The following is a 61,147-nucleotide window of genomic DNA, read 5'->3' as shown; positions in this document are numbered from 1 at the left end:
ATGTTACTATATATACAATTTTGTATCCTTCCTCACTCAAAATTACAAAATTAGCATTTCCAATGTTGTGCTCCACTTGTGTGTGTGTTTGTATAGGGCTTCAAATCTTTTATGAAAGAGAATTAAAAATTTTGAATATATCAGTGCCCAATTCCCCTCAGTCCACTCTCGTTCTCTCACTTCCTAGAAGTAAATCCTCTCCTTAGGGTGCTATTTTTCTTTTCCATTTATATTTTTACAGTACGCGGGCCTCTCACTGTTGTGGCCTCTCCCGTTGTGGAGCACAGGCTCCAGACGCGCAGGCTCCGTGGCCATGCCTCACGGGCCCAGACGCTCCGTGCCATGTGGGATCTTCCCGGACCGGAGCACGAACCCATGTCCCCTGCATCGGCAGGCGGACTCTCAACCACTGCGCCACCAGGGAAGCCCTCCATTTATATTTTTATACTCTTGACTCATGTACATATGTGGGTATGTATGGGATGTGTGTATACACATACAGACATGTTATACATATGCACATACAAATATACGTTATACATATACACATACATGTATATACACACATACATATACATAGTGTGTATATGTATAATTATATATGTGTGTATATATGCACACATACAGTACTGTTGTATATTCTAGAAATTTACACGTCTGGACGTGTTTTGACTGCTCAGTTCCACTCTGTTAGTTTTGTTTCATCTATCCTAAAGCTAGTGTCACATTGCTAAGAAGAGGGTGAGGCACACAAGGCACCCAGGTCACAGGATTTATGGGGACATTTACCCTTAGGCTCTCCCTCACTTGCCTCACTCTATTTCATCCCTCACTATAGTTTCATAGTAACTGGGTATTTGGTAGGTTAAGATCTTGCCTATTCTTGGTCCCTTTACTTATCGAATGAATTTAAAGAAACAGCTTGTCCAGTTCCATGAAAAATCTGAAAGGAATTTTTGACTTGAATCGTGTGGAATATAATGGTTCTGTGGGTGTAAACTTGTCACCAGACTTCTGTATCCTGGCCCCTTGCTCCTGTCTACCCTCCTCTCCCGTTGTTGCCGCTGTGCCCCAGCCACACCAGTCTTGGTGCTGTTGTTCAGACTTTCATACGTCATTCCACCTCAGGGCCTTTGCACTTGCTGTTCCCCCTGCCATGGACACTCCCCGGATCTTTGTATGACTATCTCTTCTTCTCATTCATGTTTCCTGCTCAAATGTCACCTCCCCAGAGACCTCCGTGGCCACCCTGTCTAAAATATCCCTTTTTGATCACTCTCCTTCCTCTTACTCTGCCCTATTTTCTTCATATATTTTTCATTATCTGAAATTACATAATATTGCTTATTAGTTATTTTTTTGTTTACCATGGATTTCTTCCACTAGAATATCAGGTCCTTGGAAACAGGGCTTTGTCTAAAGTCTTGATTCTCATCATATACCAAAATTTCTAGTAGCATATTAAAACAAAAGGAAAAATGTCAATTTAATATTCATAACACTTTTTTAACCCAGTATATCTAAAATATATTTCTGCATGTAATCAGTATAAAAGTTATCAATGAGGTATTTTACATTCTTTTTGTTTTTTTGGGTTAAGATGTAATTTACACATAAGCACATCTCAGACTGGGCTGGCCACATTTCCAATGCTCACTGGCCACATGTGGTAGCTGGTGGCTACTATGTGGAATAGTGGAGGGCAGAACAGTGCCTGACACACAGGAAGAAATCAATAAATATTTGCTGAATGGATGAACAAGTGAATGAATGAATGAATGAATGAATTTAACTTTAGTGTGTGTAAGTAATGAAAACCTGAGTCAAATTAAAAGTAAAATCAAGTTTCCATAAAGGGTGATTTATTGTTAAAGGAAAGCACATGTCCCTTACTGAAACACTATTGTGGTACCCAAACAATTTCAGTTGTGTCACCCGCTATGCATCATACTAGGCACTGGAGCCTGAGGTGAATAAGACAAGGTCCTTAAGATGTCTGATGTCTGGTGAGTTGGTAAGAACTTGATTCTGTTGATGCTCTTGTAGGTTGTGTGTGTGGATGAAACAGCTAAGTGTATCATGGATTACGTTTCCACACTCTAACTTCTATTAATATTTAAAAACTTAGATTCAGACTTTATAGTTGCAGAAGTAATTGTGGATCATCCTGCCACTTTTTATTGAACACATTTCAGGGTACTTAGCATTATGGTAAGGTGCTCAGGGAGTGTGTCTTTGCCCTTGCACTGTTTCAACATGTATTTCTCTAGGCTGGATTCTTAACTTACCTGAACTGTCCTCTAAGCATGATTTTTAAGTATTTCAGCTATATTTTGGGCGCATTGAGATTCTAAATGTGTATCCAGTATGGTCTTTCCTTCGTTTTCAGCTTATAATTGGCGAGTTCCCATAGGAAAAAATCATTATTGGTGCTATAAAAGCACTCCTTATCTGTCACATTTGGGAAATGAAAGTTTTGTAAAGGTCAAAAGAAAGTGTGCCCCCAATTATGATGATGACTTGTACATCACGGAGAGTTTAATAGCTTGGATCCTATCTTAGTCTCCCTGACAGAGTAAAAAGGAGAGAAAAAAAAAAAATAACAAACCTAGTCACTCAGTAGCTGTTTTACTGTAGAGTTTTAAGAAGGAAGAAAAATAGCTTATTTAAATGCTTTCATCAACATCTATCTCTATACATTCTCTGTGATTTGGAACTATTTAAAGTATATAAGCCCACAAGTTTATTAGTTCACCTTTATTAATTTGTCAAGGTTAATGTCTGCATAATGAGTTGAAGATAAAGATTCACTAGCATCCATCTGCTAGTGTTTACTCACCGTAGTAAGTTTTATAGCTCTTCTTGTAATGTTTCCAAAGGAGATTTCTTTGCCACGGAACCAACTTTTAAAACGCAAACCATGCTGCTGCCTTAGGCAATGTAAGAATTCTGTTCCTTAATCTTTCAGCACATGACAGCCTGTTAGGGAGATCAGATGATGTACCTCTAAGAAGTCCAGGGTGTTTTTGCAGACACTGTTGAGAGTGGGGTGATGCCAGATGGGCAGACACATGACCTGGCGGCTCCTCTTTCCTTCAGCAATGTACTTTGGAAGGCTGTCTGCCGCTGGTATCTGTGCTAATTATTCTTGCCCCGGCCACAGAGCTGTGGGCACTGCCCCAAGAAGGACACCCTCCATGCTCTCCTTTTGTGAAGGCTGACGTGCACGATGGATGCGAGCGAGCAGGCCTACTGTATGCAGCCTCTGTTATCGATTGATAATGCGGAACTTAGATTAAAAGGGAGGCCTTAGGAGGGATTCAAGACCCCCTTTGAACATCTTGTTTCGATCCCATTTCATCTGAACTCCCTTAACACGCTCCTTTTCTAAGCTCTTCCTTTCTCTCTCTCAGCATCCACTTGCCATCTGCCTTTCCATCCCTCCTCAAAGCCAGTAATTGCCAGGTGCTCCCCATTCCAGTTCCCAAATCTCTCTCACCTCCATCCTCTTGGCTCCATTTTCAGAATCAGTGTTATTTCTCACCTGCAGAGTGTCGTTTGCTCCCTTACTGGTTCCCCCCATTCTCCTGCCCTCCCCCATTCTCCTGCCCTCCCTCATCCCAAGCTCACCTCACTCATCCTTCTCCTGGGGACCGATCCCACAGCTCTCCGCTGTCGTCTTCCGTGGTTTCCCATTGCCTGGGAATAAAGTCCTCACTGAGAGCCAGGCTCCTGCGAGGGGGATGCCTCCACCCCTCCTCGCCTTGTCTGCCTCCCCCAAACCCCAAGCAGAAGGAGCACCCCCCTACACCTGGGCCCCCCACCTGTGCAGCCCCTGCCTCTCTCTCTTTCTCTCTCTCTCTCCCTGAAAGTTCTCGAAGCTTTTCTCTTTGTGGTGATTCATCCACTCATCATCTGAGACCCTGCCTGTCAGTTTCCAGAAGGCAGCATGGCATCAGCCTACCTTTTTGTCCCCGCTCCCTCCGAAGCATCCATTGAGCACTTGGCATTCTTTTAACTAGTGAGCAAAGCTTCTTCAGCTTCCATACTCCCTGGCTTGGACCTGTTCATCCATTTCCTCCCTTCCTCCGTAAATGCGCTTCGCTGTTTGTTTTTTTGTTTGTTTTTGCTTAGTAACCACCACCCACAATTATCAGATTCTCTCCCGGCTTCTGGCTTCTCCACAGGGCTCTGGGCTGCTGTCATGTGTCCGTCCACCTGCTCCCTGGTCTTTGGCCTAGTTTCTCATCATTTCCGTGAACGGTTCCTGCTGGTTCTCTTCCCTTTAGCTTTAATCGTGCCAGTCATGATGCCTGTTTCCAAAGCCCAGGCAGCTACTATCTGGTGGAAGTGTAGGAAGTGGTTTGTTTATAATTTCCTAGGACAAGTCGTCTGGTGTTGAACACACTGTTACAGAGTCTGCTGCTAGAATGTTCTGAAATTCTTTCTGGAGAGTTGTTTTGTTTTCCTGTTTAAGGCAAAGATGTCTCCAGTGGAAACAGCACTTTAATGCAGAGTTTTGAATGAAATGTGTCCAAAACAGGCAGCTCTGACCAATGAGGTTAAAGGACATCAGTCTTAGAAAAGCCATGTTTGTAATGATGCTAATTATTTCAGTTTTTTCCAGTTACTTATATTAAGTTGATCATATTTAAGGTTTATTCCTGACACAGAATTTATGTCTGTTAGGTCTAAAACTTGACAAGAATAGTTACAAAATATTACAGTTTTCAATTTTAATTATTACTGGCAGCATTCCTGTCCACTTTGTTTTCCCCAGGGCTATTAGAAATGTTACTTATTTAAATGTTTAATTTTGGGGCCAGTGTTTGCCCTTGAAGATAAAATTAAACATGAAATGTATTCTTGAATCTCCCAGATTCGCAGACTAACCAGATTAATCTCTAGTGGTAATTTTTCATGTATACTAACAGGAATAGGCACAAAGGAACATTATTTTTATTAAAAATTTTTTTCTAATTGTAAAAATGGTGCTTATTGTAGATAAATTCAAAAATTCAAGAAAACATAAAAATGAAGATCACCATTATTCTACCACCCACAAAAAAAAATCACTATAACTTAATGTTATATGTCCCATATAACATCTATTCTATTTTTTATAAAATTAGGATTATATTGGACATACAATTTTTATCCTATTTGTTTTCTCTTAACATTGCATTGTGATTACTTCCTACATAATTTTATATTAAACATAGCTGTAATGGTTGTATACTTTTAAATCACGAAGGACTGTAACATTTCAGGAATATTCTATTATTGGATAGTTAGGTAGTTTTGTTCCATTGCTTTAAAATCATTTCTATTCCTCTTCAAGATGTAGATACTTACAAATTGGCATATTATAGTGTATTTCTTTAAAAAAAAACCCATAAGGTTAATTAGGTGTGTACTCTTGATTTAAATGTGTAGTATTTCAGGAATTAGAAATAGGGAGATTAATTTTGAGTAATGTTATATCATACAGGCATTTAAAAACCAGATGCATTTAAGGAAAGGCCCAGTTTTGCTTGCTTTAATGTTGGCTCAGGTTTGGAGACTAAAGCATTTACAGACCATTAACTGTAATAGTTTACTCTTGAGACCACTTGTCATAATGAGCTGTCAATTGTTGTGCATCTAAGTGTAGTTAAAGGGACCGTTGGGCTTGCACTTTAAAAGCCAGCGTTTATAAATGTGCAGGAATTGAATTATAAATGTGGTGGTTCAAGTGAGGCTCTACTGCGTCATGCCCGTCTGGATGCACTGTCTGGTCTCTGGAAGATTTTGTGTCCATTTAAAAATAAGAAACAGTGAAAATATTGTGTGCTTGAGCATATGGCTACATGATTTTCATTTTCCTTATGATATATTTTGGGAAAAAAAATTTTAATCAAGAGTTATGAATCAGTATTTCTTTATTAGGCATGCAATGAATTAGTTTCAGCTGATAGTTTGGAGAGAGAAAGATGGAAATTGAAAATATTTAAATGTACTTTTTCTTTATAGGTGACTCAATAAAGCTATAGTCTCTAATAATGTATAGTCTGTATTACCTGTTTTATCATTTGTTTCTGAACAATGTTTGCCTTTTCAAAATATGTGCACTTTAAAAGTAGCTACTCTACTTTTAAAAATTAGTATGGCGTAACTGGATTACATTTCACATTTTTTTCATGGTTAAGATGCCCTTTGCTTTGAGTGTACAAATTCTAAATGATCACACAGTTAAGAAACTCTTGAAAATCTTTTTTTTTTTTTTTTGACATTTCAACTGTTTAATTTTATCCTGTTTTGAAAGGTCAGTATTTGGTATGTGAAAAGTTCCCCTTGAAATTTGTTTCTTTCTTTTCCTTTTTTTTAACACAAAAGTAGTACCTCCTTGCTAGAAAAAAACAATATAGGTGAGTAAAAAACAAATATTTTATTCAATTCCACTCTCTCTCTTCATTAGAAGTGACCATCATTAGCAGTTTGGTGAGTTTTCTTCCAGACTTTTCGTCTAAGTTTTTACCAAGCTAGGTCAGTAGATAGATGATGATACACAGATGATATGCAGATTTTCCTATGTGAATTACCCAGTTCTTTCAAATAGTATACATAAAGTGATCTAATAGGAGTCTACGATCTATGTTATGTGTTGCTATCATACAGATTAGAATAGAGGTCAGCATACTTTTACTGAAAAAGGCCAGAAGGTATTTTTGACAATGGGCTCCACACTTTTTATTGCGACTCTTTAGTGTTGTAGCACAAAATAGCCACAGACAATACCTAAATGAATGGGTGTGGTGGCTGTGTCCTAACAAAACTGTATTCATGAACACCAAAAGTTGGATTTCATATAATTATCATGTGTCATGAAATATTATCCTTTTGATTTTTTTCAACCATTCGAAAGTGTAGAAACCAAACTTAGCTCATGGGCTCTATAAAAGCAGATGGATGGCAGGCCAGATTTGTCCACGGGCTGTACTTTGCCAACCTCTGGTCTAGAGTAAAAAAAAAGATAAATTTATTTACAAAATTCAATCATACTTTTTTTTCAGAGTTAAATATCATAGTGAGATTAATAAAGGCAAAGAAAACACTTCTTTTATAGAATACTCACCTGATACTTTACGGATAGTGAATGAAAGGAAATATTTAAGAAGCAAGCAAATGAGAGAAGAACGGCTGAGAGCAGACTTATGTGGGGCCTCAAGTGCTAGAGGGCCAAAGGGGGTTTTGGTGTTATGACCAATTCACAAACTCCCTCAGCACTTCCCCAGGGAGAAGTATCCCCAATCCTGTTTTTGAAGCACAGCATTAGTATAAACTTCTGCTTCACATAGAGACCTGTATTTGCATGTATCATCTTTTTATATGAACTTTGTTTTGTAGTGTTAGTTGACAAGTATCATCTTTGTAATTGACAATTTTTTTTACACACTCTGTGGATTCTTAAAAGTGGATTCTTAAAAGTTTATTAATTATGAAGTTTTGTATTACTTATAAGAAAGTAAAATAGAAACATTGAAGGTTGCCCAGGAAATATGTTACCTTTTAAGCCCCCCCAAATAGATGCTTTATAATGTTAAGGCCGTCCAATTTATTTCAAGGATGCTCTCCAAATGCCTCTGATGCTCTTGATTTGATCCATTTACCAGGTGTGTCTCTTGATGGCAATTCTGCTTTCACACCAATGAGAACACTGTGATCCAGTTTTGCTGCCTTGTGGAGTAATTGCTAGTTTTAACATTGTAAAATAAAACAATAGGACACCTATTGTGGTACCTGTGAAATTGTTATTTTCCACCATAATTGCAAAATACTACATGTAATTCATAAAACAAAAACTTTTTATCATGAAATAAGGAACGGTTGATTAAGGATTTATACTATCTGATTTTATATGCTTGGTATGTGGTTTAATGAAAGTGTGTGGTAAAAAGTAAAAATAAATTTATTGTGTTTTTTTTTTAAACCACTTGTCCCGTATTTCATCTGAAGTAGAGAATAAAATAGTGTTTCATTTTTTTCTATTGTCTATTTTGGCAATTTGAGGAATGAAGGATATTCTTACTAGATAACCAAATACAAGTGTCAAAATATATACATGCATGCCATACACACACACATGCATACAAATGCACACAAGCATATATGAAAAGGGGTTGTATCTTTTTTTTTTTGAAGTTCTTTTTATAAAAGTGAGAAACTATACATCAGTGTAAAGAAGAATATAAAAGTGTGTGTATTTTTACTATGCAGCCATAACTGCTATTAATAATTTTGGGAATACCTTTCAGTATCTTGTCTCTTTCTATACACATATGCACATATACTTATATTTATTTCTTTGGTCCTATTTGTTACTTGTCTACCATGTGCCTGACACAGTGTGAGGCATTGTGGGTACAGAGGTGAACAGAACAAGCCCCTCTTTTCCTGAGGTTTACTTTGTTCTAGTTGGGGGAGATAGGCCATAACCAACAGGTTACTGTGTATCTGGTGATGGTGCGTGATGTGAAGAACATTAAGAACAGGAAGAGGGACAAAGAAGGTGTAGGGTGTGTGTGTATGTGTAAGGGTTAGAGTAAACATGGTAAGGGTTATACTACACATGCACTTTTGTAACTTGCATTTTGAAATTAAAAATACAGCATGAAGGGGCTTCCCTGGTGGCGCAGTGGTTGAGAGTCTGCCTGCCGATGCAGGGGACACGGGTTCATGCCCCGGTCTGGGAGGATCCCACCTGCTGCGGAGCGGCTGGGCCCGTGAGCCATGGCCGCTGAGCCTGCGCGTCCGGAGCCTGTTGCTCCTCAATGGGAGAGGCCACAACAGTGAGACGCCCGCGTACCGCAAAAAAACAAAACAAAACAAAATACAGCATGAACATTTTCTGTGTCAGTAGACATACTTCTAAATAAGCATTATTCTGAATGGCATACTCTACTGATATGAATGAATGAGTTTTATTTAACTAGTTGCCCAATATTATACAACAATTTTTGCTTTTTTAAAAATTTGCTTTTTATGAGCAAGGCTATAAGAAATATTATTTCCTGAAGATAAGGTTTTTTGCACACTCTTAGGATAAGTTCCTAATAGCAGAATTATTGGGTCAAAGAATAATCTTTTGTTAAGACTTTGGTTATGTGCCCAGTATGATTAAAAATATTATACGGCTACTTCGTAATTCAATTTGTTTTCCTTTCCTCTTCACTCTTCCCTCCACATTTTCAAAGTTTCAAATCCAAGCAAAGGATTTAAAGAACTTAAAAACTTGGTACTGTGATAACATACTACTTTAGTAGTAAATTTTTTGTTTCTGAAATCAGATTTGTATTGTGGGTGGGAAGGCTAGTGCACTTACAATTGCATCATTGCACAAGCTAACAAAGTCCTATTTGTTGCTTACAAAGTTGGTATGAAACGAAGAGAAAAAAACATTAAGCACAGCAAGCCAGGAGCTTTGGAAATGCAAGAGGGTCAGTGCAAGTTTCAACATGTCATTTCATTTGCTTTTTTTTTTAAGGTCTGATGAAAGTCTAAGAATATTGAACTGCATTACAAAAGAAGCATTCAGTCTTGGGAGAAGACCATTTTATTTTTTTTCAGCTTGCCTTAGGATAGTTTTTTTATCACAATAAAATAAAATTTATTATTTTAGATGACAATTTCTAATTTACCATCACCTTCCACTGGTTTTCTTTCAGGTGACCGTCTATGTAATACTAATGCTAACAATATTGGCGTACACCTACATAGCATCTACTCTGTGCCAAATACTGGATTACCTCATTTTAAAGCTAGACAGAGAGATTCTTTTCTTTTCTTTTCTTTCTTTTACATTAATTTTATTGGAGTATAGTTGATTCATAATATTGTTAGTTTCAGGTGTACAGCATAGTGATTCAGTTATACATATACATATATTCATTCTTTTTCAGATTCTTTTCCCATATTGGTTATTATAGAATATTGAGTAGTTCCCTGTGCTATACAGTAGGTCCTTGTTGGTTATCTATCTTATATATAGTGGAGTGTGTGTGTTAATCCTGAGCTACTAATTTATCCCTCCCCCGCCTCCATGTTTCCCCTTTGGTAACCGTAAATTTGTTTTAGAAACCTATGAGTCTGTTTCTGTTTTGTAAATAAGTTCATTTATATCATTTTTTATATTAGATTTCACATATGAGTGATGTCTTATGATATTTTTCAGGGGGATTCTTTTCCACAAGAGAAAGTGGAAACTTTAACACCAAGGTACTAGAGGGTTAGCAGCTCTAAACCCCGTTGTTTTGGGCTCATTTTGACATTCTTTGTGTATTGTATTTTTAATATAAAATTATGTATTTAGTGACAAGCTTGGAAACTCTCATACCAGAGTTGCTGCTTAAAGTGGAAAAATGCAGCCAGGGGTGTAAGTCAGTCAGAGCCCTGCTTCATTGTCTTTGGGGATTGAGGCTTCTAGTGAGGTGAGGAGGTTTGAACTTTCATTGATCCTTGGGACTTGTTAATGTTAGAGCACTTACAGGCCAACCCTATTTAGGCAGTTATCGCAAAACCACAGAGTGTGAGTCCTAGACCTGCGATTACAGAGGGAAAATGTGCATCTTTTTGAAGACTGCAGCTACCTAGCACCTGCCTCAAATCAACAATAAATCTCTAACGATCTGTATGACAATGCAGTGGATTTGGTGGGAGATACATGCATACTTCAGAACGTCTGTCTGCTTGCATCCTCCTTTTTTGAATTTAAAAGATAAATTACTTTAATTGATGTGTCGTCTAGCCAGTTTCTAGCACATAAATAACTTTCAAAGTAGAAGGCAGTTTCAGCCACAGAAAATAGATGGTATTTTCACTGCAAGTGTTTCCCCTTAAAGTCATTGAAAGAGTCCCTTAGCAGATGTTTTCTGTGTTTGGATTGTTTTCCCAGGAAACCCATGAATGATGTTTGCACGTGACAGCGCAGTTGCCTAGGTCGGGAGCAAACTTATCTGACCTCATGTGTTGGAGACTGGACATCTTCTGTGTTGACTTTGCGCAGTGGCAGCTATTTGGAAAGAAATCGTCTTTTTCTTAGTGGGATAAATTGAAGTTGTGGTCATGTCAGCAAGAAATTAACATAAAGCACAAGCAAAGCAAACTAGTTTCTCTGTATTAACATAGAACATTATATTCATTATGCCCGTCAAAATATAGGAGGGCTAATTGAGACTGAAAAAATAAAGTCAACGCTCCTCTAAGGGTTTCCTGGCAAGGCAGCTCATCCCCTCTAAGCCTCTTGCCTTTCCTTCACTGTGGGCCTCTGGGCTGTCACATAACAGAATCTTGTGAAATTACATTAAATTAGAGAACACTCGGGTGGTATTAATAGCATGTCTTGACATTTTTTCATGGCTCAAGGAGCAATAACTGATTATCTACTGTAAGCCAGATCTGCTTTGTGCTGGAGCAGTTCTTTCTATCTGTCTGTTAATCTTTCTATCCATCTGTTGACCCATCATTTGATGTATCAACCAATCAACTAAATGATCTGTTGATCTTCTTTCCTTCCTGCCTGCCTGCCCTCCCTCCCTCCCTTCCTGACCTCTCTTCTTCCAAACTAAAATCTAAACAAAGCTAGAATCAGGCAGTCTCCCAGCAGATGAGCTCCGAATTCTAATCGTACCTTGGGTCCTGACTGACAAGATAACACCTGCTCTCTGTGACCTGAAACTTCCTCACCTATTGAATGAAGGGCTGAGATCAGCGCCTTCCAGTGCAGTTGGCAGTTTCGGGCATTTGTAGCTTCTGGATCTGCCTCTGTTTTGGTCCTGGCTTTACCACTTCCTGTCTGTGTGACCTTGGGCAATTTATTTAATCTCACTATGCCTCAGTTTCCTCATCTGTGAAATTAGGATCATAATTTTACTTACCAGCTGTTTGGAAGATCAAATGAGGTGATCTGTTTAAATTGCTTAGAACAGTGTCTGGTGCATATTAAATGCTCAACAAACATTAGCCTTGTTATCATTACTACAATTATCTCTCATTTGTGTGCCATAGATGCTTGACCTCCTTTCCTGTCTCCCAGGTTTCTTCTCCTGTCCATCTTCACAAAGCTCATAGTCTAGTATTGAGACAAGTGTAATTACCTGGCAAAAATAGAGGAAGAAGATGACCTGTAATTGGGTATTAGAGAATGAGAAGGGATTTGCAAGGGAGAGAAGGCAGGGGGCCATCGTGGGCAGAGGGAACTGTGTTAGGAGGTGGGAAAGAACTCAGCAGGCTTGATGTACAGCACTCAGTTGTAGCTGGTGTGGAGGATGCTTGTGGGGTGGTGAAGGGAAATGTCATCCTGCATCAACATACAGAGGGACACACAGTCACACCAGAGACACTGGCTTTTCACCACAGTGATTCCCCTCCGTTGGGGGTGGGGCACCCATGATTCCCCAAGGGGTGGGGTGTGAATCTTGGAGAGGCCGTGAGGGACTCATGTATGGATTATGAAACCCTCACCATTTTCCCCCTGGGGATACATGCTTCTCTTTTTCTTCACATTGATGTAATTTAATCTCAGGGCTCACTTATCCATTGGCCAAACTTTGGGGGATAAGGAGCCCCAGTTTTTACGCTACTGATTTAATAACTGAGCAGCTCAGCATAGCACAGAGAGCCCCACTTTGGGTATTGTGAGACTTCAGGCCTGGATTTGCTTCTAACCAGTGGTGGAACCTTAAACGCCACTTTCCTTCTGTAGGTCATGTTTATCTGTGGGATAAGAGAAGTGGTTTGGGGGTTCTTATGCACCCCTTTGGCAGTTCGGTGAAGCCTCTAGGAACCCCTGCTCTAAATAACTTTTTAAATGCATCAAATAAAATACACAGAACTACAAAGGAAACTATTACGTTGAAATAAAGATATAAAAATAGTAAATACATCTGTGGCATGATAATATGTGTATATCTTATTAACACATTAAGTGGCATAATAGCTACTGTAATTTTGAATTATTGATGAACACAAGTGATATTTTGTAATATCTGAAATAATTCTAATGTGATAAGAAAATATCTGGAATTTATATTGAAAACCAAGTCATAGGTGGTGTTAATACCACTGTGGTTTGTGATTTATATTTATAATTAGAGGAAATGCCATACTTCAGTTAGAGTTGAGTGAAAATTATCATGTAATTATTTTTACCATCCCAGTTTATGGAGCCTTGGGTTATATCTGTGGACCTGTTGGGTGGTCCGTGGAACTCAGGTTAGTGATTCTTGGACTAGATGACTTCTAGGATATTTCCTTTCCTGATTCTTTGGCTATCAAATGATGTGATAATCTGCATAATAGTCAATTTCCAAATAAGTGAAAAATGTTAAAATTCCCATATAATTTTTAAAGCTCACGTCATTGGTTATGAGAAAAACCAAAGTGCTCAGGGGGCACAGGAGGAACTTTTATCTATGGTATTTTACCGCTGTCTGGTTCAAGAGTGCTAGTAGGCATTGTTCAAGGCCCTCGGTAACAACAACTAAAGAGGTGTCGGTTGCGCAGTTGATCTCATTTACAATAGTTATGTTCCATAAAGTCTCCACGAACGTTGACTTAGTGAATACAGAGCCATTGCTCTTAGTGGACTTGCGGGGATAGGTTCCCATGAGCCTCTGGTCACATTTTGATCAGCTGATCGATATATAACCTTGTTTAAAAAAAATCGTACTTAATATGTATTGTTGATTAATTGACATTGAATTCACGGCCCGCAGCACTAAAACTCACGTCTGAATGAAGCTTGTCTAACACGTATATTTTCTCGGTAAAGCACATCACAGCCTTCTTGAGCTTAGGAGCACTAGACAGCACTTCAGCATGATGCTCGGGGGCCTTTTAAAGAGTGAAATCATCAACAAAAAGCACAAAATTTTGAAAACTATGGCACTACATAGACTGTAGAAAGAACACTTGTTTACGGTGTGAGAGCTGAATCAAGAAGGTAGAGCAGAGCTTTGTTTGACCTCAGCTGGAATGGTGTGCATCAGTGGCTCAAATTTTTTGCCTCTCTGCACATGTCCATTAAGGACCTACGGATAGGTGAATTTGCAATACTGGGGATTGACCATATATGTTATATTTCTCTCTGGACCTGAGATCTAGCTATGACACTGCCACTCTTTGTGTCTGAGCTTGGTTTAGTGGTTTCACTACTCTGGATCTCTGTTTTTTTAATTCATAAAAAAGGGATGTTGGGATAGATCCGTAGTAGTAGTAGTAGAATTTTTTTTTTTTTTTAATAGTAGAAGTAACTTTATTCACGTGAAAGCCCAAGGTATAAAGCAGTAGTCAGCTCCTTGCCTCCTCCACATCTCTTGCCCTCCACCATTTTTATCAAGAACATGTGGAAAACTATTGGGCTAGATTTCCAAGGCCATTTTTCCATTGGGTTATATTTTATTCATTTGATAAATACTGAGCTTGGCACAATTCTGTGTGCTGTTCTTGCACCAAATTCACTAAAAATTGATTAGAGCTATTTGAAAACGGCCTGCAAATACTTTTTATTTGTAATTCTTATTAAATAGGTTTTCTACTAGTTCTGCATCTTCTGACCTCTCTTAATAATGAATGGCCGAAGTTAATCTTTCAAATTTGCTGTTGTTTCAAGCTCATCAGATTCATTTAGGAGCTCTGTTCAGTCTTCACTCGCCCTGGTATGGGCACCCTTCCTCTGTGAGATTAGAATCAGAAATGCCCTCCTCATTGGTCATATCGGAAGGTAGGTCATTTGGAAAACAGGGCCCCCACCCACAAGATAAACCCATTCCAGGGGACACCCAGTATTTTCCTGGGCATCCCTGCCACTTTGGGGTTGTGTTTACTGCTCTACTAGAAGGTTGTCATGATGGAGATGCCTTTCCCCTCTGGAGCATGCATTTTCATAATCCCTGTGTGCCAAAATAGTAAAATAATGTAACAGTATGCATTAAAACAATCCTGAAGCGACCTTCTACTAGTTTAAAGCACATTATAATTTTTACATAGGGCAATTGATGTGTGATTTTTCTTAGTCTTCAATGAAAACTAAGTTTTGTACCTAGATTGTACCTGGTTCTTCAGAAGAGATTGATTCCTCTAAGAGGAAAATTGGGAAGAAGGGAATTGACAGTAGATTTGGATCAGTTTGTTTTAGTCCAGTGAGTGTATTATAAAAATGAAATCTTCAAATTCACCTGAAGACTAGTACTTAATCTTTAGTGAGGGAATCTTTCATCATTGGTATTTCTGTCCTTTAGGGAAAAAAAAATAGAATTTTCCTCTGAAATGCTTTTTTCTTATGAATTGATGAGATTGAATGATTTCTATTTCTGTACTGAGAGCTGGCTTAAGGAAGGCATGAAGGTGTGGTAGCTTCAGTTTTAATTTGGTATGGATCATTTCATGTCTACAATCATTGGTTTTTAATAAATCTGTTGATGTTCAGAAGGTCTGGGCCAAAAAGACGTGGTCTACAAGGAAACCCTGTTCCAACTGTGGAAGACTGATACCTTGGTGGCCCCTCTGCCTCCCATCACTCAGGCCCTTGTATATTCCCCTCCTCATTGACTTTAGACTTGACCATACAGCTTGCTTTGGTCAAAGGGACATTAGCAAGCATGATACAAGCAGAGGCTTGGTAAGCACTGGCACATTAGGGCTTGTCCTCTGGGAATGCTCCTTCTTGGAAGCCACCCTTGGTGCTATAGAAAAGCTTAGGCTAGACTCTTAACTGATCAGCCATGTGGAGAGAGACAGAGACCTTGAAGGATGAGAGGCCATCTTGAATGTTCCAGCCCCAGTCAAGCTTCTGACTGAATGCAGCCTATGGAGTGACCTCAGCTACACCACGTGGAATAGAACTGCTCAGATGAGCCCAGCCAACCCAGTGAATTGTAAGAAATAATCAATTATTGCTGTTTTAACTCAGTAAGTTTTGCAGTGGTTAGTTACATAGCAATAGATAATGGAAATTATGCCCTACTTCAAAAAAGTGTGTGCAAAGGGACATTATTCTGCAAAGATACCTTGTCCATTTGGTTTGTAGAAAACTGCATTTCATAATGCTGTGATGCTGTGATGTCTTCATAAGTACAGTGAGCAAGGGTAGGCATGCATGTGCATGTATATGTGTGTATGTATGTGTGTGTGTGTTCGTGTGTGTGTGTGTGCATGTGAGTTAGATATTGTGGGATTCTTTCTTCCACCACTGCAGCTGAGTATTATGCATGCAATATTTTTATTTCCACGAAGGGTATACCTGAGGAAGGTACCTTGAAAAGTAATTGCTCTTTTATTCATTCAGGTTGTGGAAGATACTGAAAAGTATAAAGAAAAGAGCCATCACCCAGAATCCCACCACCCAGAGGCGAACTTTGGGAAGTTTTCATATTGTAACAACAGTTAACATAACAAAAAACTTCACTTGATTCTTCTTTGAAAGTCTATTGTATAAAGTAGGTCCATTGAGAGGGTGGACTCTCTGATATCCTTATAAAAGTGGTTATAAATGTGCACACAAATCTGCTGGATTTATAGTTTATGTCCCCTCACTCCACTTCATTCTCCATACTGCTGTCAGACTGCTTTTTCTAAAAGGCAAATTTCTGACTTTGTTCTGCCTATGCAGTAGGTCCACACTGCCTCTAGGACGGTGGGTCTCAATTAAGGGTGATTTTGCTTCTGGGGAACAACTGGCAATGTCTGGAGACATTAATGACTGTATTGGGGGTGTTAGGTGTTGCTATTATCTAGTGAGTAGAGGCCAGGGATGCTGCTAAACATCCCACAATCACAGGACAGGCCCCCACAATAAGGAATTATCCAGCCCAAAATGTCAGTAGTGTGGTCACTGGCTCTAGGGTAAGGCCAAAATAGTTGTGCCCTTTCTGACTTCACACTGACCTCTGACCTTTTATCGCTTGTGCATTTTCCATATGCAGTACTAAATAGATTTCTGCTTTCATATCTTCTCACCTTGTGACTCTTTCCCTCAGTCTGGAAAACCCTTTCCCCAGAGGTAATTTGTTCTTTGTGTATTTTATCACTATGACTCTGCTCACTTCCATTTTTCTAACTACGCTGAGTTGCAGTTACTTTTTGAAATCTGTTTTCCCTTCAAGCTGTGAATTCAAGGTGAGCTAGGACCAAACCACATGTCTAGTAAACATTTGGGTGAATGAATGAATGTTTGAATAAAACCAGTGAAAAAGAGGGTGGAGCTGCACACGTTGAGAACAGTACGTGACTCACCCTCAGCAAGTTTTCTTTGCTAGCGGGTGTGACTCCTTCCTGCAAAGGCACTGTGGTCACCAGTTCCCACTGCACATGATTTCAATGTCACTGCACTTCCCGGGGGATCTTCCTCAGGCTTCTTTGCCCCATAAGCCCCATAACAGGCATCAGTATCTGATTTCAGGTGGCTTGAGGGAGTAGAGAGGTAACCTCAGGCATGTGAGGAGTGGGGAGATGAAGCTTTGTGCCCCAGATGCCCACCTGTAAGAACCAGGGAAGGGAAGGTTTTAGAGAAGTGAAGGATTGATTCAAGCCCCTGTCTTTTGCCTTAAGTTACATCAACATTAACTCAGCATGATGTAGAACAGTTGTTCTCAAACTTGTATGCCTGTCACTGTCACCTGTACAGCTTCAAAAAATACTGTTGTTGGTTGTCCAGCCCCCCAGAGATGTTGATATAATTGGTTTTTGGTATATCCTAGGCTTCATAATTTCTGAAAGTTTTCTAGGTAAATCTATTATCTTTGAGAATCACTGATGTAGACAATTAGGTAGATTATAGCTCTTCATGCTAATATTTCCAAAGTAATTTAATAATTTTCTTTTTGATAATTTACTATTTCTTAACAATTTTTGTATAAATAATAAATTAGTATTTATAACTTTGTTTAAATTTATATTGGCTGTAAGATAATTTAATATCTAACTTTTTAGTAATTGACATCGTGTAACTTCATTTTCTTCTTTCCTCTTCCTTCTTGAAACTCCTCCTTTCCTCCTTTACCTTGAAACTCATATGAAATATCATAGAGAAGCAGCTGACCATTCTTCGTGTTGGAGGAAATTGGAAGGAAACCATTTTTTAGATAGTCTGCCCACAAAGATGCAAAATTAGAACTTTCCTTTTGGTTTGTATCCTCCCTCTTCTGTTTCCCATACCCACAAACTCTGAATTCTTTGTGCCTAAGAGAAAAATTAGGAAGACCCCTCCATCGTCCTAATAGTCCTTCTAAAAGGCTTACTGTACTCTCAGGTTCTGCACTTTTTTTTTTTTTTTTTGCGGTACGCGGGCCTCTCACTGTTGTGGCCTCTCCCGTTGCGGAGCACAGGCTCCGGACGCGCAGGCTCAGCGGCCATGGCTCACGGGCCCAGCCGCTCCGCGGCATGTGGGATCTTCCTGGACCGGGGATCGAACCCGTGTCCCCTGCATTGGCAGGTGGACTCTTAACCACTGCACCACCGGGGAAGCCCGGTTCTGCATTTTATTACAGATGTGCATTTGTTATGAATATGCTGGGTAAGACAAAGAAGTGAAAGAGCATTTCTTTTTTTTTTTTTTTTTTAAAGTTGGGTTATTTTTTGTTACTGAGTTATTTGAGTTCCTTATATATTTTATTTTTAAAAAGATTATTTATTTTATTTACTTATTTTTGGCTGCATTGGGTCTTTGTTGCGCATGCGGGCTTTCTCTAGTTGTGGCGAGCAGGGTGCTACTCTTTGTGGTGCGCTTCTCATTGCAGTGGCTTCTCTTGTTGCAGAGCACAGGCTCTAGGTGCACGGGCTTCATTAGTTGTGGCACGTGGGCTCAGTAGTTGTGGCTCACAGGCTCTAGAGTGCAGGCTCAGTAGTTGTGGCACATGGGCTTAGTTGCTCCGTGGCATGTGGGATCTTCCTGGACCAGGGCTCAAACCCGTGTCCCTGCATTGACAGGCGGATTCTTAACCACTGTGCCAGCATGGAAGTCCTGAAAGAGCCTTTGAATGCTGTCTTATCATCTTCCTCCCTCCATGTCCTCCTCTGCTCCCTTCTACCCTGCTTCCAGGCATTTTGTTTGCTTGTCATGTGTTTCCAGATATTACTGAGACAAGGTCTTGGTCACCTGTCAGAACGGTGTTGCTCATGACCAGTGGTTGGACTGATTTTTGCCATTATCTTAAATATGAGAGCTGGAAACAACATTCATTCCATGGCACTGCATGCCCAGCACTGCACTTTTGTTTTTGTTTTTTCCCTTAATATTCAGTTTATGGAATTTGGGACCCAGTGGCTTCTGCCACTAAGTAGGTAAGCACTGCTCTAGGGTGACCACTCTGGGCAGAGGCAATAGCTTTAAGAGAAGAATGGAATCATTCTGAGGTGCAGAACTTTAGGTCACTATATTCTGTTTCATTTCAAGAGGGAACGATAGAGTAGGAAGAGTAGGAAGAGTGTGTTGACATGGTATAGATAGTGTAACCCTATTATGCCTTTTTTTTCCATTTAATAAAACTAAAGCCGAGGGCCCTTCTTTAACTCACCAGTTGATCACTGCTTATGGAAGGACCCTAGGTCCCCCTCTTGGAGGTGCTACTGGGTGTGGGGAATGAGGAAGTGAAATGATTTGCTCAGTGAGACAAAGTTTTGGCAGAACCACAACTATAAAGCAGATCTCCATTTCTTGAGGTGCTTACTTTATACAAAATTTCCAGTCTCGATTTTTTATAGGTTTTTCCTATAATGGAGTAAGATGGTGGTCAATGGATGTTTATACAAGATTTATAAGTTTAAGAATAATTGACTATATGTATGCTGTCAAAGCTAGGAATTTTGACTTAAATTAGTATCTAATGGCCATTTGGTTGACAGGTTTAGTTCTTAATTTCTAAAAGTTATTTTCTTATGTATGTGTAACTGAATAACTTTGCTGTACATCAGAAACTAACACATTGTAAATCAATGATACCTCAATAAAATAAATTTAAAAAAAAGAAGTTTTTTATGGTAATACAAAAGTGCTTTTTGCTTTTTCTGAATTACCTAACTTTAAGAAAACACACCAAAGAATGGAATTTTGTGTCAGTCCACTGTTGGGCTGTATGATTTATGTCCCTTTTACTGCTGAAAATTTTTAGCAAACTTTAAAGCTGGATGAGAAACTTAAAGGTCCTCTTATCTGAGTTCATTGGACAGATGAGGAAATCAAGGCCTGGGGAGGTTGTTATTTGCTAAGGTTCACAGAGCAAGTTCAAGGCCAAGTCAGAGACTTAGAAGTCACATTGTTTGACTTCAAGTTCAATACATTTTTCCTTGGGTGCAGAGTAACCACAGGCAGGGCCAGTGCCACACATGCACACGTGCCCACACTCTCACACATTCTTCATAAGTCTGCTTTCAGAGGCATGGGTTGTGGATTGTCTTCTCCCAAAGCTGGCCTGAGATGAGGGTTGGGGTGCAAATAGCTTACTTGTCAGACAGTCCCAGGAAGCACAAGTAGGGGAGTGGGGATGTGAGATAAGGAAGGAAATGCAGCCAATATAGGGTGTGTGGACCTCAGGTTGATCCCACTGGGGGCAACGGAGTGCTGTCTGCAGAGCACTGTGTTTTGGAGGCAGTGTAGAATAGGCTTCACAGTAGTCTTCTGCAGGAGTGAAGAGCTGGGCTATTTGTTGGAGGTCTTGTAGGCACTTGATGAAAAGCCTACCATCAGAGTCTCGGGTCCTAGAGTAAGGCCTTGTCGGTGTGTGTGGGAGCTGAGTGCCGAGGGGCTGTGGAGGGGTCACTTCTGCAGGCTCACAGGAAATGGAAATGGGTGTAAGTGGAGGTTCCTACACACAGTGCGATTCTGACAAACATCCCGTCTTGGCTCTTTTCTGTTCTTACCATCTGCGCGCCTAGTGCTCTAGTAGGGGGTAGGTGGGGCTGAGAAGTAGGTACTGCCTGTGATACCATCAGTGTTGGATAGTCTCTGTTTGGCCCTCCTGATCTGCGCTCCACCTTCTGCATGTGCTCATGTCTGCAGATGGAGCATTAGATGCTGCGTTGATGGGCTTCCTTGCCCTCAGGCGTCTGCACGGATTCAGGAAGTGGGAGGCTAGAGCAGAAGATTGGATGGAGGAGGAACATGAATGAGGTCAGCCTCTATCCCCCCAGGTTTCTTCTTGACACTGGGCTGATGGTTGTCTCTGTCGTCCTCCCGGAAGCCACAGAGTCTGTCCGGCAACCCCTCCTGTAGCCACAGCACTTTCACTGCGTTCCGGTGGCTCTGTCTTCCTGCCCCTCTGGCCTAGGGCTCTTCAGATTCCCTGGTTGTCTTCCTCAAGCCCTGCCCACACCTGGTAAATAATCCCTTATTAAATGCCCTCAGCTGTCTCCTGTGTGTGTTCCGTCTGTCTCCTGCTGGGACCTTGGCTGAGACACCATTTTGAAGAGTTTGCTCTCCAGACAGAATTGGATGAGATGAAACAGCTAGAGACGGTGTGAAGATATAAGATAATGAAGTGTAAATTGTACTTGAGCCCTAAGGACACTCAGCAGGTAGGATGCATTAACAAAAGAAGTGGTGCTTATTAAAGAAGACTTTTTGGAGGGCTGCCTTACGTTGTAATTGGTGAACTTTTTTGTTTGGTCTCCTCTGAGTAGTGACTTGAAAATCAGAAGCTCTGCCTTATTAGGACCATGTATGCAGTTAATTATAATGTATCTGACTCTATCAGATGGAATAATAGGTAATTCATAGAAACAGAAGGGTGAAGGGGCTCTACCCATCTGGAAATTTCAGAGATTTCTCTCATGTATTTTTGTTGTTGTTGGAAGTCAGTTCTTTATATAAAGTCCCTTGTGAAAACAAAACAGAATAAAAACAAACCAAAAAGAAGGGGCAGGGCAAATTAAAAAAAAAAGAAAAAGTGAAAAGACAGGGACAAAGGACACAACGGGTCACGACCCATTGCGCCTCCTTGGTCTCGTCCTCGGGCTCCTTGCCCTCTTTCACCTAAAGAGCTTCTTAGCTTCTCAGCTACTTCCTCGGTACTCCCATTTTTGCCAGATCCTTTCTTTTCTCTCTCTTCAGCCTCTCTCCTGCATTCTTCAAACTTCGTTTTGAATTTCTGCGCGTTCTCCGCGTTAATGGCTCCTGCTTGGGGCACTCGTCGGCAAAGTCGTCGTGGGTATTCCAGACCCAGGCGCTGTCGCTGCCCGCGTACAGCTTCAGCTCCATCACCGGCGTGATGCAGTGGTTGGCGCAGATCTTGAGGGTCTTGTCCCTGCGCCTGAGGAGGCGGATGGTCCCCTTCTCCTCGTGCTTCAGCAGCTTGACGTCCCCGGTGCCCCTCTCCTTCCACCCCGGGAGGTCATTCTCTGAAGCGAACCGAAACAGCTTGGCCTGCATTTTAAAAAAATTCCTCTTCATCTTTTTCCAGCGTTTTAATTTCTTGCTCGGGAAGAGAAACTATTAGCAAAAAATGGGGGTCATGGTTGGACTCGTCAGCATTCTCGGCGGAGGTGTGGTGGTCCTCGTGGGTGTCCTTGGGGGCCGCCATAGGCGCGGCGGCTACTCGCCGGCTCGGTCGTCGCGGGCTCCGCTGCCTCTCGGCGGCTGCTCGCAGCTCCTTCCTCCGCTTCTGGAGACGGTGCCTCCCTCCCGCCCGCCCGCTCTTCCCTCCGCCCTGCGACCCCTCGTGTATTTTAATGTTAGATAAATAAGTCATTTCCTCCTAATTCCTTCTATTCCTCATCCCTCTAATGGGTTATAATCCACTTTTTGGAAATTTTTTTTAAAAGCTGGTGTGAAAGGCATTTCAAGCAGCTTGGAGTAAGGCACTATAGCAACAGAAAGCACTCCCTCTGTACGTGTTTACAGAGGGCCTCCTGTGATTCCGGCCCTTTGCTAAGCACCATGGAGTCTGTAATGAATAGTATTTGATCACTGCTTTCAAGGAAATCACAATGTAGTTGGGAAAATAGACGTTCAAACAAATAATTATGATAAATATTTTAAGTAGTATAGGCGTCTACAAAGTATTATGTGTATCTCAGTGAGGGTGTAGTTAAGCTTGGGAGTGTCATATAATGCTTCATAGAATCAGTGACATTGAGTTGGGTCTTGAAGCATGATAGTGAGATTCCCAGGGAGAGAAGGGGAGATGGTATGGAAGAAGGTATGGAATTTCCTCGTGGGTTGGAGAATCAATGAGGCATATGATGATTTGGCCAAAATGCTGGTAGCCTTTGGAGGAGTGCCTGGACTTGAGACCAAGGGATAGAATAGTAATCTAATCACTTAAAATAATATAGACGGCACATATACTCTAAACATATTAGGGATGAAGACAAAACAAAAACAATGTAGTTAAGAATCTTCGGTGTTAACATATTGCTAGACCTCATGGAGCACATGTTCTAAATACTGAGCAATGCATGTTTCTAATTCATGAGCATCTCAAAGGAGGGAGATAGAGCCATTGGTGTCTTCTATCAATACGTACCTTTGCTCAGATTTCTGCTCCCTTACACCAAATTTATCATGACAGAATTACCTTGTATCACTTTAGATTTACCTAAAATATGGAAATATGGTGGATTACCTTTTCAATTACTAATGCTTATGTTAGCATCCATATTTCACGATCACCCATTTAGTAGAACATATCTGACACCCCTGCCATAAGAGATACTTGAGCCTTATTCCTTCTAATTATTCTTGTCCCTAAACCTTTAGGATTAGTAATCTTGATATCCCAAGGCAGGGAATTGGTAAAGACTGTTTTATCAATTCCATAGTTGTAGACAGTGAACCAGTAACGAGTGCTGGTTACTTCATGGGACACTGATAAATAAGAATTCCTCTGCAGAGGCATGAACAAAACGGTGACTGTAATATGGGGGTATTATAGCTAAAGCCTTTATGAACAGAAAGCCTTTAAGCTGGTCATGTTAAAGACCATTTAATGTCAAGAAGTTTAGATTTGTGGATTACAGAGACAGGAACAAAGTCTGATCAAGTGTCATGGAACTAGAGTGGGAAAGCCCAGAATTAAGCTTGAACTCCCCTGTCATGCAGGGGCTGCATCTCTGCCTTATTCTTTCCTGATTTTATTTTCTACCTTGCTCTATTTCTGCTTTAGTTATCTCTTGCTTTAACTACCTCAAAACTTATTGGCTTAAAACAACCACTACCATTTAGTACCCCTCAGGAGTCTGACTGGGCTCAGCTGGGTGGGTCTTCTGCTCCACATGGTGTTGCTGGGGCTTTAGTTATCTGGGGGCTCAAATGAGTCGAATATTCAACCTGACACTCCCACGTGGCAGGCAGTTGATGCTGGCTGTAGAATGGGAGCCCAGTTGGGATGCCAGTGGAGCACCTGCGTGCTCTTCCTGTCCATGTGGCTTGGGCTTCTCTCAGCCTGGGGGCCGGATGACAAGAGGGAGCATTACATACGTGCAAAAGCAGAAGTTTCCGGAGCCCTGAAGGCCAGGATTCAGAAGTCCTGGGTGACCATTCCCACTGTGTTCTGTTGGTCAAAGCAGTCACAGGGCTAGCTTCCCAGAGAGGGGAAATAGACTTGGGAAGAGTGATGAACAATTTACAAATACTTTTCTTTTTCTTTTGTATGGGACTCAATATGCCCAACATGTCCCTCAGGCCCTACTGCATGGAAGCTTTTTAGTTCAGTGTTCATCACCAGCTGGCTATATAGCCTCTGTGTCTGCAGAGCTCCCAGGTTCAAATGCTCCCAAGTTCAGATGCTTCCAAGAGACACTCATATTGGTTGCTGGCTGTCCAGTCATCGACGGGTTGAGAGGGCCAAGTCTTGTGCTACTGAGGATTTTCTTTGAAGGGCTGAAGTGGGATGGGTTATGTCACGGGTACTGCGGTCAGAGTAGGCAATGGCACATGAGAGCATTAGGGGGATTTGAAGGAATTCTCAGGTCCTGCCCATCCCTCCGAGGCTAGAGAGTTCTTTTCTTTCCATGTTCCACAAAGCTCTGCTTGACCTACCTTCTGACTTCTTGAGTCATCCCCTCCCTGCTTTGTTTTGTTTTTTAAGTTACTCCTGTGCACTGTTCTCCCTCCTGCCCTCTGTCCTTGCCCTGGACAAGAAGTGTCTCTTCTCTCTCCCCATCTGTCATTTAGCTTCTAACTTACTCTTCAAATCTCAGCTCAAGTGTCGCTTCCTCAGAGGAGTGTGGAACCCTTTGGATTAAGTCTCATGCCCTGTTCCATCTCAGTTTCCTTCATCACACTAATCAGAGTTTGTAATTGTGTACCTGTGTGTCTGCTTGATCACCATTTGCCTCCCACTGTGGGCTTTAGAGACAAAGGCGCGTGTCTGTCCTCAGGGCATCAGTGACTGTGCGTGGCTCAGGCTCAGGTTGGGTGCTGGCAACTACTTGTTGGCATGAATTAAAACTTGGAGGTAGTTGCCTTGAAGAAGGAGTAAGTGGAGAGAAGCTTTGTGTTGATGAGAGAAGTTAAGAGCAGCCTGTTTTGGGGACTACAAGGACAGCATTTCTCAGGGAGTGCCCCCCGCCCCCCACCATGGTGATTTAGGAGTCAGTGAAGTCCTATTGTTAAGGCATGCTAGTGGAGGCTGTGTGGTAGTTTCTGAAATGTAGCAGGAATTCCTGCCTGGAAATTGATTCATAAGTGCCTGGTGAAAAGCCAACTTCTTTTTCTTTTTGCTTCTAGCACCATGTGGCCCCAGTTCTGTACTCAGAGATCTCAGTGATGGCCAAACTTTTTGGGGCCAGAGCTGTGCATTCCATTCCTGCTTACTCTCCCATTAGGCCAGTGTCTTGTTTGTAAGTCAAATATCGGTTAGATTACAATTTGGGATGTGATATGCTGGGAGCATAATCTCGAGATAACCCCAGCCGTAACTTTTTGTCCAATTCTTCTGTTGCACACTATCTAAAAACAAAGTGAGTCAAATAATAAAAATGGCAGAAGAGAAATAGAAAGATAGAGTAAGAAATAACTCAGATTCTGTTTTATTCAAAGATTCTGTATCCTTTTGAATTCTAGAGGTTTTCAATTCCACACTTTCAGAGACTAAGATGGAAGGTGACATTGTTTCAGTTAATCTATTTCACTGAAATAATTTAATTCAGTAAATATGTATTGAATTTTGTATCTCAGTGGCAGGTGTAAAGAAATACAAGTTGGTCCATGACCATGAAGTTTGTACCTACCCAGGAAATATGGCATGCACCTGTGTCATGAGGTCCTAATAATGAGAGAGTCAGATAAAGAGGGCCATAATAGGACCTGACCTGAATAGGGGCTGGGGTAGTTACAGTGTGTTTTTATAAGGGAAGCATAATTTGAGCTAGTCCCCATGGATGAGTTGATTTAGGAAAGTTTGCACAGAAGGGAGAGAGAGAAAGGGCCTTACAGGCTGGGAAAGCCCCATGTGTGAAAGTTAAAGTGAGAGAAAAAGCAAGAAGGCCCTTTTCACACTCCAGAGGGAGTGAAGGCCTTGTAGGGTAGGGATGAGAAGTTGGAGAATGGAGGGCTATGAAGAGACCCCTAGCCTTTGGGTGAGACCCTTGGAGGCCAAGTTACAGGTGCTGAATGCTTGCAAGCAGAGGAAGTCACATCATAAAACCTCTACTTTCAGAATGTTATTTCGATCACAATTAGCAAGGGGGTTTTGATGAGGGAGAGGTTGGAGCCAGTGAGACTGCCTGGAAGGTTGTAGTGGTTGACACCACAGTGGTGGCAGGAGAAACTGAGAGGGAGGGAAGTGTACAAAATAGGGTTCACCTCCTGCACTGCTGGTGGGAATGTAAATTGGCGCAGCCACTATGGAGAACAGTATGGAGGTTCCTTAAAAAACTAAAAATAGATCTACTATATGATCCAGCAATCCAACTCCTGGGCATATATCCAGAAAAGAAGAAAACTCTAATTCAAAAAGATACATGCACCCCAGTGTTCATAGCAGCACTATTCACAATAGCCAAGACATGGAAGAAACCTAATGTCCATCAACGGATGAATGGGTAAAGAAGATGTGGTACATATTTATATAGCGGAATATTACTCAGGCATAAAAAAGGATGAAATAATGTCATTTGCACCAATGTCGATGGACCTAGAGATTATCATACTAAGTGAAGTAAGTCAGAAAAAGAAAGACAAACATTGTATGATATCACTTATATGTGAAATCTACAAAAAGTGATACAAATCAACTTATTTACAAAACAGAAACAGATTCACAGACATAGAAAAAAACTTATGCTTATCAAAGGGGAGAAGGAGAGAGGGATAAATTAGGAGTTTGGGATTAGCAGATACTATATATACTATAGTATACTACTATATATAAAATAGATAACAAGGACCTACTGTAAAGCACAGGGGACTATATTCAACATCTTGTAATAACCTACAATCAAAAAGAATCTGAAAAAGAATATATATACACACACATACACACATCTGTATACACACATATATATGTATGTATAACTGAAGCACTTTGCAGTACACCTGAAGCATTGCAAATCAACTATACTTCAATAAAATAAAAAACGGACGGTGCTGTACTCTTACCAAAAATATAGGGTTCAGAGGAAGAACTGGTAGTTCCACGTCTCGATTCACAGTGGAGAAGACAAAGGAAGAAACAAAGGGATATGAAGCTGGGGTGAATGGAAACTTAGTTCCACAATCACCAGTACCAAGGTTGGGAATGGATGCCAAGGTGGAGTGGACCAGAGGAATGAGATATCTTAAAGCAATGGTGGATAACTGGGGGTCGGTAGAAAGATAAAGGCTGGGGATAGAAATTAACGCATCATCAGAACCTGGTGAACTAAGTAAACCCAATGAACACAAATTTGGAGTTTTACTGGGCATTTAAGTAGGAAAATAACGAACCTGTATAACCTTCAAATACAGACGTGTAGTTGATCAATAAGTTATTTGTTGGTATAGAAAACATCCCCAGTTTACCAGTTTGTATCACCTTCCTCACTACCTCTGGTCCACTCACCACTGTCCTCTGCCCAAGTGCTGCAGTGGCCATCTGGCTGGTCTTGCTTGTGTCCTCAGCCACCTGCAGTCTCTGCTCCACACAGCAGACCAGGTGATCCTTTGCGTGTAAGTCAGATCCTGTAGCTCTGCTTCTGGCCTGCAGTGGCTTCCTGCCTCATTCAGAACATAAGCTGAAGCCCTTCAAAGGGCCTTTGGGGCCTGGCCCAGCCCCTTCATCGGTCACTGCTTTCCCTCGCTCACTCTGTGCTGCACCCTTGCCAGTTGCTGCTCCTCACACACATAGGCACACTGCCCCCAGGACCTTTGCACGTTCTCCCTTTGCTTAGAACACTCTTCTTCCCAGTGTCTGTAGGACTTGTTCCCTCGCCTCCTTCCAATCTTTGCCAGTCGGGCCTTTCTTTACCCTCCTGTTTAACATGGCCATCCCCCTGACTTTCACTCTGGGCCTGCTGCCTTACTTTACCCTTTTCCCTCCACAGCCTTTAGTGTCTTCTGATACCCAGACTGTTTACTTATCTGTGTGCCAGTCTGCCTCTCCAGAAGGGAGGCTCCATGAGAGCAGGGATTTCTGTCTGTATCACTCACCATGGCAGCCTCAGTGCCTGCACAGCACCAGGGACTCAGTGATCACTTGTTAGGTGAATGAACAAAAGTCTGTTAGCAGCTTCTTTTTCGAGTGGCATTTTTGTGACATCTTTGAGATCAGCTGTCAATAATTTTTATCTTCATATCCAGGGATAGTCAGCACTCAGTAAATGTTGAATAAGTGAATAGAACCTAAAAAGTAAAAATGCTAACATGTTGCATTATCTAGTTCCAGAAATTTCCATTACTAAATGGAACCTTTAAATGGTGATGTGGGGAGGGGTGTGGAGGAATAGCTTCACTTCATTTAGCTGAACTTCCACTTGTGCTTCAGAATTAACATAGCAGTTTGGCAATTCTTTCATTATTACTAGGATTATTAATTGGATGCTATTTTAAAATTTGGCCCCTAAACTCTCAGCTGATGTTTTAGGAGATTATACTATACAGGGTGCAGAGACTGCTGGGGCTGACTGCAACTGTTCATGGCCAAGTAAGGAACAGCATAGGCAAGAAGCACAGGGTGGATTCAGTTGTGCCTCTGGGAGACCTGGTGACGATAGTTCATGGTCTCTGGGAAACAGCTGCCTGGGCTTCCTTCCGCAAAAGGGATCTTGATTTTGTTACCTGGTAGGTGCTTTTTATAAATAAATAAACAACCTTGAGAGACTGAGGGGGGTTAAAGAGAGAAAGGGAAGAACAATGTGCAGAAATTGTTCTTTATTTGGGAACATTTACTTGAGAGATCCCTCTGAAGTTTGCTTTTGTTTTATTTGGTATCACTTTCATCTCTTCCCAGGGGATGCATATGTCTTTGGAAGGAATGCATGCAGAAAAATAGGCTGTAGGAGACCCGAATGAGTTCTTGAAAGTTTAACAAGCTTCTGAAGGACAGAGCAGCTCCAAGAAGCTGGGCTGTTACCGCATCTTGAAGGTTGAGATTTGGGAGGACCAGTGATGGTGTCCCCTGCTGCCAACATTCATGTGGTTTGTTGATGATATGACTAAAGGGCCAGGTTCTTATTTATATTTTTAGGTGGGGCCTTTTAAGGGAGTTCAGACAGTAGGGAAGTAGAGCACACGGCAACTTGGAGAACAGCAGCCTTGGAGAACATTATGCCTTTGCTTAACTCGAGGGTTAAAACAATCCATAGAAAATTGTTTGGGGTTTTTCTGGCTGGTGCAAACACTGTACAGCCCTTGTTTTCAAGTGCACTGTCTATAAAGGGTCAAAAGAAAGCTCAAATAAAATTAAAGCCTAGAGAATGAGGCTGTACACACACATAGCCCAATGATCGTCCATGTGACATTCCCTAAGGCTATTGCCTGGCATCATTTGGCAGGATGTTTAAGTCAATGGCAGAGCAATTTTCCTATCTCTGCCTAAAAGTGCCAGAGATATACTGGGTGTTTGGTCTGGAGTCAAAAGGCATGCGAGAAGAAACATCAGAGACAAGCCTTTTTTGGTTTTAAATTGTCTTATCTGTGTTTGAACTCAGTTCTGTCCTAATTGAAAAGGCCAACTCATGGGGTAACCAAGACAGTGAACTTTGGTGTCCAAGGTGAATGTGAATGAGAAACGAAAATATTTCTCTGGTGAGTTTTGTGATGAGAAGCAGGAAATCTGACCCCATGGAGCTCTAAAGTCCTTCCTACATCTTTATCTTTTCCATCGAAGAGGTCACATTCATTACATAAGCACAGTTCTTGGAGAGAGTCTTTCACTTTGAACAAATGAGTTAAAATGTTTATATCCAAAAAATAAAAGGTGTATTTTCAGTAGAGTTTCTTTGATTAGGAAAAGAAAGACACTACTGTGTCCTACCATTTTTTTCCTGACTGTCTGTTGTATTTTTGACAAGTGCCCTCACTTCAAAAAGTCTGTGTTTTAATTCTAAATTCATAATGATCTCTCTTATCCAACTGATAAGATTATCAACGTTCTTTTTCCTCTGCTGTTACCTAGTGCTTGTAATTATCTTTCCTTAATGTTGGACAAGGGAGGGGATAAGGAGAGAATATACAGCAAAATTCAGTCATGTTTTATTCAGTGGCCCATCCTGTTTGTTGATTTCTCCATCCCTCCATCCATCCACCCATCCATCTATCCATCCATCCATACATACATACATCTGTCCATCTATCCATCCATCCATACATCCACCCATCCATCCATACATCCACCCATCCGTCCATATACCCATCCATCCATCATCTATCCATCCATTCCATCTGTCCACACACGAACCCATCTTATATTCATTGATCATATGCTATGAACCAGGCAAGCTAGGATCTCTCCCATGAAGGAGAGTAGACCTAATGATAGGCATTTATAGTGGAAAAATGTTAAAATCAGGCAAATTCAATCGTGGGAGGATGTTATCACCTGTTTTTAGGGGTTTCAGGGAAAGTTTCAGGGAAGAAGTACTGTCTCAACTGATACAGGAAGGATGAATTGAAGTTTAGCTGGATGAACACTGTGTGTTTGGTCTTGGGTATGGTTAAGAGGTGAAGAAGAGTTTCCAGAAGAAGAGTTGTGTTTCTGAAGTCCTTGCAAATTCAGAACTTCCCTAATTGAAGAATAATTCTGACAAAAGATGGTGGATATTTCCTTTTATCAGCTAATATGGCACCACCCTGTGGCCACTCAGTAAACAGAGTTTAGCGTTCCCTCGTCTGGGCCAGCTTCGAAACTACAATTCTTGAAGAATTTTAACATTTTGGGTGGATTTAACATTGATTCAAATTAATGTGAGACCATATTAATGTTTTTAATATATTATTTCAAAGCTGCATAATTCACGTTCACATCAAATAGGACCAAGTTCTGGAGAGTGTAGCTCATGGCCATTTGATGGATTTGAAAGTAGTTGAGCATGGGTAGCATGTAGACCAGAGAGTAGTAATACGTTAGGAAGGAGATAGAGGGAAGGAAGAATAGCGGGAGAGGAGATGGATCATCAAAGGCCCTGATCATCAAAGGCTGTGAACCACGACAAGAGGATTGCAGCAGGTTGCCTTTCAAGAATGTTAAGGAGGGAATGGCAAGGTCAGTCTTAGGCTTTCTTCAAGTTTTAATAGAGCAAGTTGGAATTAGACTGAGGCTATGTATGGGTTTTGGATATTTGCAGAATATTCCCCTTTATTTATAATTAGACTTGGGTTATAAACAATATAAGCTTTCATAGTTTCAAAATACTTTTAAGTTTTTTGTTTTGTTTATTTGTTTTTGAAGGGTCCACTAAGTACCTCAGAAGAGACAACAAAATACATGGCTTAACCCCAAAAAGATTGGGTAGAGGCTCGACCCAGACTTGGGATCTAAGGTTGGGGGAGAATTTGATTAGCGAATCATACTTGGGGGTCTCTGGTAAAATAGGTTAAGGAAAACATGAGTTAGACAAAGTTAAACTTCTTTACTGTGGGACTTCTTAGAGCCTTGAAAGCATTCATGTCTGTTGTGAATGTTTATGATTAAGGCATGTAGCGTGTGCCACACTTGTTTCACCACTAAGGAAGCTTCACTCTGGAAATAGTCATTAATAGTCTGGCTGAGAGCTTGTTATCCATTGCCACAGTAATGCTGCGTAACAAGCAACTATAACATCTCAGTGGAATACAATAATAAAAATGTATTCAGCTTGCAAGTTTGGGGAGTTCAGCTGATCTTGATCTGGACTTGGCTGATTCCAGCTAATCTCACTCACGTGTCTCTCTCTGGTCAGATGTGGATTGGGCAGGCAGCTCTTCTGATCTGGGCTGGGTTTGCTCACATGTCCGGGAGTTCAGCTGGCTGTTGAATGATCTAGGATAGCTTTATCTAGGAAGACTGGGGGTCACTTGTCTCTGCTATATATGGCTTTCATTCTGAGGCACGCTAGACCTAGCATGTTCTCCTGGCCATGACAGAGGAGCAAGAATGAGAGCGAAGCCAGCAGTGCGTGTATTTTTCAGCATTTGCTTGTATCGTGTTAATATCTCATTGGTCAAGGGAGTCACACGGCCAGTTAGAGTAGGAGGACACTGCAAGGTTATGTAGCAGAATGTAGGTACAGGGAAGGAGGAGACTCAGGCTCTGTTTGCAGTCAGACCCTGGAACCCAACTTGAGAATTGCCTGTTGAGATCACAGTCAACTGAGAGTGCGGAATGAGGTCAGACTTTTCACTATGCCATGGCCACAGACTGTACTTTTAGTTCTGATAAGCAATCTCACAGATAGATGCCTGGCCCAGGTCAAGTGAGAGAGTGTTCATCTGGTTCCCCACAGGACTTCTATTTTCTTTCTGTGGAATCATTTCAGGGCTGAAAGGATTATGGTCATCAGCTAGTTCTAGTTGCATTATGTTGGAAATGAATAAACAGAGACTCAGAGAGGTTAACCGGCCAGCCTAAAACTACTCAGCTAGCTAGAAGCCAAGCTGAGCCTGGAACCCAGATGTTCCTTTAATCTCATTGGGTTTTAATAACCTCAAAGAAACTGTGTTTGGGGTGAAGGGGAGGTGGTGGAAGGGACTGAAATTGTGTTTGCAATCATTGTATGTGAACAAATCACATTCCTTCTGGAGGGACTATAATAAAAGTAATTTTTAAAATAGATGATAGATGTCTTTGGAAGGACAAAGTAGATAGTTAAAAACTGAGTTGCTGAATACTGTGACTGGAGTTTTGTTTTGTTTTTTTTTCAGAGGAAAGGTGGGGTGTGGTTTGAAGTGGGAAGGGCCCTCGGTTGGGTAAGTCATTTCCCTTACTACAGCCTTTGTTTCCTCACCTGTGAACATTAGAAAAGGAAAGCAAAATGAGGACTGCTTCACAAATTGGCACGTGGTCTTTGCACAGGGGCCATGCTAACCTTTGTATTGTTCTCATTTTAGTATCTGTGCTGCTGAAGCAAGCACTGATGGGAAATCCTTGGTGATATGTTTTTGTTTTCGGGGTTTTCTCTCCTCTGCTCCCTCCACACTCCCAAGGATTTCTGCTGCAGAGGACTTCCGAGAAGAGAGGAAAAAATTTGTGTTCTAGCTTCTGCTTTGTCAAACAGCAGATAGAATCATGAAGGCAGATCTAGCCTTCCAGAATAGGAGCTACATTAACACCTAATTTAGCCGACAGGGGTGGGGAACAATTTATTCTATATAAATCAAATTTTGCTCATGAAATTTTACCCAGTTAAGCATTATCAAATGAACTAGATATTTTTATGATGGAAATACTTCCATAAATATTACGTATATTCCCCTGACTTACTAAACAGAAAACAACGGAAACTTTGCACCCATTTAGACATCAGTTATTGAACTGTGTGGTAATACAGCAACGTGCCTTGTAAAGAGCCATGTAGTGAAAGGCATTTTCTATTGTTATTTTTTGTGTTTGCTTAAGGACTGCTGGAGTATGTTGGACTACTTGCCATCAAACTGAGTTTTGACAGACATACTTTTTAAATTCTTTTTTTTTTTTTTTTGGTGGTGCCACAAGGCTTGTGGGATCTTAGTTCCCCCACCAGGGATGGATGGAACCCAGGCCCCCTGCAGTGGGAGCGTGGAGTCCTAACTACTGGACCGCTAGGGAAGTCCGACTTTTTAAATTCTTGTATTTTATTTTCAGAGTGTTTCTCCATACTTCCTTATTGTCAGTTGATTAGCTGTATTTTGGGGCTGCTCAGATAGATTTGTTCTCAGATCCATTCTTGACTGTTTCCTGTTCTGCTCCATGTTGCAAGGAACCATATTTCCCAGGCTCTCTTGCCCTTTGGTGTCCAAGGGGAGACGTAAGGGTATCTCTCCGGGCCCCTTTCTGCTTTCTTTGGTATCTCTAGGAACAGCTGTGTCTCTTCCATAGTTTCTGCTCCCACCAAACTTCTTTTTCCACAGCAGCCTATCCTGTTCTAGCCTTGCTGGTTGTCCCCAGTCTCTGGGCTCTGATAACACCTCTTCCTTCCATCATCCTTCCTGCCTAGGCAAGCTAGCAGTTCTCCACGGGTGCTGGTCTCTGGGCTGCCTTCCTGTTCCCTCTGTGGCCTACCAGCCATTCCATCACTCTGTAACCATGCTCTTGACTTGAAAGATCTGGAGTAGTTTCTGTTTTCGGATTGTTTTGACGGATAACAGAGATTGCCTGCTCTTGCAGCTGTCTCTCATTCTAATTTGCTTCTTGCCATCTACTCTGAGGACACCAGCCAGCTTAACCAGTTTACTTTATTGGACGTAAATATGCAAACCTGACTGAGCACTAGAGCAGAATAATCTAGAGCCTGGGCTCTGGCAGTACAATATATGGGTTCCAATCCAGCCAGACCACTCATTGGCTGTGTGGCTGGGCAGCTTTCTTAACCTTTCTGAGACCCACTCTTTTCATCTGAAAGATGAAAGTAATTGCAGTACCTATGCTGTCTCTTAAGGGCAACACCTATGGAGGGGAAAGGAAGGATGTGAGATTGGGCAGAGGGAGAAGCTGGGCTGCGATGCAGTCTTAACAGCAGCCTGAGTCAACCCCGCAGGGAGCTCTAAAGCGGGTCTGGCCTTTATTCACTGATGTTGACTACTGGAGGCCGCTGACAGGGGATGGTGCTTGACCTTGGGCGGAGCAGCTTTCTTCAGTTGAGGGCAGTTTTTTACATTATGTCGCAGCTCTCGGAGTAGCAGGGGAATCAGTTCTTCAGTCCCCGGAGTGGTCTGGTCATTGCATCACAGTGTCCACCACACGTTTCTATGTGTGCAGTTGTGAAAGATAAATGGCTAATCCATGAGAAGTGTGTTGTTTGGTGCCTAGTACTTGGTGAAGTCTCAACAATAGTAAGTATCATTATTGATGAATTAGCCAATAAGTGGATTAGTCCAATAAGTGGACTTGATGATACCTAATTAGGTATTTGGAGAGTTTTTCCTGACTTCCTGTCCATGACCCCATCCTAGAGAGTCCAGGAAAACCTGCATAAGTGGTCTGTGGGTAACTAAGGTGCTGTGGCTTCTGCACATACACTATTAAACACATTTATATTTTTATACTAATGTTAATGTGGTATCTTTAAATATGGCTTACCCATAGGTTCTTCTTTTTTTAAAAAATAATATTTATTTATTTATTTTTGGCTGCATTGGTTCTTCCTTGCTGCGTGTGGGCTTTTCTCTAGTTGCGGAGAGCGTGGGCTACTATGTTGCGGTGAGCAGGCTTCTCATTGTGGTGGCTCCTCTTACTGTGGAGCACGGGCTCTACGTGTGCAGGCTTCAGTAGTTGTGGCTCACAGGCTCTAGAGCACAGGCTCAGTACTTGTGGCACATGGGCCCAGTTGCTCTGCGGCATGTGGGATCTTCTTGGACCAGCGCTCAAACCCATGTACCCTGCATTGGCAGGCGGATTCTTAACCACTGCGCCACCAGGGAAGTCCCCCATAGGTTCTTATATCTTTATTTTCTGAGGTATTCAGGTATTTAGCATCAAATTCGATAGGCATTAATACAGCCCTTGCTTTTTGAACACTTATCATGTAGACACGGAGCTAAGCATGCATTATCTCATCAGTTCTCAGGACAACTCTCTGGGTGCTAAGAGTCCCACTTAATGATGAGGACCCGAGGTCAAGGAGGTTAAATGATCTGGCCAAGGTCACCCATTCAAGGAGTGGCAGCTAAGTTCCCCCACCAGGGCTGCAGCCCCAGACTCACATGCGCCTACGCTTTCAACTACACATTTTCACAATTTAAACAGCAGTAGGGGAAACCTTCTCCTCTGAAAATAACTCTAGCACAGTGTAGGTGTTGTTTTGGTAGAAACATTTCAGCTGCTGCCATAAAATTCGTCTCCCAAATGGCTCTGTGAGAGCAAAGCTGGGCAGACTCTGCTTGTGTTTAAGAAGCGAGCCTTATGGCTCAGCCACAACACAAATGATTTGTTTTCCTGGCCTTGTTGGCGAAGTGATTTAATTTCTGGATTTCCCTGAGGAAAAAGCTGAAACAAATAAATTTCTTTGTAATTGGATGTTTAAGGAGGAGCCACGTGGGAAAGTCATGATGGGAAGCCAGGTACGTTTTCCTTCACTGAGTGAGGCAGTGAGCAGGGCAGGGTCGGGGAGGGGGGTAAGTGCATGGGCAGAATTCACTAGGTAGTTTTACTTCCTAATATTTGGCTCTCTGCTTTTCATCAGTAAATGATTATTATAATCATCTAAAGCCCCACAAGCAAGGTGGGTGTTTAGGAAAGTGGGTGTTCATCGTTGTTGGAGAAGAGCAAGTTAGGTCACATTTCTTTATATCTGAATAGAAGTAATGCTTCTTTTTCTGTAGAAAAAAATACTTTTTCAAAGTTGGGTGTATGACACTAATGAGAAGTCTAGGAAGCTGTAAGGTCAGGGATTTCTAAAAGTGTGTTCTGAGGACCTCTGTTTCTTGGATATATCAGTTAGGATAGTTTGGGCCATCTATAGCAAAAATGTAAAGTGACTCTGACATAAAATATAGCAGTGAAAATTCATGCAAAAATATTCAGAGTTAGGCCCTCTGTGATTTCACAGTATTGTCAAGAGTCCAGGTTCCTATCTTTCTGTCTCATCCTCCTAATCCTGTGGCTTCCATTTTCAAGGTCACTCTGAGGACAGTTTAGTTTTGGCCACCATGTCTGCAGTCCAGATGGGCAACAGAAGGGAGGCCTCTTAGTGGAGGCAGCTCCCTCAGTTTCTGCAGCCTTCCTGGAAATTCCATAGAACACTTCCATTTATATTTCATTGGCCAGTATGTGGTCACATGGTCAGACCTAGCAGCAAGAGAGCCAGGTTGACAATACATTCTGTGATGATACAGCCCTCTGAAATGTGCAGTCACCTCATCCATTAAAAGGGTGCATGGTGATCCCTATCTCAGTGTATTCAAGAAATTATCTGAAAGTCACATACGACCATTGCTCATAATACCTAACGCTGACATGGTACTAACCCTGTGCTGGGTGCAGTTCTCCACAAACCTGTGAGGTAGGTGCTCTGATGATCCCATTCATAGTTGATGCTACTGAGGCATGAAAAGGTTAAGTAACAAACCAAGGTGTTGCAGACCCGAGGTTTGCACCCAGGCACCAGGCGGCTGGTTCTATCTCACAGTCAGGCTGAAGAATTGCCTCTGAAGTGTGAGTCACTTAAAAATGAGAGAAATAAAGGTCTAATTTTGACAGAATTGAGAGGGATGGGAACATGACTTAGGTTTTTAAAATTAAGTTTGGATTCTTAGTACAGAGCCTGCCCTGACAATTTAAATACCTATTTCTTGCAGGTGCATTTGACATTCAAAAGCAATCAGATTGTATTCTCTGTTCTTTGAGGGATTACTGGGTTCTGTGCATCTTGAAGGTTACATTTGCAATCAGCATTAATTTCATTGTTAAGCATTTTCCTTCACATTAGTTACAGGGTCCTTTCTTTTTCTTTTCGTTTTTTCGTCTTTTTCTTTTTTGAGACTAGTTGGGTTCTAGTGGAGATGATAAGTTGTGAGATTAGGTGGGACAACGCACTCAAGTTCATTGTTCAAGAAGCCGTATTAGCTGCAGAGAGTGAACTCAGAGCTTGGCTGAACTGTGTGGGTCGCTAATCTAGTGTCACAGAGCAGTGTGCTTTGTTCTTCCCCTTGAACTGGAGTGGGGTGAGGAAGGCACAGGACGTTAATTGAGAGTGATTCTCCCACTACATTTTATGATTCATTCAAGGGAGTCACACTAAACTACATAAACAAAGGGAGGAATTCCCCTGGAAGCCAAGGTCAGAGAAAATCATATGAAGAGAAAGATAAGTGATGTCCATTTGCTTTTCTATTTGTCTTAGTCCATTCAGGCTGCTATAACAACATACCACGAACATGGTGGCTTATAAACAACAGACATTTATTTCTCACAGTTCTGGAGGCTGGAAGTCTGAGATCAGGGTGCCAGCAGGGTCCAGTGAGGGTCCTCTCCCTGGTGCAGACATTCCTTGTATCCTCACATGGTAGAAAGGGCTCAGGAGCTCTCTGGAACCTCTTTTTTGTAAGAGTAGTAATCCTATCCTCCACCCTCATGACCTAAGCACCTACCAAACGCCCTACATCCTAATACCGACATCTTTGGTATTTCATGAATATTGGGGGGACACAAAATTCAGATCATAGCAATATTCAAGCAGATTTTTAAAAAGTCATTGCATGTAGAATGGTTATAATTTAAACGAAAACTCATTTATTGGAGCAATATTTACGAAAAGAGAGCAGTTCTTGGGATGCTGCATAATGAGGCAGAATGTTAAAATGTTGGTTGGAGGACCCGTGTGCCTGGTTGTAATTACATTTTGGTTGGTGCCATATGGATAAGGAATGGCAGCCTCTTTTTTAACTCTTAGTATATTGAAATATTGGGATCTCTAAGTAGAGAGGAAAGGAAACTATAATGGAATTCAAGACACTGCACTTGATTTTCTGGCTTCCAGGGAATCACATGGGTTTAAAACCCTTCTTAATTGGCTGCATTTTTAATTAAAGGAAAACAGAAGGAGCTTTTCCTTTCACCTATACATGAGACCATGAAGAAATCTCTACCTTATCGTGTAATCCACAGGCCAGAGGATCGAGTTTGAATAGATCATTATTTACCCAGATATATTTATAAAATACTAGTAATTTCACTAGTAATAACTAATTTATATGGAATTCTTGCTATATGCCATGTACCATTTTAGTGTTTTACTTGTAATAACCCCTTTATCCTCATAATAACCCTTTGAAGTAGATACCATCATTACCACTATTTTACAAATGAGGAAACTGAGGCACAGAGATCTTAAGTAACTTGCCTAAAATTACACAGCAAGGGAGTTGCAAAGCTAAGATTCAAACCCAAGCTGCTTTTTAATCGGTACCGTACAACATTTCCCAAGTATCCGTCATTCATATACCACCTTCATGCTTTTTGCCATGATTGTATTCTCCTTCTATTATTATTTCTTGTTTTCCACTTTTATTTAACTGAAAATATAAATGCATTTAAAAAGGAAATCTTCAATTATTACCTTAAATGGAAAACTATCCAGTGCCACAAATAGTAGAGATAGCCAATAAAAATTAAAAAATGAAAACCAAATAATGTCATTCAGTCCTGAGTAGATGCCAGTGCCTGCTGAAACCCAAGTCAGAGACCTGCCTTCACTGTACTGAGAGAGAGAAAGAGGAGAGAGAAGAGCAAAGGTTAGAGTGAGTTTGAAGACAAAGTTGAGGCTCTCTCTTTTTTTTTTTATAAATTTATTTATTTACGTTTGGCTGTGTTGGGTCTTCATTGCTGCACACGGGCTTTCTCTAGTTGTATGAGTCAGGGCTCTTCTTCTTTGTGGTGTGCAGGCTTCTCATTGCGGTGGCTTCTCTTGTTGTGGAGCATAGGCTCTAGGCGCGCAGGCGCAGGCTCAGTAGTTGTGGCTCTTGGGCTTAGTTGTTCCACAGCATGTGGGATCTTCCAGGACCAGGGCTTGAACCCGTGTCCCCTGCATTGGCAGGCGGATTCTTAACCACTGCGCCACCAGGGAAGTCCTGAGGCTCTCTTTGATGTTATCAGAAGGGGTGTGTGTGTGTGTGTGTGTGTGTGTGTGTGAGAGAGAGAGAGAGAGAGAGAGAGAGAGAGAGAGATGGAGAGCCAGCTTTCTTGATTCCGTGTTACACTCTGGGAATCACTTGTCTAAAATATGAAGGTGTGGTGCTGTCTTCAGAATTAGGGAAAGTGAAGTGGAGGATGCTGAGATGAATTCAGGCCTCTAACAGTTCAGCCAATCCAGGCAACGGTATTGTCTGAAGTACTAACCCTAAAGTCACTAGCTAGTTCATCTGGTCCCTAGACGATCCTTTCAGGTTGCTTTGTGGAAAGGACTGTGGGTAGTTTTTTTTACCAAAGTTATTATCTATAGAAGAAGGTCTAGTTACCCCTGAGTGTTAAACCAAACTATTAATACTTAGAAAATGGCCTTAAATTAAGTCTTGCTTCAACCTTGACACATACCTAGTGGTTTGAAACTTTAGAGAATCTTAGACCTCTTTCAAGGACATATTGGAGATCATTGGAATGATGTCCCTTTCTTTGTTAGTAGGATAACATTCTCTTTATATGTATATATATCAAGAGCATATATATGTATATATATATATATATATATATATATATGCTCTCCATCATTAATTTAGGGTTATATTTTGATTATGGTGAGAAAAGCAGAAGGGATCTTTTCATCTCCCAGTTTAACATAAATTATGAGACTCTGTGTTTTCATGTAATGAAGAGGGATCTTCCTTTTAATTCACGGGTCTCTGTAAAAGCAATTCATAGACATCAGCAAGACTCATCAATGTTAACAATAAATTAATCTGCATCTGAAGTTTTTACTGATTATCTGATCACATAATTTCCACATATTCTGATTACATTTTTCAGATGCTTTACACATTATATGAATTCTTAATCAAGCTGATTCTATAAGCAGTGCCCTTTCTATACAGGGTGAGCCTTGTCATGGAGAGAGTGCAGCTTGACGAAAGGTTTAGCAGAAGATGGTGAATGAAATTGGCTTCATCTTGCCCAGCATCCCTATTTCCATTTTTAAATATTAATATAGCTGCAAACAGACAGCATGATATTAACCATAACTTATGTGGCAGGTGAACTATTACAACTGTTTGCTGTTCAGTGTGCTGGTGAACTTCAGAAAGCTTCTGATGGATGTTAGGCCTGGTTAGTTGCTCAGGGTTAGGGAGCAGAGGTGGGCAGCTTGGGGAAGGACAGGTGAACATCTGTCTGCACTAAAGCTGCTATGGATTGTGTCTCCAAGGGGCTGCCACTCCACTCCAGCCAGGACAGTGTGGTGGGCTGGATGGGCTGCTGTTCGGTGGCAAAATAGAGAACACCTTCATTTGCAGGTTTATCTGGTGGTGCTGTGATGGGTTTCATCTGATCGGTAAATTGTGGTCAGGGCTGATCTCTAACAGTTCTACTGGGGTTTATTTATCTATCTATCTATCTATCTATCTATATCTATCTATCTCTCTCTCTCTCTCTCTCTCTCTCTCTCTCTCTCTCTCTATATATATATATATATATATATAGAGAGAGAGAGAGAGAGAGAGAGAGAGAGAGAGAGATGTTTTATTGAAGTATAGTTGATTTACAATGTTGTGTTAATTTCTGCTGTACAGCAAAGTGATTCAATTATATTTATAAATATATAAATTCATTTTTATATTCTTTTCCATTATGATTTATCATAGGATATTGAATATAGTTCCCTGTGCTATACAGTAGGACCTTGTTGTTTATCCATTCTCTACATAAAGACTTATATCTGCTAAACGCAACCTCCCAGTCCATCCCTCCCCCAGTTCCCCTTGGCGACCACCAGTCTGTTCTCTATGTCTGTGAGTCTGTTACTGTTTTGTAGATAAGTTTGTGTCATGTTTTAGATTCCACATATAAGTGATATTATATGGTATTTGTCTTTCTCTTTCTGACTTACTTCACTTGGTATGATAATCTTTAGTTGCATCCATGATGCTGCAGATGGCATTATTTTGTTCTTATTTAGATCCAGCTTATGACTAGGTTTTAGAAACCAGAACTAGCTCTGGAAATGTGTCCTGGTTTCAGGAATAAGATTAGTGAAGGTCGGGGTAGTTAGATTCTCAAGGCATGGAACACGTCTGTTTACTCACCAGTGTACACCTGGCATCTGACACAGTACTGGGTGTATGGCAGGCACTCAGGATTTAAATAACATGTCGAATCAATGAGGGAACAGAGTTAAATTGAGCAACTGATATTTCTGGCATCATATCATTTTTGCTTGGGGACAGGAAACCACAACAAAACTGGTGTGTGTGTGTGTGTGTGTGTGTGTGTGTGTGTGTGTGTGTGTGTTAGAGCTTCCTTAAGAAATAAAATCAATTTCAGTTTTTGGAACTGTAAAAGAATACAGAGAGTTATCTTGGAGTGAGTGGCTGGTTTCCCACAATAAGTTTCCCTGATTGAAAAAGATATCTCCAAGCTCTTTCAGAGACAGAGAAAGAGATAACGATGACTTCTGTCCCTTTCCTTTTTGTGTCTGTGCAGGAAGAAAGAGCCTGCCAGGATTTAGAACAGAGAGAAGCCATGTGGAAAACAAATAGTTTTCTTCTAGACTGTGGGTCTCGAGGATTAGTAGAATATACGAGGAAATAAGGTTCTTTCTCTTGGGAAATTACTAATGCTGGTGGCTTGAAATAGCATGAAAAAGAGTTTCAGTAGCGGCCGGTCTTCAGATAGTTCGCTGGAGAGAAGAGGGGCCCAAGTTGAGTGAAAGCAGAAGGAAAAGTCATGTTATGTTAGTGAGTAGTTAAAACAACGCAGCCTGGAACAGAAAGGCAGCCCCCATGTTCTTAGCACCTACTATGCATCAGGCTGTGGGATATACATATAAATATTAACTATTTTGAGACAGCTGTTATTTGAGATGTCTTATATTTTTCAGATAGATGCTATTATCTCCATTTTACACATAAGGAATCTGAAATTTATAAGGAGGTCTATGATCAGTCCAGAGACACATTAACAGCTAATATGTGTAATGGGGCTAAAGTTTGAACCCAGACCTGTCTGATTCAAAAATCCAAGTTCTTTTCCCGGGTGAAGCCATTTTTTGCCTTTCTTATAATTGTATTCTATATTTAGCAATTATCTCAAGTGGTTCATAGCTTTTACCAATTTTAAAGGAAGAGTTCTATTTTTATAGGGAAGGTAATGTTGGATTGCGGACTCAATGTTTGGGTTTTCAGCCAGCTATGCCTGGGGGGTGGGGGGGGAGTCGTGGTGATGGTTGGGGGAATATCCAGGTGGTCCAAATCCTTGATATTCAAAGCATGCACCTGGGACCAGCCACAGCAGCATCACCTGGGAGCCTGTTAAAATATAGGGTCTCAGGCCCCACAGCCAACCTCTCAAATCACAGTCTGCATTTTTCAACGAAATCCCCAGGTGATTTGTTTGCATGTAAAAGTTTGAGGAGCTCTGGTCAAAATTACTGTGATTCCAAAGCAGCTGAGTGGTTGGCATATTATGTGAAAGCAATGATACTAGATAATGACAGTAATAAGTTATTATCCCAGTTTATTGAGTATTTACTGTATACCAGATGATATGTTAAGAGTTTTATGTAGATTTTCTTATTTAAAAAATTTCATTAACCTGGGTAGTGGTGATTTTTGTTCCTCTTTTAGAGATGAGAAATCTAAACCATACGGAGGTTAAGTAACTTGTCCCAAATTAAATAACTCTGATGCCAACTCTGGTGTGTCCGATCCCAACCTGTTGCTGTCCAGCTTAACTACAAACCAGGAGCTCCTGATCACTGGTGTCTGACTGGTGATGATAGGGAAGTTTGAATTACAGCACAGAGCACTGCCAGTTTACAAATCAAGTTCTGTGAAATGAATTTTACTTTATTGACTCTAAATGGTGAGACAAAAATAAGGTTATCTTTCTTGAATAATATCTGACATTGCTTATGCCATGCGTTGTCTATTTTTTTTTTCTTGGAGTAGAATAAATTTTAGACAAAAGAACTTAGGAAGCATTTTTATTGTTCTCTGGATTCTGTTCTAACTGTAAAGATAACTATCTTCTTTTTACTGATAATTATTAATAAGATATGATTCAATAATCCTAATCATATTGATAGACTGACTTGATACTGATAATCAGTAATGCAATAAAAGATGTTGAACGCAGCTAGCATGAAGAGTTAGAGGAGCATTGTTGAGTACATAAGTTCATGTGATAGCTCTTGTTGCTTTTTTCTTCACAGAGTGCTCTTTTTTTGTTTCTGTCGGATCTTTTTGTTTCATGATTCCCTAGGTGGATGATGCATATGGACTGAATTGGCAGTGTTTGTTAGAATGTCATTACCATGCTTTAAAGTAATGTTCTCTGCTAATTTGTCCTTTGTTCCCTGGAACAGTGAGCTGACTCCCATGAGTTTACTGGGTTGTGGGCTTTAAACTTTCTCTTTAGCAAGGTTGGGAGGACCAAAGGCACTGTTGTTTTGGTCTTCAATCCATAGACTTTTGGGGAAAAAAGGATGCAAAAAATGTGATTTTTGTTTGTTTTTGGGATTTGGGGGAGAGGAAGAACGGAAGAAGGAAGATCTGCCTGAACCTAAACATTTTCTTGTTTATCATCTCACAGTAAAAGAATATGCTAATCCTTTCTTAAATTTCTAGATAATCATAAATAGATTTAATATACTATTAAGAGCTACTAGGAGGAAAGATGCTATAGAAGTATATTAAAGGCAATTGGAAAGGATGGCATTTACTTTGGAAACACAACCTTTATTCATGTTCACTGCTCCTACAGTATTTCATTGTAGTAACACTGGTGTATCTTGTTGAGGTTGTTTACCTGGCAGTGTCAAGTATATAAAGCTGTCTGTACCAACTAATTAAAAAAAAAAGCTAAAATATAAGCCTTTTCTTGTTCTCAGTAAAAATTTTTATATCCTTACCATTTGAAAAGGCTGTTCTGTAAATTCACAGACCTTTCTAGTAGTGTGCTGGTAAATGTTTAACAGCTGGCTCTGAGAAGGGGGAGAGGGAAGAAGCTTGTTTTGTATTGTCTGCTGATTGCTGTGGTGTAAATACTCCCACAGTGACTGGAGATGGGAAGAAATACACCCAGCTGTCTCCTGCAGGAGGTGCAAGTTGGCTCAGCACACCAGTGATTTAAGCACCAGGAGATTTGAAAGGGAAGAGGCAGTTAGAGAGAGACAGAGGACAGACAGGAAAACTAAAGCATGTAGAAGACAGTAAGAAACTTAGAGCAAGTTGGGAGGTGCAGGGTTCTGTTAAAGGACTTTGAGTATAAGTGTCTATTCTTTTCCCTGAAACTGGAGATGAAAAAAAAAAAATTACTAACAGTGGGGGAAAACTTTACTAAAAGTAGGAAATGGCTGTAGGCCAGAAGACTGAAGAATATCTGCCAAATTTGGTGACCTTTGGAGCAAATCCAAGGAATATCAAAGTATGTCTCTCTTAAAGCCCCAGGAGGCAGAGGCTCTGTAAGACCAAGGCAGAAAGCCTTTACTTGGAAGACAGCTTGGAAGTACAGGTGGGTGCCTGGGAATGCAGCCCTTGTTTCTGGTTTGATGTTTTCTTTGTTTCTTGATTATGCAATATCCTCCATGTTTCTTCTTTTTTTTCCTCTATAATTTAGGTTTATATTGTGAACTTTACTTGCTTGTGGTAATAAATTATATTACTAATTATTTTTATATTATCAAGATTTATAATATTTTATTTTTTAATAGTTACTGTACCTTTGTTTTTTCCAGCTTTATTGAGATATAATTGACATATAACATTGTGTAAATTTAAGGTATATGAGTATGACACGATGATTTGATATACATATATATTGTGAAATGGTTACTACAATAAGGTTAGCACATTCATCACCTCACAGCATTACCTTTTTTTTTAAATTGAAATTTAGTTGATTTAGTATGTTGTGTTAGTTTCAGGTATACAGCAAAGTGATTCAGATATAAATATATATATATATATATACTCCAACTCAGGGGCTGGAGTTTGTATTTTTCTAATGCAGCCTTGTGACATAATTTATTTTATAAGCAATTTAATTGCTATTTTACAGATGTAGAAAATACCATCCCATGTCTTCTGGATCACTTCCTAAGTAAAATATTTTTCTCAACCTATTATAGTGGTCTCTTCAGGAGAGTATTATACTTATAATTGCCTTTATTCAGTAGAATCTGTATTTATGAACAAAAGACATAGTTTTTAAATTATGTTAAATATCTTATTATTACAAGCATTAGGGGAATATACCTCATTTTAGAAAGAAGTCTGTCTTTAAAGGGACATGATTTGGAAAAATAACTTGTGTGCCGTAGTTTGTTCTGGAGTAGTTAGGGCGGATGAATGAGGGGTCATTGTGACAATTATCTCAGTGGAGCAGCTGTGAACTGCCAGTCTATCCTGAAAACCTGCTTTTTCACCTAAATGAGAACGGCAGGATGGATGTCCAGGGATTGCTGGGTGCGTGCAGGGCTCTGGGATTTGAGAGGAGAGGAGGCGCTGAGGGGGAGAGGTAGTCAGGTTTTACACGTGCTTTGCTGGAGGCACACAGCTCAGTTTCTTCCTCTTGAATCACGTGTAAAGTGGTTGAAATGTGCACATATGGGTGCGGTTGGTATGGCGTTTGGGTGGTGGTTACTCCTGCCTTGGCATCGGTATTTTAGCTGGGGTGCCCACTCTGTAGGATACATTAGCTGAATGTTCATCCCTGAGATCTGATGTTCAACTTTGGAGGGCAAATGGGTGACCTGGTACAGCCGCATGACCACCAGAGTAGCTGCAGGGGCTCCAACAAAGTGTCGGACTGCTTGAGGGCTGATACCGTGCTGTCGCTCGTTTTCTAGCATATGAATGGAATGAAAGAGATGCCCATTAAATACACGGATAGCCTGCTTCTGTTCCTCATGCTTCTCTTTGGAAAACACATTTACCATTTAATAATGCATAATCTAGAAATTGATCACACTGGAATTTCACAGAGGTTAGTATAATTTGGAGGTAGACAGGAAGCCTAATATTTAATGGCTTTTCTAAGTGCTTTGAAAACTCATCATAATGTCAGGTGTGTTGCTTAAGAATTGGCAAGTGTAATGTAAAGTTATTAGCACTTCCTAAATTTGTCTCCCAAAATACAATTCCCTCTGGATGCCCCTCAAATAAAGGGTTCCATGGTTAAATAATTGGGGAAAAATGCATAAAATATTTCTTTTAATATATGGATGATGAACATGAGTATATTAAAAACAGAAATTCTGCCGTGTAGGAGTCTGTTGACATTAAGTTAGGTTGACCACCCTGAATCTTTACTCTTGGGACCTTGTTTTGTAAAACATTTTACATTCTCTGGCACATTTGGGAAAAAGCTGATTTTCATTTTATTTTGTTTTATTTTTAGCCATGCTAGCAGTTGCGGGCGGATAAATCAGGAGACATGTATGTGTGTGTGTGTGTGTGTGTGTGTGTGTGTGTGTGTGTGTTAGTACCTTAATTTGATGTAGAATTAAAATACTCTTTTTTTTTTTTTTTTTTTTTTTGCGGTACGTGGGCCTCTCACTGCTTTGGCCTCTCCCGCTGCGGAGCACAGGCTCTGGAAGCGCAGGCCCAGCGGCCATGGCTCACAGGCGCAGCCGCTCCGCGGCATGTGGGATCTTCCCGGACCGGGGCACGAACCCGTGTCCCCTGCATAGACAGACGGACTCTCAACCACTGCACCACCAGGGAAGCCCCTAAAATACTCTTGAGATATATTTCTAGGGCCAAAGTCTCCACATTTTACTATCTTTGCAAAGGATATAATCTCCAGATCTCACTTTAGATATTAGTTCTTATTTATTTTTCTTTAGATCAGCATTAGTTGTAACTTAAAAACTTAAAAAGTTTTCTTTTTTTCTTGGACACTGAAGGTGTTACAGAGGAGGAAAATAGACAAAAGGTGGCAGCCAGATGGGGAAGTTGAAACAAAGATTCTCAGCAGCTCACAAGTTATTACAGTTCCTGAATGTGGATAATCATTTGGGCCTTCCTTTAGGTTTATAGCTTGAATTTTCATAGCCTTCATTACAGAAGAACCAAAGATTTAAGGACGAGTTCAGGTGTAGGTTTCAAATTTTCCTCTTCCTGTTGAGAAACCCCAGCCTCTGATCAAGTGGCACTTCTTGTTGGGTGTGAGGCCTCTTACTCATCCCGGGCAGTTATTTGGCAAGATGCCAGTCAAAAGTATTTGCTATATTTGTCGTTGTGCTTGGAATAGTGAAAGGAGTCTTTCTCGGCCACTGTGTCTGGATTTTGTTGTGGCTGTGGGCACTGTTTGCCCAGACTCTTACTTTGTGGCCGGGGTTGGGACTCTGCAGGGAGGATCAGTATCCTTACAAGTGCGGGCTGCCTGGGGCTTATTCATCCTGAGTCTCTTGCCCCCTCCTCCCCTTCTGGAAAGAGTGAGCTTATCCCAGACCTGTGATTGCCCTGCAATTCTCAGCCTGCACCAGGCAAGCTCTCAAGAGCCTGTTTCTGACTGGGTGAAGTTTAAAGCCTACTTACTGCTTTTCAGGTAAGAGAACATACTGAAAACTGGCCTTATGAACAGAAGTTAAGGTTTACTGAGGGAGGTCATTTTGATAATTTTATGTTTTTTTTTATAACTTGTAGTAGGGCTGTCACAGTTTTATCTTTGTGGTCCCTGAAGGTAAGCAGGTTTATGAAGTGGCAGAAAAGAAAATACTTAAAAAGAAAATACTTGTTTGTTTTTAAACTTCTTAGACCATTCAGACTTTTCATAAAGATTATTTTATTTATTCATGACTGATATTTTTCTTTAGATTTTATAATAAGGGAGAAACCTAAGACAAAATAAGATAACAAAGTATATTAGACACTATCGTTTTGTAATTCTGGCATTAATTAGATACAGATTTATTTCGATGTCTCTTTTTATAAAATTTTCCTAAACTTGCCTGGAACTCAAATAGATTTTTCAGTAAGGCATTTGTCTGTATGATTTGATTGGCTGGTAGGATTTTTATGTGTCTATCATTTAGCATTTTGCATATTTAAAAATTAACCACCTATATAAGGGTATATGAGAAATCTCTGTACCTTCTGCCTAGTTTTGCTTTGAATGTAAAACTACGTAAAAATTAAGTCTAACAACAAAAAAATCAACCTGTCTCTTGAAAATGTTTTCTGTGAATACCTAAATATGATGTAATATAGCACAGTGTTAAACATTTTTCCATTATGCATGAATTATTAAAAAAACTAAATTACTTTTGTTTTCATAATTAGTAATGAAAGTGTGGGACAGATTTCAATGTCTTATATTTTGATTGCCATTTTTTAAAACTATATTAAGATAGGCAAAATGATTATTTTAAAAATTCCCTTCCTAAATAAGAAGTGAGAATGAAAATATGCTTTGTACTTATTGTCTTGGAAATGTACTTATTCATTGTCTTGGAAAGTTGATTGGACAATATGTAAAATTCCTTCCTGAAATAAAAGTGGGAATCAATAACTTAGAAAATTGGTTTTTGGTAATCATATTTTTAAAAACCATTTTTCACATAGTTGCATATATTTATAGACAAAGAAATGATGTTGAAGTATGAAACTTGCAGTGAGTGCGGAGTAATTGGCTTCAGATGATTTAGAAAAATCTTTCATATTTGTGTACTTTGTTTTGTTAGGAACATCTTAGTATCTTTCAAGACATGTTATTATGAAAGAAAATGTAGAACCTTTAGTTTTGTGTGAACCATGACTAGCCACAGATATTTGAGCATGAAACAGTTTCTATTACAATGGCTGAAATAAACAAAACATAGTCATTAAAATACACTTATTCTAGACAGATGTATATGTGTTACATGAATAACATGTAGCGTTCCACATTCCATGGCTGTTTTTAAGGGGGATGAAGAATTTTCCCAGCTGTCTTACAGCCGAAAGAGGGGTGGTAGCCTGAGAACTCCTCTGATAGTTACCTGTTGGAGAGAACATTTTATACCCTTTTTACATTAAAAAGCAATTACATGTGAAGTGATCCCCTCTCCAAAGATATATGGAATATTTCTAGACCCGTTGGAAAATATGAAACTTTCAAAGGTGCTCGCAGCAGATTCCGATATGTTTATTGTGATAGACCCTCCAGGGTGTCAGGGGTCCAGGCAGCTCCCTTTCCCAGTTGGGGGCGAGGTCGCAGCATTGCAGGGAGGAAGCAGTCATCAGGGGAAGGTGCTTACAGGAGACAGGGGGCCAACAAGGCTTCATATGACTCACCTGTGTACCTACACTTGTCCTCTGTGTCTGAAGTTAAAGCTGCTACTGGTAAGACCTAGGTCCCCGAAGCTGGACCTACAGACTCATCATAAGATCATGCCACTGCTTTTCACACTTGAATGTGTGTATGAATCATCTGTGTTTTGATTAAACAGCAAATTCTCATACAGCAGGTGTGGGATGAGGCCTTAGACTCTGCATTTCTAATAAACTCCCAGGGGCTGCCGATGCTGCAGGTTCAGGGACCACTCTTTGACTACCAAACACCTCCCAGACGATTATTTTGAACTTAATGAACACTGTCTAGTCGATGCCAAGCAATGAGTTTGTGAAGCAAATGACAGAGAATGTGATTGAGGTGAACTGACTAGCCTTAGACACCGGCCCTTCACAGGTGATGTAACAGGTGATGTGTCACCCTCTGTTTTCCGGGGAAGGAATGTGCAGTATCATAACCTCTGATGAGCCTCCACAGATGTCGTTTCCAGGACTCGTTAGCATTGGCAGCCCTGCCCCTTCCTCTCAGGACAATCTTGCTCGAGTTGCCACAACTATCCGCTCCCTCCCTCTGACCGTCAGGAGCCTTCTATGCATCTTGCTCCTGAGTCTTCTAACAGCATCCTCTGCCCAACCTGGCTTGCAGGTGCCCCACTACAGCACAGTGTGAATTTAAATATAGAAACGTTGTCTGTGGGGAGCTACTTCTTTCCCTTCCACGTAACATGCAATTTTCCAATGTAATCAACCAGTCTTGGGCAGTTGACTTTTTTAAAAAAAAAAACCTTCCATGTCTCAGCTTGTTAAATTTGTGCTTTGAGTTTTCAACATCAGTATTCGGTCAGGGTCCTAGATACCCTATGAATTCTTGTAGGGAAGAAGTAGGCAGTGGGGCAAGTGGTGTGATACTCCAAATGCTTCAGTAATTTTATTCCCATTGTATTTTCTTCTCTAACCCTTTTTAATGAAAATTTCACACATATGGTAATTTGAAAGTTTTATAGTGAACAGCTGTATATCTACCACCTAGATTCCATCATTAACATTTTATTTCATCATGTCTATCTACCTATCCCTTTGTCGGTCTCTCACCATCTTATTTTTTTTTATTTTTTATTTCTTTGCGGTATGCGGGCCTCCCACCGCTGCGGCCTCTCCCGTTGCGGAGCACAGGCTCCGGACGCACAGACCCAGCGGCCATGGCTCACGGGCCCAGCTGCCCCGTGGCATGCGGGATCCTCCTGGACCGGGGCACGAACACGTGTCCCTTGCATCGGCAGGCAGACTCTCAACCACTGTGCCACCAGGGAAGCCCTCACCATCTTATTTTTGATGCACTTAAAAATAAGCCCCGGGCATCAGTTTGCATATTGCAGCATTCTTATTATTAACTAGAGTTCAGTACTTATTGACAGTGTTTCATATGAAATTTGCATACAATGAAATGCACACATTGTACGTAAGTTGAGCTTCGACAGATGGATGCCCCGGTGTAAATCCCTGGCAGGATACAACATTGCCATCACCTGAGAAAGTTTCCTCATGCCCCTTTTCGGCTCTTATGTTCTTTTGTGAATCTTCCCAGACGAGGACTCATTGATCACAAATAGGCGATTTGTGATTAGTTTAGTTCTTGAAACTAAACTTTGATCAATTTTATTTCATGCAGGTTACTTTCATACTTAGCAATACATATTGTACAACACTTTCTAACAAGTTAGTATTTGGTTTGGACTAACTCACGGTGTTCTTATTCCTGACAAGTCAAAGTTTTAACAACAGTCACTTAGAATACCTGGTTTTTCCTTGGCGCAGATTACTTGCCAATGAATTGGTTGATTCTTATATCAATAGAGATGCAGAGACCTGGGGGTGACCATGTTTTAAGAGGTTCTTGGGGCCCATGCACCTGGTTTCTCTGTATACAGAGACGAGAAAATCCTTTTTCAGGCCAGCTGTTTCCTATGAAAATTTTATTCGAGGATGCCTTCACTTCATGACTGAGCCTGAAATGTATGTTGGTTCACACTGCTTCTCTAGGAACAGAAAGCTCTGTTCCCTGTGATGATCTTAATTCCTGAGACATTCCATGTTTGCGTGCAGCAGTTTGTGTCAACTTTGCCCTCAAGTAATTGATTCTGATCCGCCCCGATAAGGATTCACAGAGCTGTGTAAAACCTCCACTAACCAGACAGCAACTAGCTTGAAACTCCAGGCTCTCAGAATGACCTGTAGCCAGAAAGTAAAAATATCCAGCAATGTCTTTGGTCACAAAGAAGCAGTTTTTAAATATCTAGCAAGAAAGTAGCATAGCAGAAAGAGTATGGTCAAAATGAACAAGTTCATAAAGTTGTTCGGGGGCTATAATGTACTTAATTTGAATTCTTTGAAAGTGCCAGGAAAGTCACATTTTTGATTTGCTCATTTTCGCTAGTCACTTTAACCCTTTAATAGAACATGAGGCTCATCTTCTGAAAACCCACCTAGCTCCTTCAACTGTTACTTACATATAGATGGATTTTGCATTTTCAGGAAATCCTGAATTATAAGCAGTGGTTTTATTCAGCTATTTTCAGTGAGAAAAATCCGTAGAGTCTAACTCAGAGTTAGAGGTACTATATGGTAGGTGCTCAGAAGCTTCTTTTACAGTCTTTCTCCAGAATACTATGTAGAAACTTATAGTGATTTTAAAAGTACATCATTTGATAGAAAGTTTATGTTTTCTCTCTCATAAAGGAATGCAAGAAAATAGCCCAGCAGTTTTTAAAAGCACAGTGTGTGATCCTTAAAACCAAACTGATCAAGTAATTCAACAGTTATCTATTCAAAATTTCAAACCAGAGACTGGCTCTATCTTGTTAGGGCTAACATATAGTTAGCTACCTAAAAAGGTAGAAAGGCTGAAAAAAAAAAAAAGAAAAGCCCTACATGCATATTTACTCTGTTCTTGTTTTCCAAGCTATTTAAAGTTGCTTTTCTCTGAGATAAAAGGACAGAATAATATTTGCAAACACTTGCTGAAGTCACTTCTGATAAACTAACTTGGAGAACCATGTTTTAAGAAAAAAACAAATTCAGGTTATAAATATAAGCAACTTTCTACTCAGTTACAACAGTATCAGACTTCTTATTTAAATATTTTATCTTATGTAATTGGGACACTAGAGGCATATACCTGCATTTATTTGTATAATCATGTAACAAAGTAGAGAATTGTGGGAAATGGTCACTATTTCCTCCTCTTACAATGTCAAGCCCCAGTGGAATAGAAAGAAATAGCAATTATCTTCTCCTGTATCTTGCACAGCATTTGCATTTGTTTCAAGTTCATCTTATAATAAAGGGCCACCATTTATTCAGGTTTTATTATATTTTCAGCTTCAATTAAAACCTTAAGATTCTAGGACAGAAGTCACCAAGCCAGTTTCTGTCGAGTGGCATATCTTACCCTGTTCCTGCATACATCCTGCCTAGCCTTGAAGGGTCAGCATAAAAGCCAACCATCCTGAAGCTTTCCTGCCTGCGGGAAGTCAGATCTCCAACCATCTCTCCCTTGCTTGAGTACCTATTGCATTGACTTATCAACCTTTTGGCATCATCTTCAGTGTAGAAAAAGACTGTTAATTACTCTCTAATTATTTTATGTATTAGCCTCATCTTCCCAGGGATCTCACAGAATTCTTCCGTGAGAATTCTTCTGTGTGAGAACACTGTCTTACACTTCTTTTGCAGATCCTATTTTTTTCTTGCTTAGTGCTTTGGAGAGCCTTCACTCAGTAAATTCTGTTGGCTGATTGCCTGAATATTAAGAGAGGCCACTTGTCTCTGAACACGTGATTAACTTCATTTCTCCCCTCTTCTAGCAAATTGCCCTAAGAATAGAATTAACAGAAGGATTACTTTTAGGCAAAATAATTTGAAGCTTTATGTTTCTTTTCTCTTCACTTTTAAAAGTTATTCTCATGTATCTGACCATGTTTCAGTGTTAGTCTTAACATTTAGCACTTTAATAATCCCTTTCATCTACAGAGAACAAAATGTTTTTCTAAAATAATTTTGTTTTCCAGAATGACTCTATAAAGCATTTTGGCCCCAGTGGTTGTCTAGAATATAAGGAAAATCTAACAGTCTGAAGTTCAGCTTCCAAATGACTTGGGGGCAGAAGATGGACCACATGTTGCTTTCAGTGCATTCTGGCCAGAAGTATAGGAGTTTTGTGAGCTGAGCTCTTTGCCCCAGAAAACTTTAATGTGGGCGATGGTCTGGAGTGGAGCACGGAGCCTGAAAAGTCTGTTCCATCAGTTTATCCATCTTGTTTTTAGTCTAGCTGCATCACATGAGGGGGCGTATTCAATAAAGAAAATAAGGATCAACAGTCAATGTTGTGGCCATACATGATCCTGCACAGTATTACTAGTTGCTAACTTTATGCAAACAGATTTTCTGCATCTCTTAACAGATTGGGAGATCTGGCAAAACCCAGACTCATGTTCTCTGCATTAGAGGAGGCACGAGCTCTCCAATTCAAGTCAGTGTCCCCAAGAACCCTGTATTTGTTTCCTGTTACTGCTATAACAAATTGCCATAAACTTCGTGGCTCAAAACAACACAGGTTTATCATCTCATGGTTCTGGAGGACGGAAGTCTAAAATAGGTCTGCAGCGCTGTGCTTTTTCTGAAGACTGTAGGAGAGAATCTGTTCTTTGTCTTGTCCGGTTTCTGGAGGTCACACACATTTTGTAGCTCATGGCTGCATCACTCTGATTTCTAGTTCTATTGTCATATCTTCTTCTTTGATCCCCTTGCCTCCCTCTTCTATTTTATAAGAACCCTTGTGATTCTCATGGGGGCCCACCCATCTTTCCATCACAAGATCTTTAATTTAATCATGTCTGCAAAGTCCGTTTTGCCATGTAAGATAACATATTCACAGGTTCCAGGGTTTAGGATGTGGACATATTCCATGGCGTGGAGGGGTGGCACCGTTCTGCTCACCACACTCCAAATCCACCCACGCACCCCAGTGACATATCTGACCACTTTGGGCTATGAGCGCTAAAGTACTGAACAACTACAATTGATTTCCATTAACCTGGAGTTGGATATTTATCTAATGAATAAGATGGGGATATTTTAAAAATTGATACTTTCCCTCCTCTCTTCAGTAATCATTGTATATTGGTATATCTTGTTTTCTAAATGTTATATTTAAATAATTTAAATAAATAGCTCTTCCTCTCTCTTGGCTTTCTTCTGTTTTTGTTTTGTTTTTATGTTACCCAACATTATTTTATATTTCAAGTCCTTTTTCCATTGTGGTTTTCTTTTCATCTCTAGAGTAAACTTCCCACTCATTAAGCCATTTCTTCCCTCCTTGGTCCCTTGATTATTAATCTCTCCAACCCTGGTTCTTTTCCTCTGGGAAATTTCTGATTCTATTGTGATTTGTATCTTCCCCGTTTCTCCATCTTTTCATGTAATTTCTTCTCTTCACCCTATAATCCTGCCCTCACAATTCTCTTATCTCTGTCTTTTTCATCTGACAATGGAAAATGATGTACATTTTGTACCTTTGACATTGTCATTTATCAGCAAGAACATAGTATAATATCCACTTTTACTGAGAAGAGAGTGGCAAAATTAATGTCAGAAATACAGAAGCTACTTAGTAACCTAAAAATTGAGAAAAACTCATCCATACAGAAAGGTACCTGAAGCAGGAACAATTTGTCCATTTATTCCAAGAACTATGAACTTTTTTCTTTTGACCTTTCTCATTATTGTTAGTGCTGAAAGTGTAGCTAGTGAAATAAATTAGACTTCTTTTTACTTAATTCATGGGTAAGACTGTTTTAGAACTATATAAGGTTCCAGAAGACCAGGGTATATAGCAGTGGTTCTCCAAGTGTGGTCCCCAGACCAGCAGCATCAGCATCACCGAGAACTTGCTAGAAATGCCAGCTACCAGGCCCCACTCCAGACCTACTGGATCAGAAGCTCTGAAGGTGGGGCACAGAAATCTATGTTCTAACAAGCTCTCAGGAGATTCTGATGCACAGTCAAGGTTAAGAACCACTGGTATATTTTATTGTCACACCAGGGGTTCACTCTTCTTGGTCTTATTCTCTGAATCAGTTTCTGCATTCACTAGCCCCAGTCTCCAGGGATGTCACTTCTAATAAACTATATTCTCTGAATATTTTCAATTCCAATAAGCTGTCCAAAGTCAGCTTATTTCAACTCAGAAATAGTAATCTGGGGTTTGGCACCAGGAAGAAATAGTTCTTAGTTGAAGAGTCTACCCCACAGGGCTTAAAACTCAAGTTGTACCAAACTGAACACAAATCTCATTCCTGAAACTCACTAACTCATTCCCATCTCAGATAGGCCTGCTCCCCACCTACAAAGTTATGGCAGTTTCAGTAAGTGTTACTGTTTCAACTCACTGAAATCTTTAAAGCAAATCACCGACTTACTCCATATGAAAGAAAAAAATTCTACACCTTTCCCCCATCTGCCCCCTACAAAATCATTCAAATTAAATTTCATATCTATCACGTAAGCCTGCATTCATGGTAAGTCAGATCATCCTTAACATTGCCTCCAAATGTGGTGGAAAGGCTACTGGGCCAAGTGAAAAACATTAACTTTATTGAACTATAATTTATGTGCAAAAATATGCATCATTATTAGTGTCCATTACTCATTTCAGTGAGTGTTGACAGATATGTCCAGCCAGTGTCACCATTGCCGCAATCATGATATGGAACCTTTCTGCTACTCCAAAAAAAGTTTGTTTCAGCCCTTTTGCAGTCTATGCCTTCCCAACCCCTAGGCCTCAGGCAACCACTGGTCTATTTTCTATCTCTCTAGATTCTTTTTGCTTTTTCTAGGATTTCTTACAAAAGGAATCATGTGCTCTTTTTGCCTAGTTTTTTTCTTTTAGCATGTTTTTGAGATTCTTCCATGTTGTTATGTTTTATAAGTAGTTTTTAAATTGCTGGGCAATTGTGTGGATGTATCACAGTTTGTTTACCTATTGATGGACATGTATATTTTTCCAGTTTTGTATATTTTTCCAGTTTTGGGCTATTAAAGTTACTATGAACTTTTGTGTAGAAGTCTTTGTGTGGACATGTTTTGATTTTTCTTGAGTAAATAAGGCTGGAATGGCTGGGCCATGTGCATAATCAGTTGCATGAGAAATTGCCAAGTTGGTTTCCAAAATGTTTGGGCAGTTTTGCATTCACACCAGCAGTGCCTGTGAGTTCCACTGGGCTATTTTTACATGTTGCAATGTCAGACAAATAGAAAGGAACTTAATTTTATATTGATAACTAATATGTGTAATTTATATTACAAGTGTATACATACAGATGCACATAGAAATGTGGATATGTTTCATTATGTCATGAAGAAGCACAGCACCAATTTTGCTAATAAAATACTAGATCTTGTTTTATACATAATATAAAATTCTAACCCATGAGCATATACACAAAACTCTTAAATTATTTATATGTGATTGATTTTCTGTGCTTTCCCTTAATATTTGTTTACTTTTGTCACCTGCTGATCATTACTCACAGTTAAGTGGCAAACTTTTAAGAAAAATGATAAAAACCCTAACATGAGGAAATTGTTATTACTTTTTTTCCCCTTCCAACTTGGGAAAATGTACCTGTCATATGAATTTGGTGTTAGCTTGCTTTGGTCTAGCCTGAGACCTCTGCTATTGCACCATGAAGAGTGTAAGAACCTCTGAGATAAGCAGTGGGCAGAGTTGGGGAGCAAGTGAAGGAAGTTGAGGAAGAAAGATCACATACAGAGTGAGAGGAATGGACTGGCCATGAGGAGACAGAGATTTTCAAGGAGAGGTGGTCAGGACCCAGGGATCACATGAGGATAGAACCCAATGGATGTGGCTGCCATGGAGACCAGACTTACACACATCACCATCATGGCACCAAGCAGAATGTGAAAAATATCCAATAGAAGTAAAAGCGATGTGTGGTCAGGGAAGAGAGTGACTAATTTTATACCTGGGATGGGGAAGGGAAAATTAGGGAAAGCTTCAGCGAGAGCAGTTAGTAGAGGGACAGGAGAGCAGAATAATAAAAAGAACCACATTTATATATGTGAAATGCTGGAATTGTTGACTATATATATGAAATTATATATATATATATATATATATAGTTGGATATATATGTGGAGTGCTGGAACTGTTGAATGGTGTTCCTAGGGTGTGGGAATATATGGTTGGGTGGTTTATTATACAGAATTTTATCCTAAAGGTATGGGGACTATTTAAACTGCTACTGTTAATTTATTCATACAGCAAGCAGAGTCCCCACAACTAGACTGAGCCAGGGGCAAGATGCTGGTATAAATACTAGTGACTCACCTGTTGTGTCTAAAAATAGCAGGAGGCTAGGGGTCAAATCATAGTAAAGGAAGGAAGTCCTTTTGACACATGTTCGTCTTGAAAGCGAACTTACAACCAGTATACATAATTCAGCTTTCTCAGGCTGGTATAGGGAATGGGGGGTAGAGGGGTAAGGGTGGGAAATGAGACACCGAGCCTGCATCAGATCAGGAAAGGCATTGTGTTTTATGCAAAGGCATTTTGATTTTATCCTACAGGTCAGCCATTTTCAAAATGCCTTTAGACATACCTTTGAGCATGAGTGAAGACATTCTAATGGGGTACATGCAAGGGCTCGGAGACTCTTAAGGGAGTAGCTGTCCAGGTTTCAACTTTTATGTGCACTCTTTCCTAAAATTGATCCGCCTGGGAATGCATCTGCTCTCCCTTCTACCTTTTTACAGAAGCGAGGCATTCCTCTCATCTTTCCAGAATCTTAATATGGTACATTGTCCTCTGATGTGAAAACACTCCAAGGCCTAAACAAAAGGGCATTTTGCTTCTAATAAAATTGAAGGCGTAATTGGGTCATCAGTTGAGAGGTAAGTAAAAATAATGTTGGTGATGCATCACTGTCTTTGATGGCCTCAAACTCAAAAGGAGTTCAGAGATTTGAGTGATGTGGCTACGGTGAAACTCTTACTCATCTCCTGTTTTAGGCCAAAAAGATTTATCAGCAATTATGCATTAGAAATATGAAAAATTAACATAAAATTGATGCTAAACCATTATTACTTTAGCATAAGGAATATTCACCTATAGATGCCTGGGTTAATTTTTTAAAGCCCTATCCATCTTATCAGGAGGTACATTTAAAATAAAGTTTTACTTTTTTATATTTAATAACTATTGACCATATTTGTGTGTTTTCTTCAGTTGTTTACCTGTAACTGTTGTTGTATAACTCAGAAGAAATTATTTCACCCTTAGGGGCTAAATTCAAAGTAAATTAATACTTAAAATTCTAAATTACATGCCTATTTTTGGTGTGTGTAGGGATGTATATGATAGGTCAATCAATAAAATACTTTGAATCATCAAAATATATTCAGTAAGATAAAATTTTGCAGGGGAAGTAGAATGAAAATATGAGAAGAGCATGATAAAACATACATGTAAAAGAAGAGCTTATTTCTTTTTAAATGAATGATCATGGGTACCAAATCACTATGCTGTTTAGATTCTTGTGGATTTGAGTGATATAATAGTTTTACTTAAAATGTCAACATGCCAGAACTTTACATCTTTAACCACATTTTTGAATGTATGATGACAAAAATATAGATATCAACTTAAAATTGACTTTTGGTTGCATAGTTTTTCTAGATTCTTTAGAGGGTTATAAGCACAGATCTTGGAGAACCAGTTATAGATAATGGGACATCACAAAAGCATTTTGAGTAGAGGGACACCTTATAAGATTTGTGGCTTTGAAAGGTATTCTGCTTTTGATTTATCCCTCCTCCTACCTTTCCCGTTTGGTAACCATAAGTTTGTTTTTGATATCTGTAAGTCTGTTTCTGTTTTGTAAATAAATTCATTTGTATCATTTAAAAAAAAAATTAGATCAGAGCTTGGGATGAACATACACACTCTACCATATACAAGATAGACAACCAACAAGAACCTACTGTATAGCACAGGGAACTGTACTCAGTGTTCTGTAATAACCTATAAGAGAAAAGAATCTAAAAAAGAATGAATATATATATGTATAATCGAATCACTTTGATTTACGCCTGAAACTAACACAACATTGTAAATCAACTATACTTCAATAAAACTAATTTTTTTTTAAAAAAGGTATTTTTCTTCCAAGTAGATGATGTATAGGGTGAAGCACAGAGGCTGGAGGCCACGGGAGGCCAGGAATAAGTAGAACAGTGAGCAAAATTTTGCAGTTATTTTAATCAGCAATGTACCATTCAGGATGTTTTTAGCATCAAGCAATAGAAACACTCAACTCAATTTGACTTAGGTGACCTAACAGGAAATCTCAAGTGACTCCTGTGTTGGTTAATTCAGTGGCTCAATGAATTCATTAGGACTCTGTGTTCCCCTCATGTTGAAAAATGACTGGCAGAGAACATGAGGCCATCATGACTTGCTGAGACCAATCTAGTCCCATCCCCTGGAACTGGGGCTGGAGACACCTTGCCTGAAGCACACGGCCTCAGAAGGACACTGTGAAGAACTGAAAAAAAAAAAAAAGTTGAGGCTGGTGCCAGAAGAAGGAAGAG

General features: G+C 40.3%; 1 non-coding gene and 1 pseudogene across 1 annotated transcript; both read right to left on the bottom strand.

Moving 5' to 3' along the window:
- Nucleotides 1-13,722: 13,722 nt before the first annotated feature.
- Nucleotides 13,723-22,547, bottom strand: LOC136135375 (ran-specific GTPase-activating protein pseudogene; annotated as a pseudogene).
- A 10,845-nt stretch (nt 22,548-33,392) lies between these two features.
- LOC136135804 (U6 spliceosomal RNA) lies at nt 33,393-33,496 on the bottom strand. The gene has a single exon (XR_010656642.1). It is a non-coding gene; the product is annotated as a U6 spliceosomal RNA (small nuclear RNA).
- Nucleotides 33,497-61,147: the final 27,651 nt, after the last annotated feature.

The sequence above is a fragment of the Phocoena phocoena genome, chromosome 15 (genome assembly GCF_963924675.1).
Source record: "Phocoena phocoena chromosome 15, mPhoPho1.1, whole genome shotgun sequence".
NCBI classification, from domain to species: Eukaryota; Metazoa; Chordata; class Mammalia; order Artiodactyla; family Phocoenidae; genus Phocoena; species Phocoena phocoena.
Note: the sequence above shows the minus strand (reverse complement) of the source record. Positions and strands in the feature narration are given on the sequence as shown.